General features: G+C 41.9%; 1 protein-coding gene across 1 annotated transcript; it reads left to right on the forward strand.

The window, feature by feature from the left end:
- Positions 1–1,183: 1,183 nt before the first annotated feature.
- Positions 1,184–55,467, forward strand: LOC132238327 (nuclear body protein SP140-like protein). The gene is made up of 15 exons (XM_059703480.1): positions 1,184–1,331; positions 15,960–16,107; positions 17,422–17,590; positions 22,260–22,343; positions 27,582–27,731; positions 29,444–29,527; positions 33,856–33,909; positions 40,886–40,990; positions 43,140–43,282; positions 44,424–44,465; positions 52,732–52,847; positions 53,119–53,227; positions 53,561–53,638; positions 53,854–53,985; positions 55,026–55,467. Exons 1-15 carry the CDS (start codon positions 1,300–1,302, stop codon positions 55,092–55,094), a joined length of 1,515 nt encoding a protein of 504 aa, XP_059559463.1. The 5' UTR covers positions 1,184–1,299; the 3' UTR covers positions 55,095–55,467.
- The last annotated feature ends 6,171 nt before the right edge of the window (positions 55,468–61,638 follow it).

Consider the following 61,638-nt stretch of genomic DNA (forward strand, 5'->3'; position numbering starts at 1 on the left):
CAAATAGAAGAAAAAAAATCATTGCACTAGAAGATAGGTTATTTAAAAGTATTTATTCAGAGAAGGAAAGAAGAGTGAAGAATGCCTATAGGATTTGTGAGACATTATTAAGAAAATCATATACTCACTAGAGGTCCAGTGCATGAAATTCGTGCATGGGTTGGGTAGGGGGTGGTAGAGAGTGGTCCCTCTGCCCGGCCTGCACCCTCTCCAATATGGGACACCTCAGGGGATGTCCACAGGATCAGGCCTAAACCAGCAGTTAGACATCCCTCTCGCAACCACCCACCTGCCCGCCTGCCTGATCACCCCTAACTGCCTCTGCCTGACTGCCTGATGTCCTTACTTCTCCTCTGCCAGCCTGAACACCCCTAACCACTCTCCCCTTCCAGCCTGATCACCCCTAACTGCTCTCCCCTGCTGGCCTGATTGCCTTAATCACTCTGCCTGCCCGCCTTCCTGATCATTCCTAACTGCCTCTGCCTTGGCCCCGCCACTGTGGCTTTGTCAGGAAAACATCTGGTCTATCTGGTCTATCTGGTCTAATTAGCATATTACCCTTTTATTCGTATAGATTATGGGAATTCCAAAGGCAAAAGTTAAGAAAAGGACAGAAAGTCTATTTAAAACAATAATGGCTAAAAACTTCCCATGTTTAGGGAGCAAAATTGACTTTCCCTTTCATGAAGCACAATGGACCCAATAGGTAGAAACTGAAAAGGGCTACACAGACACACTTTACAATTAAATTGTCAAAAGTCAAAGCCAAAGAGAGAATTTTAAAAGCAGCAAGAAAAAGGTGACTTATCACATGCAAGAAAGTCCCCATAAGACTATCAGTGACACCTGAATGGAAGCTGCTTCTGCTGAGGCTGCTGAAGCCCCCCTCTTTGCTATGCCCTTTGTTCCATGTCCCTCCCCAGTCACTGCCTGTCCTGATTTTTAGGGTTCCAGGCTCTATAGCTCCAGCTACTTCCCTGTTTTTGGTGTCTATATACAAACAAGAGGATTCCTGTGGGCTGCTCTTCCCCTGGCCTCCAGGTCCTGACTAACTGTTTTTGTCTTCCATTCCTGCTGCCACATGTTATGATGGCTGAGATTCACTGTCAGGCTGCAGGAGGAGGGAGACAGTGTTTGAAAACACTCAAAAAGTTCCTTTCACTTCTCATTTCCTCATTTGGGTGGAGCCCTCCATGGGTGATTTTTACACACTTCCTGCTCAGGGCTTTGCAGCCACAGCGGGCCTTGACTGGGGAGACTGGAAGGATCAGAGGTCCAGGCAGGGCCCACGGCAGGACAATGGCCAGTGGCGGCAGTGACCTCAGCACCAGGTCAGTCTCTGTCTCCCTACCTTCAATTTTCTCTCTGGCTGTAGTACTGCTTTAGTGTGTATCATTAGACACTCATCTAAACCTTGACATCTGTCCTGCTTTGCAAGGATGCTTATGTGCAATGTAATGTAATGCAGGAATAGATAGTGAAGGAATTGAATCTTAGAACTAGGAAGAGACAACTGTGTTGTGATTTCAACTGCCACAACCCACAGGACTCTTGTCTTACAGCTACTTCTCAGCTGGCAGCCCATCAGGACTCTACTGTACTTTCTGATGCTTTGAGACAGTGATTTGTTCTTTTCTCATGAGCTATGAACCTTCTCATTTCCCTCAGGCTTCCTCTGACTTCAGCTAGGTCATTTCAACAAAAAAACTTTAGAAAGTACAAATTCAGGGTGAACACATGAAATTTTCAAATCTGGGTGCAATGGTCTTATACCTGATCTGTGGACAGGTCAGCTATGGGTTTATTCTTGTCTCTGCCTGGGGGTCTGGATTCTCCCTCCAGGGATCTTGACCTAAAGGAGTAAAAGTAAGAGGAAGGACCAAGAAATGAAAGACTAGTGCAGGCTGAGTATTTTCATTTGTACTTTGAATTTCTGCTCGATAATGCATTATACCTCTGACAAGGAAAAGGCCAAAAATTCAATCTTTTTCTTTTGTAATCGGTTAGAAATAACATTACTTAATATGTTTAACTTTTTTAATACTGAAGAATTATATTTAACCTCTTGTTCATAAAGTTTCAAATGACATGCAAATGTGTAGAGGGGCAAGTCTCCTTCATGTGCCACCCACCTGAAGCTCTCAGTCCAGGTCCTATTGAGTGTTGTGGGTGCATATCACTTTCTCTGCATTTACACATATAACTGATTTTCCAAAATACATAATTTGTGTCTTGTTTTTAAACAAATGGGATTTTATTGCATTTTGTATTTTCAGTTATTTTAGTATTAAAAATATTAGAGACCTTTTCACTTTAATAAACATACTGATCTCCCTCATTCTTTTTTTGATATATTTTTATTGATATCATAGAGGAAGGGAGAGGGAAAGAGAGAAACATCAATGATGACAGAGAATCATTGATTGGATGCCTCATGCATGACCCACACTGGGGATTGAGACCACAACCTGGGCATGTGTCCTGACTGGCAATCGAACCATGACCTCCTGGTTCATAGGTTAACACTCAACCACTGAGCTATGCTGGCCAGGCTCCCTCATTCTTTTTTACTCTGTATACTACTCCATGGAATCAATATGCCATAATTTTTAAACCATTCTCCTCCATTGACAAACACTCAGGTTATTTCAACAACCTGTGATAACAACAATTATATAGTTCTCTCTTCTTTGCAGATTTACGTAAGTTTATCTGGTGTCAATGACCAAAAAATCAAATTGTTGAGGCAAAGAGTACTAATACTTACTTGTTTACAGATTCTGTTAAGTTTCCCTCCAAGTAACTGAACCAATATATTCCCCTAACAATACTGAATGAGATGAATCATCTGTCAACATGCATTTTCACATAGGTGCTAGATACAGAGATTCATTTTGTTAATTTGTATTTTCTGATTACATGAGAGGAGGAACAGTGTTTTGTGTTTATTGACCATTTAAATTGCTTCTTGGGTGAGATGCTGCATTATTTCTGGCCAATGTTATCATTGATATGATTGTCATTTATTTGATAAGGGAGAATTTGCTAAATATTCTGAAAGTTGCAGGTTTACTTTCCTATTCTTTTTCTTTGTTTTTGGTGACTTCTATCTTATTAAAGCTTGAAATTTAAATTACAGACATTATAGTATTGATTTTTGAGATAGATATACCCTGGTTATTATCTATAATAATAAAAGCATAATATGCTAATTAGACCGGAGTCCTTCTAGACGAAGCCGGAGCTGCTAGGGAAGCTCAGGTCCCGGGTGCCAGAGAGAAGCCAGTGCTGGCAGCTGGGGGAAGGAAGGCCTACTCTTGCATAAATTTCATGCATCAGGCTTCTAGTGAATAAATAGGAGCAATGAGGAAAGTTATTGCTGAACTCCACGCACACCGTCTTTAACCACAGTTTTCATGTTCTTAAGGTGGCAGGTTCAGTTCTACCCTTACTTCAGGGGGATCTTTTTCCCTAGTATCTTCAAAACTATATTCTTTTTTTAACTTGTGGGCAAAACTATTCTTCCAATTGTTGTGACATTAGCCTTCACAGCTTTATCTGTCCCTAATGAATCATCTCTAGCTTTTGAATTTTCTGTTCATAATGGTTGTCTAAAACCTAGTTCTATGAAAATTATTTCATTTTTTATAGTTTATCATGCTTTGTTATTCCTAATTAGAAGTTTATTGTGTTTATATTTGAGGGGGTGCCTTAATTTCCTTCAACAGTCTGCAAATCTGACTATAAAACCACATTTTATATCAGCCCATCGGCACAATGTTGCTTTATTTTTTTAGGAGTTTGTGTGATGTTAAGTGCCTGGTGGACATCTTCCTCACCCCCTAGGTTATTCCTCCACATTGACCCCGTCTGTATTTTCGTGTACACTCTCTTTATCACGCGCCAGCCTTAGTTTTACAACCCATTTCTCATGCTTATCCTGGGCAGCTCTCCTTTCTCCCCCAGTTTGCACTGTCTTCGTCCGAGTGAAATTTTTTTCACATTTCCTGTCTGAATTTCTTGGCATATGACGTACAGTTTGAAGGTGTCTTTTGTGTCCCAGCAATTGGTGCAGTAGCACAAGTTTTTGTTTTCTCTCACCTGCACTGCTGGGACTTCCGGTACCTCGGTGGGGCTGTGTAGCCTTGGCCATGGAAAATGCCCCGTATTTCCCAAGAGGGATGGGTGTCCCCTCTGTGACTGAGTCATGTTGGTCTCAGAGCACTACCCCCATGTGGATGTGGTGGCTGATGGGAGCCCATGCCTGGGGGATCCCGGTGCTGCCTCCTGTAGCCAGAGGCTGCCACCAGTGCTGTGCAATCAGAGGGGTCCCAGCTGCCTCCACCAGGTTCCACTGCAATGGGTGGGGGCGTGAGGGTAGGGTGGGTTTGTGTCTGCCTGTATTCTTTTCCTAGTAACAGTGACTGCCAGAACTTGGCTCCCTCATCTCTGCATCTCTGCTCCTGTCTCTGGGTTTAGCTATAGAGTGCTCTGGCCACTCTGGCCACTCAGGCCAGAAGGAGGGTTTTGCTTCTCAGGCCATCCAAGCTGCTGAGCGTGTGCATTGTGTCCTGACACCCTGGTGCTGTTGCAAGCTCTAGGAGGGTGAGGGGAAGTGGGTATGCACATCTGTGGCTTTGTTTTCTGGCTGGTAATGGCAGCTTCGGTACTGCAGCTGCCACACCTCTCTGTTGAATCTCCACCACTTGCAATGGGCTCACCATGTGTGTGCTGGTCACCCAGACCGGAAATGTTGCTTCTGCTCTTCAGGCCCTGCATTTCAATTCTTCATCTGTTACCATGTCTTCTGAGGCCCCACCAAGTTCCTGGCTGCATTTGCTACTCCTTTCTGTCCTACCCCCAGTCCTGCCTGCTCTGTTGGTTCCAATACACCCACCTTCAGATGTCTCAAGGTGTGGGTCTCACAGACATATTTGTGTGTTGAGCAGGGAGTCCTTTTTGGAATTAGAGTTGTCCAACTTGTTGTGATTTCAAGGGGAGAAACCAAGTAGTTTACCTCACTCTGCTATGATGCTGACCTCATTCACATTTAGTGTTTTAAATAATATAACGTTTACTATTATAATTTATTTTTTGTTTTAACTTTTAGAATTCCATAATATTTTCCTTTGATTTTTCTCTCTAAAAATTCAAGCTATGTTTTACTCTTTTGATTTTTGTACTGGTTTATAAGGCATCATAGGGTCTGATTTCACTCAACCAGTGTTACTTTTAAATTCTGAAATTCATTTTCATCAATATTTGTGTAATTGTTAGCATTTAATTTAAAACCATATCATTCTAGGTTTTCATATCTCAAACAAATCATTTAACTTGAGTTTTCCTTTATCACACTGTTCAACACTTGTTGATTAGTAGACTTTGAATCTTTACATCAAAATACTTACTCTTATTCTGTAAAATGAAATTCTTATTTTTCTAGAATAATTTTCTACATTAAAATCCTGTACATATTTTCTTATGTACAAACCTAGGGTTTTCATTATATTGGTGCTATTATGAATGGTATTGTTTTATTTACTATCTAATTCCAATTTTTCATTGGTGGTGTATACAAAAAATTCTAACATTTGAATGTTACCTTGCATCCTTGCTATATTTATTTAATAGTCTTAGGAGATTTTTTTCAGTCAATTCTTTAGGATTTTCTACATAGACAATCATGTCATCTGCAAACACTGTTATTGCTCCTTCCCAAACTTTACACTTTTAACTTCCTTTTCTTTCTTTCTTTTTTTTTTTTTTTTTAAATTTACTATGCCTTTTACTACAATGTTGAATAGGAGTTTTAAAAGGGGACATCTCTGATCTTAGGTGGAAAGTGCATGTTTTTAACTGTAAGTATAGTATCAGCTACAAGTTATTGGTGGATGTTTTCCTTCAAGTTGAAAAAGTTCCTCACTGTTTCTAGTTTTTAAATGAGTGGGTGATTTTGTCTAATAAATTTTCTATAGCAATTGATATCATCATTTTATTTTTCTTCTTTAGCCTCTGGACATAGTGGATTCCATTGATTGATTTGGAATATTAAACCATCCTTACATGTCTGAAATAAATTCCACTTGGTCATGGGTATAATATTTTATACATTGATGTATGAAATTTGCTAATATTTTGTTGAAATTTTTTACTTCAATACTTGTGAGAGCTATTGGTTTATAGTTTGCCTTTATCTGCTTATGGTGACACACTATTGCTGGATTATGTCTGAGGACATACTCTTCATGAGTTAAGAAGTGTTCCCTCTGCTTCTATTTTCTGAACAAGATTTTGGAGAATTTGCATCATTTCTTCTTTAAATGTGTGTAGAACTCACTGAAAACACCATGGCCTGAATCTGTTCAAAGTTATGAATTACTTATTCAAGGTTTTTTCAAAGGGGTAGAAGCCTATTCAAATTATCTATTTCTCCTTGAGTGAGTTTTGGTAGTTTGTATGTTTCAAAGATTTGGCCTATACTATTTGTTATCAAATTGGTTGGCATAGATTTATTCATAGATTTCATTATCTTTTGAATGTCGTGAGATTAGTTATGATGATCCTACTTACACTTCTAATATTGGTAATTTATGTCTTTTCTCTTATTTTTATTAGCCTGTATAAAAGCCTATCAATTTTATTATTCTTTTCCAAGAACCAGCTTTAGGTTTTGTGTGTTTTTCTCTAGTTTTCCTAGGTTCATTTCACTTATTTCTTTCCAATTAATTTTTATTTTATTTCCTTTCTTCTATTTTAGTTTTAAATTGTTCTTTTTGTGATCTTGTATTTCTAGTTTTCTAAACTGAAGACTTAGATTTTTATTTCAGATATTCCTTCTTTTCTAATACATGCATTTAAAATAATATATTTCCCACTAATCACTGCTTTTTCTATATCACCAAATTTTGAAGAAATGCATGTTCATTTTAATTTAGTTCAAATAATTTTTAAAAGATCTCTTGAGGTTTTTGTTTCACTCATCTTATTTAGAAGTATATTTTTCAATCTCTAAATATTTAAAGAGTTTCAATTATAGCTCTCTATAATTAACTAGAGGTGTGTTGCACAAAAATTTGTGCGCTCAGGGCAGGGGGCGGGGTCCCTCAGCCCGACCTGTGCCCTCTTGCAGTCTGGGACCCCTCCAGGGATGACCACCTACTGGCTTAGGCCCACTCCCCAGGGGAATGGGCCTAAGCTGGCAATCAGACATCCCTCTGGCATCCCAGGAGCCCTCTGAGGATGTCCAATTGCCAGCGTGGAGCAGGCCTAAGCTGCAGTTGGACATCTTTAGTGCTGCTGAGTAGACGGGAGAGGCTCCCACCACCACCGCTGTACTGGCAGCCATCAGCCTTGCTTGTGGCTGAGCAGAGCTCCCCCTGTGGGAGGGCACTGACCACCAAGGGCAGCTTCTGCATTGAGTGTCTGCCCCCTGGTGGTCAGAGTGTGTCATAGTGACCAGTCATTCTCAGTCTTTCTGCTGTTAGGGTCAGTTTGCATATTACCCTTTTATTATATAAGATAGAGGCCTGGTGCATGGGTGGGGGCCGGCTGGTTTGCCCTGAAAAGTGTGCTGGATCAGGGTGGGGGTCCCACTGGGGTGCCTGGCCAGCCAGGGTGAGTGGCTGATGGCTGTAGCAGGCTGGTAAAAAAAACCCAGTGGGAACTCTCACCCCATGGAGGTTTGGCCAGCCTGGGTGAAGGGCTGATGGCTGTTTTCAGGCTGGCCACACCCCCTTTAGGGTGAGGAAGGTCCCCACTGTGGTTCCTGGCCAGTCTGGGTGAGGGACTGAGGGCTGTTTTCAGGCTGGCCAAGCCCCCCGGTGATGGAAGCTCCCAGCCTCTCCTCTTTTTGTTTTCTTTTTTTCATTCTGGGATTTATTTACATTCTATAATTGAAACTTTGTTGCCTTCAGTGGAGCTCAGAGCCAGCCACAGCAGGCGGGAAGCTTGGCTTCCTCCATCACTGGAGCAACCAAGCATCCTGCTCACTCCAGCTCCATGGCTGCCAGCAACCATCTTGGCTGGATTAATTTGCATATAGTTGCTCTGATTGGCTGGTGGGCGTGGCTTAAGGCATAGCGAAGGTACAGCCAATTTGATTATTTGTCTTTTATTAGATTAGATTTCTATTTTAGTTCCCTTATTGTCTGAGGACATACTCTTCATGATTGCTATTTTTTTGTTATTTCTTTTTTTTCTTTATTGATTAAGATATTACATATGTGTCCTTATCCCACCATTGCCCCCCCACCCTACCACTCATGCCCTTACCCCCCTGGTGTCTGTGTCCATTGGTTAGGCTTATATGCATATATACAATTCCCACACCCTCCACTTTGAGGTTTGACAGTCTGATTGATGCTTCTCTGTCTCTGGATCTGTTTTTTGTTCATATGTTTACATTGTTCATTACATTCCACAAATGAGTGAGATCATGTGATATTTATCTTTCTCTGACTGGCTTATTTCCCATATCATAATGCTTTCTAGTTTCATCCATGCTGTTGCAAATAGTAAGAATTCCTTCTTTTTTACTGCAGTGTAGTATTCCAGTGTGTAGACGTACCACAGTTTTTGAATCCACTCATCTTCTGATGGGCACTTTGGCGGTTTCCAAATCTTAACTATTGTAAATTGTGCTGCTATGAACATAGGGGTGCATATATCCTTTCTGGTTGGTGTTTCTAGTTTCTTGTGATATATTCCTAGAAGTGAGATCACTGGGTCAAATGGGAGTTCCATTTTCAGTTTTTTTGAGGAAACTTCATACTGTTCTCCACAGTGGCTATACCAGTCTTCATTCCCACCAGCAGTGCATGAGGGTTCCTTTTTCTCTGCATCCTCGCCAACACTTGTCATTTGTTGATTTGTTGATGATAGCCATTCTGACATGTGTGAGATGGTATCTCATTGATGTTTTGATTTGCATCTCTTGTATGAATAGTGACTGTGAACATGTTTTCATATGTCTCTTGACCTTCCTGATGTCCTCTTTTGATAAGTATCTATTTAGGTCCATTGCCCATTTTTTTGCTTGGGTTGTTTATCTTCCTGTTGTTAAGTTCCCTGTAGATGTTGGAGATTAAAACCTTATCAGTGATAACATTGGCAAATATGTTCTCCCATGCAGTGGGCTTTCTTGTTGTTTTGTTGATGGTTTATTTTGCTATGCAGAAGCTTTTTATTGTGATGTAGTCCCATTTGTTTATTTTCTCTTTAGTTTCCAATGCCTTAGGAGCTGTATCGGTGAAGATATTGCTTTGAAATATGTCTGAGATTTTGCTGCCTGTGGATTCCTCTAATATTTTTATGGTTTCCTGTCTTATGTTTAAGTCCTTTATCCATTTTGAGTTTATTTTTTTATATGGTGTAAGTTGATGGTCTAGTTTCATTTTTTTGCACATATCTGTCCAATTCAGTTTTCCCAACACCATTTATTGAAGAGATTGTCTTGATTCCATTGTATGTTCTTGCCTCCTTTGTCAAATATTAATTGAGCATAGTGGTTTCGGTCAATTTCTGTGTTCTCTATTCTATTCCTTTGGTCTATGTGTCTGTTGTTGTGCCAGTACCAGGCAGTTTTGAGAACAGTGGCTTTGTAATACAGCTTGATATCTACTATTGAGATCCCTCCTACTTTGTTCTTCTTTCTCAGGATTGCTGCAGCTATTCAGGGTCTTTTTTATTCCAGAAGAATTTTTGGAGAGTTTGTTTTAGGTCTGTGAAATGTGCCGTTGGTATTTTAATGGGAAGTGCGTTGAATTTATAGATTGCTTGGGGTAGTATGGACATTGTAATGATGTTGATTCTACCAATCCATGAACATGATATGTTCTTTCATCTGTTTATGTCGTCCTCTATATCTTTCTTTAACGTCCTGTAGTTTTCTGAGTAGAGGTCTTTTACCTCCTTAGTTAAGTTTATTCCTAGGTATCTTAAGTTTTTTGGTGTGAAAGTAAATGGGATTTTTTAAAATCTCTCTTTCTGTAAATTCACTATTGATATATAAAAATGCCATAGATTTCTTGGCATTAATTTTTTATCCTGCTACATTGCCGAATTCATTTATTAAGTCTAATAATTTTCTGATGTGGTCTTTAGGGATTTTTATGTACAGTATCATGTCATCTGCGAATGACAGTTTTGCATCTTCTTTTCTAATTTGGATACCTTTTATTTCTTCTTCTTGTCTAATTGCTATGGCTAACACTTCTAGTACTATGTTGAACAGGAGTGGTGAAAGTGGGCATCTCTGTCTCGTTCCTGTTCTTAGGTGAAATGGTTTTAGTTTTTGCCCATTGAGTATGATGTTGGCTGTAGGTTTTTCATATAAGGCTTTATTATGTTCAGGTATGATCCCTCTGTTTACCCATTTTGCTGAGGATTTTTATCAAGAAAGGGTGTTGGATTTTGTCAAATGCTTTTTCTGCATCAATTGATATGATTATGTGATTTTTATCTCTCAATTTGTTTATGTGATGTATCACATTTATTGATTTGCTGATATTGTACCATCCTTGCATCCCTGGGATAAATCCTATTTGATCATGGTGTATGATCTTTTTGATGGATCAGATTTGCTAGAATTTTGTTGAGGATTTTGGCATCTATGTTCATGAGGGATATTGGCCTGTAATTCTCTTTCATTGTGTTGTCTTTATCTCGTTTTGGTAATAGGGTAATGCTGGCTTCATACAATGAGCTTGGAAGTGTTCGTTCCTCTTGAATTTTTTGGAATAGTCTGAGAAGGATAGGTTTTAGTTCTTCTTTGAAAGTTTGTTGAAACTCCCCTGTGGTTTAGTGAGTCATTTAGGATTGCTGTTTCCTTGCTGATTTTTTGTCTAGAGCAGTGGTCGGCAAATTCATTAGTCAACATAGCCAAATATCGACAGTACAAAGATTGAAATTTCTTTTGAGAGCCAAATTTTTTAAACTTAGACTATATAGGTAAGTAAATTGTTATTAACCTAATTATGGTACTCCTAAGGCTTACAAAGAGCCACACTCAAGGGGCTAAAGAGCCACATGAAGCTTGCAAGCCACAGTTTGCCAACCATGGGTCTAGAGGATTTACCCAGTGGTATCAGTGGGGTATTAAAGTCCCCTATTATGATTGTATTGTTATTGTTCTCTCCCTTAATATCTTCCAGGAGTTTCTTTATGTATTTGGGTGCTCCTGCATTGGGTGCATATACGTTTACAACAATCCTCTTGTTGAATCAATCCCTTTAGTATTATGAGGGTCCTTCCTTATCTCTTCTTATGGCCTTCACTTTGAGGTCTATTTTGTCAGATATAAGTGTTGCTACCCCAACGTTTTTTCATTTCCATTTGTCTGAAAGATATTTTTCCATCCCTTCACTTTCCGTCTTTGTTAGTCCCTTGTTCTGAGGTGGTTCTCTTGTAGACAGCATATATATGGGTCATTTTTTTTTTTTATCCACTCAGCCACTTGATGTCTTTTGATTGGAGCATTTAGTCTGTTTACATTTAAAGTTATTATTGACTAGAGGCTCAGTACATGAAATTCATGCACTGTTGGGGGGTGAGGGTTGTCCCTCAGCCCAGTCTGCACCCTCTCCAATCTGGGATGTCCAACTGCTGATTTAAGCACAATCCCACAGTTGGACATCCCTCTCACAATCCAGGACCACTGGCTCTTAACCACTCACCTGACTGCCTTCCTAATCGCCCCTAACTGCCTCTGCCTGCCCGCCTGATTGCCCCCAACAGTTCCCCTGCCGACCTGATCTCACCCCCTAACCACTCCTATGCCGGTCTGATCACCCCAAACTGCTCTCCCCTGATGGCGTGATCACCCCTAACCACCTTTGCCTTGGCCCCTGCCACAATGGCTTTGTCCAGAAGGATGTCTGGAAGATGTCCGGTCTAATTAACATATTTCCCTTTAATTAGTATAGATAGGTGCTTGTTTGTAGCCATTTTTTTGTGTGCCTGTGTTCCTTCTTCCATTTTTATTTTTTTGTTTTACACCAGTCTCTTTAACATTTCTTGCATTGCTGGCTTGGTAGTGATAAACTCCCCAGCCTTTTCTGGTCTGTGAAGCTCCATATTTCCCCTTCAATTTTGAATGATAGCCTTGCTGTATAGAGTATTCTTGGATTCACCCCTTGCTTTGCATCACTTTGTAAATTTCTTCCATTCCTTTCTGGCCTGATGTGTTTCTTTTGAGAAATCATTTGATAATCTAATGGGAGATCCCTTGCACATAAATCTCTGTCTCTCTCTTACAGCCTTTAAGATTCTCTCTTAGTCCTGAACATTTGCCATCATAATTATGATGTGTCTTGGTGTGGGTCTTTTCAGGTTCATCTTGTTTGGGACTCTGTGCTTGTGTGACTTTTTTCTTCCCCACATCAGGAAAGTTTTCTGACATTATTTTTTCAAATAGGTTTTCTAACCCTTGTTCCTCTTCCTGTCAGTCTGGTACCCCTATTATTCATGTGTTGCTTTGCTTTATGTTTTTCCAAAGCTCCCTTAGGCTCTCCTCCTGTCTTGTAATTTTTTTCTCCAATTGCAGTTCAGTTTGGTTGTGTTTTGCTTCCCTATTTTCTAATTTGCTAATTCAGTCCTCCACTTCTCCTGGTCTACTGTTGAAACTTTCCATGGTGTTTTTTTATTGCAGCTTATCAGCCTTTATTTTTTGTTGATTCTTTATAAGTTGTTGATTTTTTTCATCCATCAATTTATGAACTGGATGGCCCTTATTCTGGATTCTTTTTCTGATATATTGCATGCCTTTATTTCACTTAGCTGCTTTTCTGGCAATTCCTCCTTTTTTTTTTTCCTTTGGGGGTTTCTTTGTCTCCCCATTTTTGCTCTCACCAAAGGATGTAGGTGTCGAGTCATGTAGAATCTCACCAAATTTACCTATAGATGCAATGCGAATCTAATAAAATCCAAATGACTTTTCTTATACACATGGTTAAATGGATTCTAAAAGGCATGTGGACAACCAAAAGACCTAAAAAAATCAAGATGATATTTTTCCAATTGAATTCAAGATTTCTATAAGCTTTAGTTATCAAGCCAATTAAGATAGACAAATAAATCAGTCATGCAGAATAAAATATCCAAACTAATGCCCATCGGTTTTTTAATATTTCCATAAACTTGGGGTAGGAAGATATTTCATAGATAGCGCACTAAAAATATTAAACACAAAAGAGAAAGAATGGGTAGTTGGAACTCATCAAACATTTTAAAATCTCTCTTCAGTCACAGAAAGACAAGTATCACATGATTGCACTCTTATGTGGAATCTAAATAACAAAATAAGCTGATGAACAGAGCGGATCCAGAGACTTGAAGCATGGAACAGAGTGGGGAATCTCAGATGGAATGCAGGGGAGGGTGGGTGGGTGGGAGATAAACAACCAAAGACTTTGTATGCATAGATGTATAACCCATGGACATAGACAGTAGGGTGCTGAAGGCCTGGGGCAGGAAGGGGGGGTAGGGGCAGGGGCAGGCTGAAGGAAGTCAATGGTGGCAGGGGGAGGGAAGGGGACATATGTAATACTTTCAGAAGAAAAAGGTTGAAAAAAGTAGATATGGGTGAGAAAATGAAAGGCAAGCCACAGACTGAGAAAAAATGTTCACAATACATATATTAAACTAAATACTTCTATCTTTAAGATAAAACAACCTTCTACATATCAATAAGTAAAAGACACCCCAATAATATCAAAGGGCCAAAGACCTGAACAAGCACTTCACAAAAGAAGGTATATGAATTTCTAATAAGAATATGAAATTGTGTTCAACATCATTAGTCATTAAAGAAATACAAATTAAAACAATAACAAACTTCAGAGGGAAGGCAGGTTAGGGTGGGAGGAGACAAGTAAGAGGTCAACCAAAGGACTTATATGCATGCATATAAGCATAACTAATGGACACAGAGAGTAGGGGGGTGAGGGCATGTGCTGGGAATGGGAGCAGCTGGGGAGAGGTCAATGGGGGGCGGGGAAAGGAGACATATATAATACTTTCAGCAATAAATAATTTAAATTATATATATATGATACCACATCACACACTAGAATGGTTACATTCGCAAGGCTACTTCTAACAAATTTTTAAAACAGTTTGCTTCTAAAGCTGTTAATGACACTCCTACACAGTGAGCCAGCAATACACTCCTGATTATTTACTCAAGGGAAATGAGAACATGCTACAGAAATATTCATACTAGAACAGCAGCTTTATTCACACTTGTCTTGCTTTAGAATCAACCAAAACGTCCTTCAGCAGGAAAATGAATAAATAGATGGTAGTAGACAAAACAATGGAATACCACTGAACAATAAAGGAGCAAACTTCTAATCACCCAACAACATGGATGATGAGCAAAAGAAGTCAGTCACATAACATACGTGATATATTATTGATCTATGAAATCCAATCACAGGCAACATATGGTGGTAGAAAGGACAGTAATAGTTGCTTGACTTCATGTGGCCAGGATGCAAGTTGAGGGGTGAAGGGTACATTGCCTTACTCTTAATTTTTCAAATAACATGATAGTTTTCAACAACATGTCTTCCTTTCAATCTCCTCTGCCTTCAAGATTCCACAGGACACACTGGTTGCTTTCCTGATTGCTGGGAGCATGCTCGTCCTACAAAGCATTTAATGCTCCCCTGACCATTTTTTGTTGTTGTTGAAATCTCTCATTTACTCATTGCCTCCTGCCATTCTCCTTGTCATTGTGAAAACAATTATTTATTTTTCATTTTAGCAGCAATTCTCATAAAAGAGAAGACAGATGCTTCTTTTCAATCATCTATCTTTAAAAAGAATGCATAGTTTACAGAATTTGACATAATAAGATGACATTATTATTCCCTGATGAATATTGGGTACTGGAAAGAACCAATAATTTTCTTCTGGTTTCAAAAAGGAAACTTATGAGTCTTCATGATTTTCAGGAATACAAAATGTCTACTAAAATATTATTATCAGAGCAATAAAAAAGATCAACTAAGGCCCTAACCAGTTTGGCTCAGTGGATAGAGCGTCGGCCTGCAGACTCAAGGGTCTCAGGTTCGATTCCGGTCAAGGGCATGTACCTTGGTTATGGGCGCATACCCAGTGGGGGGTGTGCAGGAGGCAGCTGATCAATGTTTCTCTCTCATCAGTGTTTCTAGCTCTCTGTCCCTCTCCCTTCCTCTCTCTAAAAAATCAATAAAATATATTTTTTTAAAAAAGATCAACTAAGAAGCATAATTACAGACTCAGGTTTACTACTACAACTACTTTCACAGGAAACAGCAGCCACTTCTGAAATTCAGATGCCTAAAAAATTTCATTACATGCAACAATAGCACAGATAGATATATATTAACACAAAGCAGAAACACCAGGAAAAAATAGATATTCTAGTGAAATTTCAGTTTATGTCTTATCATATCATTATTAAACTACATCTTTCCATTTATGTACTAGCTTTATAAGTCAAGATGGTATTTCTCTTAACTGCTGTAGGTCAAAAAGGGAACACCTTATTTTTATCTTTTTCAGATTTATTTTCTCTTAGTTGTTAATTAAAATGCATTTTAAGCTTACATTCCATTATTAGTCAATTGTTTCATTTTTCTCTGTGAGTGGCCTGTTTAGTCCATCCCACTTTAGTACAAATTAAAATTGTTTCAAAAAAAAATCCAGATCTGTTAGGAGATAATAATTTTACAATGGTTTTGATCATGACAGACTGGAATTTTTCAATATTACTTATGTTTTTCTAATCTTTTAGCTTTGTTTTATTACAGCTTTGTCTATTCTTTCAGTTCTATTTGTCCTAATCTCTACTAAGGGACACTTATTTTTTATGTGTTGGTTCTTCATTACCTATCCTTCATTTATAAAATGTCACAGCATCCACAGGCATATCAAAATCTTGACGACCATTTCCTCATAGTGTCCTTTCTCCCTAGGATGTCTGAAGAAGAAAAGCGTATCTGTGACATTGCACTCTGCCACTTCAAAAGACAGAAGGTCGCAATTTCACATATAATAAAAGTAACATTTCCTTTCCTTGAACTTCTCCGTGACTATGGATTCATCAACAATGAAATGTATGAAGTAGGTAAAGTTTATTATGTCAAAATCTGGTAAACTAAGTTATATTTTGATATCCTGGAATCAAACATCAGAACACAGCTGGGCAACTGAGGAGTCGCCTATGAGTGGGGATCCTCTCAAATACTGCTGTAAGTGTTCTTATAAGGTCAGAAGGGAGAAGAGAAGCAGGCATTACTGAAGACAGTTCTGCTCCTAACTGAAGGAACAGTGCTCCGTGGTGTCCCTTATAGTGGGGGTGAATAGCACTGTAGGTAGGCTGGATGTGAAGTGGGTGTGCTACATAGATGTTTAATGCCTTGTAGAAATTATATACACAATGTAGTATAAAATGGAAATTGAAAGTAATTTTAATGAATGGATAAGGTGAATGATTTCATTTATTGAAATAATAATTGATACAGCATTTCATTTCAATGGACGTCAATTTAAATACTTATATCTGAGAACATTAAACTCCACAGAGAATCAATGTCTTCTTAGGACAAATTTGAAAGTAGATTCTTGCTATTCTTTTAACAACAGTTTTCAGTTTCCTTTCTATTTTCTTTTCTTTTCTTTTGGTATTTCTGGAGTCTTGGAATTTAGCTTGATTTTAGCAAAAGGTGTAGGTGGAGATAAAGAGATACACATCTTCACTTTCCCTACCTATAGGTTTTCCTTATGTCAAAGTTCACAGGAGCTTCCAGGCCAAGTCAGTCCTGGGGAAGGGACAAGGGCTGTCCAGTCCATAGAACAGCAGCTCATTGCCTGCTAAGTCTATTCCTAAAATATTTGACCAGGCTTTGAAAGGGCTACAAAACACTTAGCTTTAACCAAATTTGTTCTTCATAATTGCTTCTTATTCCATATAATAGAAATGAGGGTGAGGAAATCAGATTCACATAAGGGAATTTTCAAGGAAGATGGATTAAGTTGTTTAACTAGTAGTCATAAAACTATAGAGAAATTCTAAAACTGTACATGAGGCCGTAGCTGGCTTGGCTCAGTGGATAGAGCATTGACCTGTGGATCTAAGGATCCCTGTTCTAATTCCCATCAAGGGCACATGTGCAGGTTGTGAGCTTGATCTCCAGTAGGTGGCGTGCAGGAGGCAATTGATCAATAATTCTCTCCCATCATCAATGTCTCTATCTCTGTCTACCTCTCCCTTTTCTCTGAAATGAATAAAAATATATTAAAAAATAAAATAAAACTGTACATGAGAAGATAACTATGTTGGGAAATTGTAATACATTAACTATAAAATCACTTTCTAAGCTTCTTTTGTAACTAGGAAATCTGTATTTATATTTTCCCAATTCATTATTTTTTAAGAAGTCTAAAGAATCTTTTAAAACACCGGGTTCTGAAACAGAAGTCATATACCATGTTCTCGATGAAGTGGAGAAGACATTTAACCTGTCCCTTCTGGAAGCATTGTTTAGCAAAGACATCATGAACTCCTACCGTGGTTTAAATGATATTTATAAAATCTTCAAAAAAGGTAATTAGGGCCCTGGCTGCTTCTGCTAAGTGGTTAGAGCTTTGGCTTGAGGACTAAAGCATCATGGGTTGATACCTGCTCAAGGGCACCTACCTCAATTGCTGATTCGATCCCATTCGGGGTTCATGGGGGAAGAAACAAGTCAAAATGTCTCTCTTAGATCTCTCTCGCTCTTTCTTCACCTCATCTCTCCCTTCCTCTCTCTCTCTCTCTCTCTCTCTTTAAAGATCAATGGAAAAAAATATGCCCAGGTGAGGATTTAAAAAAGAAGATAATTAGGTTTATTACCTACTTTTTTATGTCCAGGGCCAATTTTTCCCCACAGGTATTTATTGAGTGTACCAGGTGTCAGACACAGTGCAGGGCAGTTGGGATGTTGCAGTTAAGAAAAGAAATATATCATGAGCCACTCAAAGCTTATCATAAAATGGCTACAGTACAAACACCCACCTGCAGGTCTGCGTAACTAGGCATCTTGACTCAGGACAACCAGAGCCACAGTGGATTCGAATTTTCTTAGAAAGACAAATGACAGGAAACACAACATCCCAACAGGCTTGAATCAGTTGCTCTTCTTTGTGACACTTAGCAGGGTTCCTCATGGCAGTCTACCAAGTTAACTATAACCCAGCCACTGCATGCCCAGGGGAGTCAATATCTCATGTAACAATTCTGTAGTCATAACCTTCAGAGACCCCACCAGGACAGCTGAATTACAAGAGTCAATACATTAGAGGAAGACAAAAAAATGGCTTGTAGTTCACATCTAGTCCCTCTCAGGCCACATGCAATTTGTCTATCTACAGTCACTGGTTATTTTAAAAACACTAAGCTCAGTTGTGGGCCTATTAACACAGATAAGAAGCAACCTTCATCAGATTTCCAGAATAATGAGCAAAAAAGTCAGGTCAAATTTGTTCTTGAAGAAGGAGAAATGATTTTATTAACTCATTCTCCATAACAAGTGTGATAAACAATCAAATAATCACAAAACCAATTGCTCTGCCAGAGAGATGTTTGGATACTATACAAAACTCCTGGTTTGGTTCTCTGCTTCTTTCCTGAAAATGCATGATTTTATACTTTTATATGGGTTCTTAGTAAAGATGTCCTCCAATAATTTTTGTTTGACTTGCCTAGAAAAATTTTTATTCCATATATTTTTGGTCTCAAAAAGATCTCCAAATAATGATGGAGAATTCAAAACAAAAATGATATGAACTGAGAAATGCAGATGATAATGGAGCAAGCATAGAGAGGTAAATAATCTATGTGTCTGCTGAACAAGGACAAATTAGATTAATCTCAGAGTAAGAAGAAGACTGTGTAAGTTGATTCAAAAAGGATAAGCATGTAAATCCAAAATGGCAGCATAAGTAAATGCTGGTACTCCTTGCCTCCGAACAAGCACATCAGAATTACAACTAAAATACAGAACAACCATCATTCAGAACTGCCTGAAATTTGAATGGAAGTCCTACAACTAGAGAATTAAGGAAGAAAGCACATTGAGACTGGTAGAAGGGCCAGAGACATGGAAGGGGCTGGCCTGACACCCACATGTGGCATTGTTTTAATTGGGAGGTATATCTCAGCTGTGGAGGACTCCCATGAGAAGCAAGGGGTCCCAACCCCACACCATACCCCCATCCCAGGCTTTCAGAGCTATGAAGAGAAACCCACATAACTTCTGGCTGGAAAAACCAGTGAGGATTGTGGCTGAGTGAAACAAAGGCTGCTGGAGACCCCAAAAGTTCCTCTTAAAGGGCCAGGACACAGACTTACTTGGACGCACTCCCTCTGAGCTCCAGCACTGAGGCAATGGTTAGTGGGGGTTGAGGGAGGTACAGGAACATATGGGGAGGAACTGGATTGTCTGGCATCAGAGCAAAAATCTGGGGGTAGCTTTTTCCCAAATAGTGGTGCTCTAATGGGGTCATTATTCCTATGCTGAGACCTCCCCAGTTGTAGAGTCACTGGCAGCCATATCTGAGTTTATATCAGCCTGGCTCCCACTGTTATCTCCACCCTAATGATTCCCTAAGACACCACCATCAGCCCCACCCCATCCAATTTAAAGCCCCACCAAGATGTTTGCAGTGGCCTTTTCATATGAATGGTCTGTCTTATTTCAGGCTTCAGACTTCCTAAAATCTTTCAAATAAGCAGCAGCTGGGACATTGTGCCCCAAACCTATCAATAAGAGTTCACAGACAGCTTGGCCTCACCTGGGCACAAGTAGCAGCCATCTGGAGATTTCTCTATAGCTACTGATGAGTAGCCCAGGGAGTGGCTGACTTTGCACCTCCCAGGAGGCCCTAGAGACAGTGCACCTGGTGGACAGCTTCAGACCATACCAGATTACAATACTACACATCCCAAAGCAACACACTCAAGGGACAGACACAGTGAACACCAAAGCCCCACTGAAGCAAGTCCCGCTCCATAGAGGTGTCTGCTACACCGTAGCTCTTCCACTGTAATCACAGCAGGTCCTCACAGCCTATTGGCCTGGGAGTCAATTCCTACCACTGACTCCAACTACAACAAGACTGTGCATACAGCCCACACAAGAGTACACCTAGAGTGCTCAGCTCAGGTGACGGTGAGGCTAAGCCACTGGACCTTAGAAGATACCTACTACACAAAGCCATCTACCAATTCCAGGAGACATAAGAGCTCTACCTAAATATATAGAAAAAAACACAGGGAAGAAGCTAAAATGTGGAGACAAAGAAACATGTCACAAATGAAAGCTCAGAACTAATCTCCAGGAAAGGAACTAAATGAAATGGAAGCAAGCAAACTACAAGATACAGAGTTAAAAACAATAGCTATAAGGTTGCTCAAGGATCTTCATGAGAGCTTCAAGGAACTTAGTGAGATTTTCAAGGATCTTAGTGAGAATTCAAGAACCTTAGAACATCAAAGACATGAAAAATGGCCAGTCAGAAATTAAACATGCACTTACTGAAATAAAGAATAATTTAGAAGGATTCAACAGTAGAGTAGAGTAGAGAATTCTGAGAATCAAATCAATAATTTGGAATATGAGGAAGCAAAAAACACCCAAACAGAAGAGAAAAAAAGAAAAAAGAATCCTAAATATGAAGATAGTGTAAGGAGCTTCTGAGACAACTTCAAGTGTACCAACATTCACATTATGGGGGTACCAGAAGGAGAAAAGAGAGAGCAAGATATTGAAAACCTATTTGAAGAAATAATGACAGCAAACATCTCCTAACTGGTGAAATCGCCTTATAAATCCAAGAAGTTCAGAGAGTCCCAAACAAGAGGAATCCAGCCTGGCCAGTAGGACTCCATGGTTGAGTGTTGACCTATGAACCAGGAGGTCACAGTTCGATTCCCAGTCAGGGCACATACCAGTGTTGCAGACTTGATCCCCATTGGGCTAATGGTATCTTGTCATAGCTCCTCCTCCAGGATCAGCCCCTGGTCAGACTTTCATACAAACAGCCCTCCCTGCCTTCTCCATGCTCCTCAACAGGTCTTCCCTGATTCCCAAACTCCACTCAGGACTCAGGCCCATTTCCCATTCTCCTTTCCTGTTAGCAGAAAAGTTTCGATCTATTTGCAATTACCTTGTTCAAGGCTCTGTCGGATATCAGGCCTCTCTTCATTTCCTATGAACACAAACAATAGGGTTATGAAGGGCTTAGGTGGGGAAGAAACCAAGTAGAGGAGGCAATGGGGGAACATCTATAATACTCTCAACAATAAAAAATTTTTTTTTAAAAAAAGGATAAGTGTGAAAAAACATTTTGGAAGGTCTGGCTTCTAAAGCTAAGGAATTTGATGTTATTTACTACACCGTAAAAAGATAATATAGATTTATAACATATATAAGTAAGGTTTATTGCCCTGCCATCAGCCCTGAGGCATACAGGCTCATTGATTCCCTAAGTCTGTTCCCCCGACCTTCTGCAGAGATCTACCTTAAGGATTTTTGGTGTATTAACTTCCTTTATATGTTTTCTGGGTTACCTACATGCAGGGTCCCTGGGCTGGTGCCCTGTTCTCCCTTCTTTGGCAACCTCCCAGGTCCCTGGCCCAATGCCACAATATCCAGTCCCTGCTTGCAGCTTCAGGGAGTATCCTTCCTTTGTCCTGGGACCTGAGTGCCTTTGGATCACCTGTGTCCTCTGATTTGTCTCTTTGGGAAGCACTCATCCTCCCTGACTCAGTTAAGCCAAAACCTTTTCTTGTCCAGCCACATTTTTAAAGCTTTTGTGTTTTTTCCTCTTTATACATGTAGACCTATATAGAATCTTTGTTTTCTTCCCAAAGAAATCCCTGTTTTTCCTTTCAGTTACAACAGTTCAGCAAACACATTTCAAAATAAATAGTACATTATTTATTTTGATATATGCTATCCTGGGCAGCTGAAATATTTTGCTTGAGTAACAAACTAACACTGTTGCCACAACTCCTTTATCCTGAGATTTGAGTGACTCCTTTATATGTGAGAAGCATAAGTAACCCCTTTGTTGGGTATTCTCTTTTCTGTCCCAGGAATGAAGGGTGAACTTTACCAACAGGATTGGGACCCACTGAGTACTGAGTGACACAAGGGTGGAAATTCCTAAAAGTGTAACTTGAGATGATGACACCACTCTCTAATCATCTTCTTCTTATGCCCTCTCTTCAGTGATACCAAACATAGAACTGTTCCTAAGAAGTGATGGAGAAGAAAATGAAGAGAGGCCTGATATCCGACAGAGCCTTGAACAAGGTAATTGCAAATAGATCGAAACTTTTCTACTAACAGGAAAGGAGAATGGGAAATGGGCCTGAGTCCTGAGTGGAGTTTGGGAATCAGGGAAGACCTGTTGAGGAGCATGGAGAAGGCAGGGAGGGCTGTTTGTATGAAAGTCTGAGCAGGGGCTGAGCCTGGAGGAGGAGCTATGACAAGATACCATTAGCCCAATAGCCAGACAGAGGAACAGGAACCCAGTGTATCAGGGAACCAAATTTAAAGACAATGCTGACCTGAAAGTAACTGTGATTTAGAGGGAGACCCTGAAGGAGCATACCAGCGTGAAAGCTGTGAAAGGTTAAGAACTATGGGCCCAAAGAGATCCTGGAAGATGACAGATAAAGGGGCTGATTTAAATGTGGGGGATGCTGTTCAAGAGCAGGAATAGTTAAGGAGTCATATAGGGAGGGAAGAGAGGAAGTGGTAAGATGTGCAGGAAGATGTGGGTATTTTGAGACAGGAAGAAAGAAGGGAAATGAAAGACAGAAGAATGGGGTAAAGGACACAACAACAACAACCATATTACTAAGAGCTCACTTATTGAACATTTACTCTGGCAGTTGTGAGCTTAGTATTCACAGCTGCCCTTAGGGGGAAGTATCACTCTCTGTTCACTTGCAGAAAAGGAGACTGAAATCTTAAGAGGCCATGTATATAGTTGGCCTGGGGTTAAATGAGCAGGATGAACCCAGGCATTCTGAACCCAGAGCCTAAATACTTAACCCTATACATACCCAGATAATCTCATAGAAAAGACAGAATATTGAGTCAAAAATAGGAAAACATGTTCAGGGAGAACGATACAGAAAAAAGAATACTAGGAGAACCAGACACAACCTCATAAAAAGGCCAACAAAACAGAGAAACAGACATTCGAAGAGAGGATGTGATGTGAAGGGGTTGGGGACAAGGAGACATGACTCTGTAGGAGGTAAGGGAAGCCCACCAATCAAAGAAAGCTTCAAGGACAGCAACAAGTTCCCCATAGCTATGGGTGACAAGAAAAGCTATTTGCTCGTTAATTATCTCAGTGAGATGGCAAGACTGAGGTCAGGTGGCACTGATGGCAAGTGTTAGATGGGATCCTCCAGGTCCAAATGGGCTTTGTTGATACCTGGGGGAAGGGGATCTTCAAGTCCTACCCTATCTAATAATAGACAAACATGGTAATTGACCATACCTTTGCTATACCTCCCATTGACTGATCAGCACAATATGCAAATTAACTGCCACCAAAGATGGTGGTTAATTTGCATACATAGGCTCCAAGAATTGGAGTGAAGCCTGATGGCCCCCGGGGTCGGCGTAGCAGCAAGGTCTGACGTTTCCGGGGTCAGCTCCGGCTGGAACTTGGCCAGAACGAAGGCCTGGGCTGGATGCCAGAGGCAAACTGGTACCAGCAGCCAGGGGAAAGGAAGGCCTATTGCATGAATCTCTTCGTGAAACAGGCCTCTAGTTTTATAATAATTAATTGGTGATTAAGGGAGAATGTCACAGCCCATACTTTAATATCTGAAATAAACTTCTAAGATCTTTCTCCAGGAACCAGTGACAACTCATATCAAAGGCTGACAGCAGTGGATCCTGATCCCTCAAACAATAGTGGTCTATTCCTGTTGACCGTTCTGTGATCCTTTGCTGTTCTTGTCCCATCTGGCAGGTGCTGTGGTGAGAGGGCTGCTTCTTTTTAGGACTAGTTGCCCAGAATAGTCATTGGCAATTCCTCCAAGGATTTTGTTAACAGAGTCTTCATTTTTCTGGTTGCCTGGGAGAGTTGCTCCTTCCATACTCCTTAAATGCACTTGCTGCCAGCTCCTGACAGCCTGGGCTTGGACCTAATGCCCATGCACCTGGCTTCCCAGTTTTCTGCCTCTATCTTGCTTGAATATGGTTTCAGCCTTGTTTTGACATCAGGTCCAGTGGTGGCCAGCACTGCAGTGAGAGTGGTGGGGTAAGGGTGATGTGTGTGTTCCCGCTGGGCCAGGGTCTCTCACCTGTTGGGTCCCTCACACAGAACCATAGATGCCCTGTACTTCCTAAGCAAACCCTCTCCTATCATCTCTGGAGCACAGGCCTGGAGCTGCTCTAAAAACATCATAGAAGTCATTATTATGTAGCTTGTACTGGAATGTGTTATTTAAGACAGGGTATTCAAAATTAGTAATGCATTTTTATTTTAAAAAATCTTTCACATTTAGTCAAAAAGTTAGCATTTAAGAATATGAAAAATCCAACATGCATCAGTTTATATTCTTAGCTTTTCATCTATCAGTGCTGCTGGTGGGATCAGGAGAGGAGAGAGGAAAGAATCATGATGAGTAATGAACAGAGAAGAAATTCAGAGTGAGTGTATGTGTGTGTGTCTGTGTGTGTGTGCATGCACGCACACTGGTATAAAGTATAGGAAGCAGGGACAATGACATTATAACCCAAATGATGCAACAAACCACCAATAAATATGTCCAAGAGTCAGACCCAACAGGGATGGTTGAATGTGGTGTGAATCACTGAGGGAAAGGCTATGTCACATTTCCCAACTCAAGAGGAGGCTCTAAGGAACTGTGGATGTGGCACAAAACATGAACAAAGTCCCTGGTTCTATGTTAAAATTTGGGGGATTAATTTTTAAATCATCCTAATATACAAAAACCCATGGTCCGTAACATCCACAAGGACTGGAGGCTCGACCAACCGCAAGTCAGTGCTGGGTTGCTCTGGTGACTCAGCACTGACTGCCTCAGCTGCAGGAGACCGATCCAGTACTGACTGCAGAGTGGGCTGTGGATCAGGCTCAGAGAGAGGCCTGGGGAGAAAGAAGCAGGGTCTGATCCGTAGCCTCTGTGACAACTGTTGTGCTGGGAGCCGGTCCATCCTTGCTGTTTCAAAGGACCTGGCATATATGGCATACTGTTCTTAAAATGTTTGCTCACCTTCTTGGCACTATTTGTTTTAACCAAGGTCTCCTCGCTGAGAAAGGTTGTTTCCCCAGGTAGGGATTTTCCCCTGAAGTTAGGGAGGGAATAAAACCCCTCAACTAAGTGCCAGGCGGGTAATTAATCACTTTAACTATGAACAATCATGCTTAAGCTACATAATCTTTACTCCCTGGAATGGAGATAAGAAACGCCCTAACCTTTGTAATAGAGATTGATAGAATTGAATCAACTGGTATAAATATAGATGTAACAAGACAGCAAGACACAGAACTTAGAAGAGAGCCAAGAAGACAGAACCTACACAGAACCTACAGACAGAAGAACTTCGCTGGAGAGAGCATGGCAGGGGATCCTGGACTGAACCTGACTGCAGAGATTGGCAGGAGAGCCTGACTGGAACCTGGTGACTGAGCCTGGCTGGAGAGCCTAGCGAGGGAACATGGCCACAGAACTTCCCTGGAGATCCAAAGCAGAACCTCTCTGGAGATCGAGACCAGAACTTGGCTGGAGATCCTGGCTAGGCTGCTGATCAACTGAACGCTGTCTCCATGTCCTTCCTTCTTCGCCGACTCCGTCTACGCCTTTGGGAACCCCTGGACCTGCTGGGGTTGGACCCCGGCACTGTTGATCAGCACTTGCCTCTCTCTTTTGTTCTGGGCCTGGCCAGCAGCCACACCTCTTTCTCTCTGGCCTCCACTGGGACTGCTGATTAGCCCCACCTCTCTGATCAGGCCCATTGATAGGCCCGGAGATGCTGACTGGCATAGAAACTGACCAATCAGAACCAATCTGGGTGAAGTGTGAGGAGCAAATGGCTACTTAGGAGGCGGAGCTTTTGACACTGACTGGCATAGAAACTGACCAATCAGAACCAAATCTGGGTGAACTGCGAAGGCAGAACCTAAGGTGGGGGCTGAGGAGGGGTTTCAAGGGCAACAGCTGTTTGGTATAAGGTGTAAGAAAGTGGTTCAATTTTTTAATGACCAGTTTGGTAGTATAGTGCATAGGGATTATGTATTTTGTCTGCCAAGAGCATTTCCTCCTGATGAAAAAGGCTCCCCCCCCCCCCCCATTTCAGCAATCCTACCCTATATAATCTATGTATACTAAGAGGGTAATATGCTAATTAGACCAGGTCAACCAACCGACTTCCTTCCAGATAAAGCCATGGTAATGAGGGCCAAGGCAGAGGCCATTAGGGGTGATGAGGCTGGCAGGGGAGGGCAGTTGGGGGCAAGATCAGGCCAGCAGGGGAGGACAGTTTAGGATGATTAGGCAGGCAGAGGCATTTAGAGGCAACCAGGCCAGCAGGGGAGGGCAGTTTGAGGCAAGATCAGACTGGCAGGGGAGGGCAGTTGGGAGTTATCAGGCAGGCAGGCAGAGAGGTTAGGGGCAATCAGGCAGGCAGGCAGAGGCAGGGGAGTGGTTAGGAGCCAGCGGTCCCAGATTGTGAGAGGGATGTCCGGCTGCTAGTTTAGGCCCGATTCCCACAGGGATCAGTGGTCAGACATCCCCCAAGGGGTACCTGATTGGAAAGGGTGCAGGCTTGGCTGAGGGACCCCCCCCCCCCCGCACGAATTTCGTGCACCAGGCCACTAGTCTTTACATAAGTTCCTTTCCATAGAAAAATAGTAATAAATGAAAAAGCCTGAACTGCAATGAAAAAAAAAATACTTATCTATTATTCATAACTATTGAGGGAACAGAGTGGGATGGGTTGATGGAATCAATAATGAGCAGAGGAAGTTCACCATGGGGGAGGGGGCTACACTGATCCTGAGTGATTTACTCAACAATTCATTACTTAGGGTTTCCTGCTCTGCTCTGTCCTCTATCTTTGTCCACAGAACCTTTCACCCTTGCTTACCAGTTCCCTTGCTACTGCTTCCTGCTGGATTCCTAACCTGGGAGAGACCAGCAAGAGAGTGGAGTGTGGGAGCAGAGAAAAGCTGAGTATTTTGCTGTCACTATCTTGGAAAGCAATTCTGCCAGTAGCTGCATCTCCTATGACCACCACCCACCAAGCAGACCAGCCATGGTCCAGCTTCCACCTACCCAGTGACTCAGCACATGAGCTCGTCCTTGGTCCCTCCCTCCCATAGCTTTCTGTTGACCATTCTTCCATTTTGATTTCTCAGCTCTTCTACCAGTTGTATAACTAATTCCCTGGATTAAATTCCCTCTGCACCAAAAGCTTAGAGAGTTTTTTAGTTTCCTGTTAGACTCTCTGATTGATGCAAGGGACAAATAAAATATCTATGAATCAAAACCTATCTAGGTACTGCCCCACCTGTAAATGGCCTCTCAGAGCAACACCATGAAACACAAGAGATAAATGTGAATGAAACAGGTACCACCAGTGACAACAATGATGCACTAGAAAACAGACAAAGAAATGAACAATGTGCCCATGAATCCGAGCAGGAAGGTAAGACTGAGTGCCTGGGTTTGATGAATCGTGAAGGGAAACTGGCTGGGGGAGGCATTTGGTGTGGATAAAGTCACCAGGGTAGAACTTTGATAATAATGGGAATTATTAAGATGGAGAAAAGATAAAGAAAATTTTTATTAGAAGAAGCATTCACAGGTCACAGGTCACAGAAATTATTAGGAAACAACAGAATATGACAAAATAGGAAACATAATAGAGAATGGGTAAACTGAAAAATCAGGTGGGGTACTAAGGGCCATGACCAGGGGGAGACAGGGAGACTCTGGGACACATGTAAAGAGGAGCCCACTCCCTGCCTTACACATTTACAGTGCTTCACTCCTAGACAATAGTGGGTCCTGGTTGGCAATGATAAAATAATGTAGAGAAATAAGTATAAAGAGAGAAATATGCAGAGGAAAATAAATATCAGTAGGTATAAAAATGGGGGGAGACACACAGAGAACTATGTCAAGGAAGAGTAAAGGACAATGAATGAAGAACTGGTAGAGAGTGGAGTAGGTAGAGAGAGAGGACCAGGCATTGTCTGATTTGGAGAGATACTGCAAAGAAGGCAAAAAGGGCTATTCCTAACCCCATTGAAAAGGTAAGATGTCCACAAAATAAAAATGGCCCTGGAACCCAGTCAGATAAAAATAAGCCTCTCTTCTGAAAAGTAGAAACAAAAATAAAAACAAAAACCCAGAGTTAAGAGAGGCACACAATAAAGGACAGATTTAAGCAGCAGGAAAGGAGAGGGTGGAGGTGCTTTCCCTGAAGTGGCATTACAGGGGAAAGGGCTTGTTGATTGTAGTGAGGGTGCTCATTCCCTTGGGGAAGACTTCATTTATTATAATTTTGTCCAGGAGTGGAGCCACCCTGCCATGGAAACCAAATCAATAACCTGGTGAATATAAAGGAAGAAGATCTGTCTTTAAATTCAGATGTTGAATGGGAAGCCCAAGCAAGGAGTGACTGTAACAAGGCATCTGAAATAATAGGCAAGACTGCCTGAAAGAATGTGTGATGTGAATCCCAGGACCAGGGAAGGGTCTGTGATGTGTCATCAGGGCCCATGGAGACAGTCCTGGTGGTCTTGGTTAGAGGTAGAAAGGGGAGGGAATAAGAGCCTTATGCAGTGTGCTCAGCAGAGAAATGTCCCCAGTAATTGGAAAAATAAACAAAAGCAGAAATGGTTGGTTTAATGTCAAAGAGATTATTTCTGTGCAGGAGAGGAAAATGATGGGTATAGGAGAAAAGGAAGAAAAATGAAGAGCCAAGATATTTATTAGAGGAGAGAGAAATAAACAATACAGACAAGGAGAGTTTTAAAGACATTGAATTGCCAGGAATAATTTGTGAAAATTACTTGAGCCAATAGAAAAGTGAAGAAATAAATGAGAATGGAAGAAAGAGTAGAATGAGGGTGGGGACTGGAAGTAGATTAAGGATGGAGGTAGGAGATAGAGCGAGGATGGGGGTAAGAAGTGTGCTGCAGGATGGGCAAAGCTGCCCTCTGCACATGAACTTCTCCACCTTCTGGGTAGGACTTGGAGTAACCTGCAGGTCACACACATTTGGGCACAGACCAGGGGGACCTGAGTTAACTTAGCTTCTAGATCTCCCTAGTGCTGTCATGAAGGGGTTTCCTGCCAGTGGCCTCCCTGGCCCCATCTTGAGACACTAAAGGGTTTTTCTCCTCTATGCAGTGATCGACAGTGAGGACTCCAAAGAATCCAGTGATGGAGATGTGCCCCCCAAGGCTTCCAGCTCAGCATTAAAAAGGAAAACTGGTAAGGAGGTGGAAGCTCAAGCTTGGGCTGCAGGAACCTGAATTAAGAGTTACTGTTTCCATGCTTTCGCCAGTTTGGCTCAGTGTATAGAGCGTCAGCCTGTGGACTCAAGGGTACTGGGTTCAATTCCAATCAAGGGCACATGCCCAGGTATTGGGCTGAATCCCTAGCAGGGGGTGTGCAGGAGGCAGCCGATCAATGATTCTCTCATCATTGATGTTTCTATCTCTCTCTCCCTCTCCCTTCCTCTCTGAAATCAATAAAAATATATATTTTTAAATGTCAGGCAATTCACCAGCTGGGAGTGGGTCACTTATGAAGGTGAGAGTCACAGGTGTGCCAGGAGTCTGAAATAAGGGCTCCTGTTCTCTGCTGAACTTGACTCAGCCTGCTTTGACGCTGAGGTCAAGTGCAGACGTCCAGTTCATGGCAGAATCCTATTCTTTTTGCTTAGCCTGTTTCTTTTGGGAACAGTAGGAAGGCAAGAAATCATCATACAGTCATGATTAACATGGCCCTGTTGATTGTCATGGAAGATGTAGTAGAAATACACTACTAAAATGGAAGTATATAGCTTACTACGTCACTAAACTAATCATCCTATCTAATAAAAGAGAAACATGGTAATTGGCGTTCGACCGCTACCCTTCCCATTGGATAATCAGCGAGATATGCAAATTAACTGCCAGCCAAGATGGCGGCCGGCAGCCAGGCAGCTTGAAACTAACATGAGGCTTGCTTGCTTCAGAGACAGAGGAAACCAACCTTCCCCGCCTGCTTTGCTGGCCTCTGAGCCTGCAGTTTAAGAAACATTGTAACAAATATAGAAGCTAAACAAAACCCCAGAAACCTGCTTTCAGCAAGCCTGGGATCTCAGAGCTGGAGTTATACAGTGTTTCGATTATAGAACCGAAACAAACCAGATACCTGCTTTCAGCAGCAGAAGCCTCAGAGCTGGTGCCAGAGCTAAAGCTGGCCCAGAATTTAAAAAAAGAAAAAGAAAAGAAAAAAAGGAGCAGTTGGGAGCTTCAGTTGGCCTGAAAACAGCCCTCAGCCCCTCACCCAGACTGGCCAGGCACCCCAGTGGGGACCCCCACCCTGAAGGGTGTGTGACCAGCTGCAAACAGCCATCATCCCCTCACCCAGGCTGGCCAGGCACCCCAGTGGGGACCCCCACCCTGATCCAGGACACCCTTCAGGGCAAACCAGCCGGCCCCTACCCATGCACCAGGCCTCTACCCTATATAGTAAAAGGGTAATATGCCTCCTAGCACTGGGATCAGCAGAGCCGTGAGGCTACCCGGCACCAGGATCAGTGTGACAGGGGGCAGCACCCAAACCCCCTGATCGCCCTGCGGCTCTGTGTGTGGCAGGGTGCGGCACCCCAACCCCCCCCCCCCACGGGCCCTGCTCTGTGTGTGACGGGGTAGAGCCATAACCTCCCCATCAGCCCTGCCCTGAGTGTGACAGTGGTGGCGCCCCAACCCCCTGATTGGCCCTGCTCTGTGGGTGATAGAGGGCGGAGCCCCAACCCGCTGATCCGCCCTGCTGTGTGTGTGACAGGGGATGGTGCCCCAACTCCCCTATCGGCTCTACTCTGTGAGTGACAGGGGGGAGCTCCTCAACCCCCTGATGGGCCCTGCTCTGTGCGTGACAGGGGGGAGATCCCCAACCCCCTGATGGGCCCTGCTCTGTGTGTGACGGGGGGAGCTCCCCAACCCCCTGATGGGCCCTGCTCTGTGCGTGACAGGGGGCAGTGCCCCAACCCCCTGATCAACCCTGCTCTGTGCGTGACAGGATAAGGAGCCCCAACCCCCCTGATTGGCCGTGCTCTGTGCGTGACAGGGGGTGGCGCCGCAACCTCCCCATGGACCCTGGCTTGAGTGTGAGAGGGGACGGTGCCCCAACCCCCCAATCGGCCCTACCCTGAGCGTGATTGAGGGTGGCATCGCAACCTCCCAATCCGCCCTGCTCTGTGCATGACAGGGGGCGCCGCCCCAACTCCCAATCGGCCCTGCTCTGAGCCCGACCAGGGGCTGCACCTAGAGATTGGGCCTGCCCTCTGCCAACCGGGAGCAGGCCTCAGCCAGCAGGGCGTTATCTCCTGAGGGGTCCCAGACTGCGAAAGGGCACAGGCCAGGCTGAGGGACCCCCCATTCCCTCCAAGTGCACAAATTTTTGTGCACCGGGCCTCTAGTTAATAATAATCACTGTAGTAAAAAAAATTAATAAAGTCTTGATTTTGTACAGTGATTTGCATCCCTAACACACCCATATCCTGTGGAACCCATTAAAGCCAACTATTCTTTTGCTTCTCAATAATAGTGTCATTTTGTCATAATCTTAGTGAAGCCTCAAAAGACAACTGATTCTATCGCTAAACTGTTAGGAGGAAAAACATCAAATCAACTATTCATAACCCAGCACATTTTTAAAAAATATATATTTTTTATTGATTTTAGAAAGGAAGGGAGAGGGAGGGAGAGATAGAAGCATCAATGTTGAGAGAGAATCATTGATTTCTCTGCCTCCTGCACACCCCTACTGGGGATCAGCCCGAAACCCAGGTATGCACCCTGACCTGGAACCGAACTATTTCATAAGTCAATGCTCAAACATTGAACCACACCAGCCAGGCAACCCAGGACACACTTTTTATGTATGTCTGTGCTCTAGCATGTCACAGGCTTACACAGTGATGTCATACAAACTTTTGCACAAACCTCCTCATAAAAATCTTACGGATATGAGACCTGGTCCTATCTCTGAGTACAAAGGTGTTTAAGAGTATTTTTCAAAATCTTATCTAATCTAATAAAAGACAAACATACAAACTGACCGTTCCTTCGCTATGCCTTAAGCCACACCCACCAGCCAATCAGAGCGATTATATGCAAATTAACCCAACCAAAATGGTGTCCGGAAGCCATGGAGCTGGAGAGAGAAGGAGGCTTGGTTGCTCTAGTGATGGAGGAAGCCAAGCTTCCCACCTGTCCTGGCCAGCTCTGTGCTCCACTCAAGGCTACAAAGTTTCAATTATAGAATGCAAATAAATCTCAGAATAAAAATAAAGAAAAAAAGGAGAGACTGGGAGCTTCCGTTGCCAGGGGACTTGGCCAGCCTGAAAACTATCCTCAGCCCCTCACCCAGACTGGCCAGGCAGCCCAGTGGGGACACCCCACCCTCAAGGGGGTGTGGCCAGCCTAAAAAGAGCCATCAGCCCCTCATCCAGGCTGGCCAGGCACCCAGTGGGGACCCCCACCCTGAAGGGAGTCTGACCAGCTGCAAACACCAATCAGCCCCTCATCCAGGCTGGCCAGGCACCCCAGCAGGACCCCCACCCTGATCTGGGACACACTTCAAGGCAAACCAGCCAGCCCCCACCCATGTACCAGGCCTCTAGCCTATATAATAAAAGGGTAATATGCAAACTGACCCTAACAGCAGAATGACTGGGAATGACTGGTCACTATGACCACATTGACCACCAGGGGGCAGATGCTCAATGCAGGAGCTGACCCCTGGTGGTCAGTGCGCTCCCACAGGGGGAGCTCTGCTCAGCCACAAGCCAGGCTGCCAGCTGCCAGTACAGCGGTGGTGGTGGGAGCCTCTCCCGTCTCTTCAGCAGCACTAAGGATGTCAGACTGCAGCTTAGGCCTGCTCCCTGCTGGCAAGTGGACATCTCCCGAGGGCTCCTGGGCTGCCAAAGGGATGTCTGATTGCCAGCTTAAGCCCAATCCCCCCGTGGAGCATACCTAAGCCAGCAGGTGGTCATCCCCTGAGGGGTCCCAGACTGCGAGAGGGCACAGGCCAGGCTGAGGGACCACCCCCTGAGTGCACAAACTTTTGTGCACTGGGCCTCTAGTTGAGAAATAAAGGAAGATCCAGGGCTGATTCTGAAGTCCTACTTCTCAATATAGTAGGTTTGTGGTTGTGATTACTTTAGAAGAAAGAAACAATAAATCAAAAACCTTTATAAACTCAAGCCTTCTGCAGTATGAATCATCCTAAAATTTGTGGGGTTTTTTAATCCTCACTGGAGGATATTCCTTCCATTTATCTTTAGAGAGAGTGAAAGGGAATGAGGAGCAGGGAGAGAGACAGAAAAAAAAAAAAACCATTGCCGTCAACTAGTTGCCTCCCACACTTGCCCCAACTGAGGTCAGAAATGAAACCTGCAACTGAGGTACATGCTCTTGACCAGGAATTGAACCAGTGACCCTTTGGTCATAGATTGATGCCTTAACCACCAAGAAAAACCAGCAAGAGCAAATTTGTAAATTTTATTTAATCATTTCCATTTTCTCACCACCAACTGTTTGTTGTAGGTACTATGGATTTTGGAAACAACTCCATTTCAGAAAGAGCCAAGAGGAGAAGAAGTAAGAATAAGATTTTATTTGCTTTTGATGTGAGAAATGTTTTATAATGCCAGTGTTTCATCATCTTTATTTGTTATCCTATATAATAAAAGGGTAATATGCAAATTGACCAATGGGACCACTGGGAACGACTGGTTGCTATGACGTGCACTGACCACCAGGAGACAGACGCTCCACAGGAGCTTCCCCCTGGTGGTCAGTGTGCTTCCACAAGGGGAGCTCCACTCAGCCACAAGCCAGGCTGATGGCTGCATGCACAGCTGCGGTGGCAGGAGCCTCTCCCACCACTTCGGCAGCACTAAGAATGTCCGACAGCAGCTTAGGCCCACTTCCCAGGTGGACTTTTCCACAGGGGTCCTGGACTGTGAGAGGGCACAGGCCAGGCTGAGGAACCACCCCCCCACCCCTCCAGTGCACACATGTCGGGGTTATGGGCTTGATCCCCAGTGGGGGGCGTGCAAGAGGCATCCAATCAATGATTCTCTCTCATCATTTATGTTTCTATCCCTCTCACCCTCTCCCTTCCACTCTGAAATCAATAAAAGATTTTTTTAAAGATGGAGGAAGAGAATAGGGAATGTGGGAGATCTTAAGGATCTGTAATTCACACAGCATTCACCTCCTTGGGCATGATGTGAGATAGGAATTACAAGAAATTACCCCAACACTTTTACATGAATTGAAATGCCCTTTCATGTGACTTGCCCTGTACTCATGGACCTGTGAATAGAATTCTATGCTGAAAAACTAGTCTGTTTATAATTCAGTACAAAATTGGCTTAATTACAAAGGTTTAAAGTAAAATTTGCTTTTCCTACCCACTATATTTTCTGTTGCAAAAAAATAAAAATAAAAAAAAGATACCTTGAGGAGAAATAGAAAAGACAAAGATTTCAGACATTCAGTGATGTTGAACTTCTGTGTGTTCAGAATCTAATCAAGATTTTCTCCTAAAACCTCCAAATTCCTTTGGGAATTTGAAAGTTCAATGAATTTAAAGATTATTTGGGGTAGAATTTAAACATTCTTAAAGGAGAATGACCTATGCATTTATTCAAGTCATCTTTTTTGTTCTTCAACAAAATTGTATAGCTTTCTTTCTATAGATTGTGCATGTTTTTACTTTCCCTGTCAGATTTGCTGAGATATAATTTATATTCAATAGATTTCATCACTTTAAAGATTTAATTGAATATGTTTTAACACATGTAGATAGTCATGTAAACCAACATGATCATGACATAGAACATTTACATCATCCACAAATATCCACTTGTGTCCCTCTTTGCACCCCCTGATCTTGAAACAGTGGATCTGTTTTTATCACTGTAATTTTCTCCCAGGAATTTCATATAAATGAGTTTATACAATATATAGTTTATTTATGTCTGTTCTTGTTTTACTAAGCATAATGCTGTTGAGACACACTGATATTGCTCCGTGTATCTGCAGTTACTCCATTTCTGTTGCTGAGAAGTATTCCTTGTATGAATAAGCAGCTGATTTATCTATTTGCCTGTTCATAGGCAGTGAGCTATTTTCATTTTGAAAAAAAAAAAAAAAAACAATGAGGAACATGTTCATACAAATATTTGGGTGAACATATTTTTAATTTTTCTTGGATAAATACTTAAAAGAAGTACTACTAAGTCATATTAATTGAACTAACTGCATGTTTGATGCTTTGTGAATCTGCCAAAGTATTTTTCAAAGTGGTTGTATCCTTTCATATTTCCACTAGCAATGTTTGAAAGTTCCAATTGCTCTGCATACTCACCAGTACTTGGTATTGTTAGTTTTTTTTTTTATTATACCTATTCTTAGGAGGCATTTAATGGTTTTTCCTATAATTCTAATTTTCATCTTCCTAATAATTAATGGTACTGAACATCTTTTCATTTACTTGCCTTTATCCACAGATCCCTTTTGGTGAAGTATCTATTGAAATCTTTTACCCTTATTTAGTTGAGCTATCTCTTTTTCGTTGTTTTGTTTTGTTTGTTAAAGAGTTATTTATATGTCCTGAATTCAAATCCTTTGTAGGTTATGTCTTATAGTCTGAAAAAGCTGACCTTTTCATTTTCTTGGCACTATCTTTTCAAGAACAAAATTTTTAATATTTGATGAAGTCTAATTCAACAATTTTCCCTTTTATAATCTGTAATTTGGGGTTCTATTTAAGAAATCTTTGCCTAATTTGAGATCCTGTTTTCTCCAAGAAGTTTTATGGTTTGATGTTTACATTTAGCTCTATGATCCAGTTTACGTTAATTTTTGCATATGATGTTAGCTAAGACCTTTTTTTTTTTTTTTTTTTGGCATAGGGATATTCAATTGTCCCTGCAAAATTTGATGAAAATACTATCCTTTCTACATTGAATTAATTTTATTTTACATCCATTTGAAAATAAATTGGCCATATGACTTTGAGTGTATTTCTGGAGTTATTTTTCTGTTCCATCTACCAATATGTCGACCATTATGTCAATAATACAGGATCTTGATTACTGTAGCTTTATAATGAGTCCTGAAGTCAGGTACTAAGGCCTACAATTTTGATTCTCTTTTTCAAAATGCTTTTAGCTCTTTTAGGCCCTGTGCATTTGGAAGTTTCTTCTATCTTTAATTTTAGATACTTTTTAAAAATTGGTTTCACAGAGGAAGGCAGAGGGAGAGTGATAGAAACATCAATGATGAGAGAGAATCGCAGATCAGCTGACTCCTGAACACCCCCTACTGGGGATGGAGCCCGCAACCTAGGCACATATCCTTGACTGAAATTGAACCTGTGACCCTTCAGTTCGCAGGCCAATGTTCTATCCACTGAGCCAAACAGGCTAGGGCCATTTTAGCCACTTTTAAGATCATGTCACTTTCCAAGGTTCCTACTGAGCTCCAACCATATGGCTATGTTCTAGGTCATCCAAAAGATAAATGGAGAAAAGCAAAATATATCTTTCTGCAGAATGCTAGCCCTTTTGTGTGAAGCTTTCCTAGAGTTTCCCTCATCCCACAAAAATAGTTTGTTCTCATCTTACTCAACAAATCTTAACCTGGTGGTCCTGCCAAATATTAGGGAAGTTATGAACTATGGTGTTTTGTCTGGACTCTGACATCTCTGAGAATGCAGATATTCTGTTAGTAAGTTAAGGATTCAAATGGGTTTCTGGAACATGACATGAAGAATTTATTTCAGTAACTCTTTAAAATGTGTTGAAAGTCCCTTTGGAACCTGTGTGACCAATATTCGTAAATGTTCCAGGTCACTTTGAAATATGTACATTTGAACACCTTCCTGGGTTCCAGCTTCTCCCTTCATAAAGGCTCTTTATCAAGCACACTGTTTAAATATACTGGATTCATGGTAAATTAGGTTGTATTTGTTCCATCATGTTGGATAGAGATGTGTTAAGTTTTCCAAATGATTATATTTGCCAACTCCTCCATGTTCTGTTGTTTTATATTAAAATTTTGATGCCATTTATGATTGTTATAACTCAGATACCTTCTTATTTTATAGTTCCCCTTTATCCTTATCAATGCTTTTAACCTTCAAATCTTTTTTTTTTCAGGATGCTAATATTGCGACATTAACTTTTATAGTTTTTACCCCTTTTCATAGATCCCCACCCCATGCAACTTTGTTTTATATCTCTTGTAAAAACACAGCTTTTTGTAATTTTCTCAGATAATCCTCATCTTTTAATAGTTGTTTTATTTGGTACTTTCATTATGATCCCTGATATATGTGTACTTCTACATCTATATTGTTGTTAACCATTATTTTTGTGTGTTTCTGTGTCACTTTCCTACTATCTGAATGATTGAGATAGAATTTTATATTCTATCTTTTTCTCCACTGGTTTGGAAACTGGAGGTAAAATTTCTATAATTTCTTTAACAATGCCTAATCTCAACAGATAACAAGGATCTTAGCATGGATTCCCGCAAATTCAACATCCCATCTCCATCATTTAGCTATTGTTACTAAATTTCTTCTCATTATAAATTTTGAAACATTATCATTTACTTAAATTTGTCATCATTTTATGCACATCATTTTATGTTTCTTTTTTGGTTTCAACATTGGTCTAGCTGAATAAATCCTTGGTTCTTTTAGTGAGAGTGTCTAAGTGTTATATGTGCAAATTTGGCTTTATTTTGAAACAATTTTTTATTGATTTTTCTATAGAGAGAGGAAGATAAGATGATAGATGATAGATAGATAGATAGATAGATAGATAGATAGATAGATGATAGAAATCTATGTGGAAGAGAAATATTGATCATTTGCCTTTTGTATGGGCTCCAACTGACCGGGGACCTAACCAGAAACCTAGTAATGTGCCCTGACCAGGAATCAAACACACAGCCTTTCTATGCAAGGTATGGCACTCCAACCAACTGAGCCACACTGTACAGAAAGAATTTTTTTTGCCAAGATTAAAAAATTCTAGGTCAATGTTTATTTCTCTTCAATATACTAATACGATTACTGCATTTTCTTCTAGACTCTATTGTGTGGCTGATGAATATTCTCCTTATATTTTAACTGTCACTTTTTGGTTAATAAGCTATTATTCTTGCCAAAATATCTTTTTCCAACTTTGGAATTATGAAAACTTTAAGGCTACTGAAAAACTTGAAAAATTTGACAGTAAACATAGACTCACAATTAGCATGTATTGTGCTTACTTTATCTCATTTTTGTCCATTTATCCATTTCTCGATTCATCCACTAACCGTCCTCAACTTTGAAACATTTTAAAGTTGCAGACAATAATACACTTCCCCCAAAACACTTTAGCATGCATATCATTAACTAGATTCAATATTTGTTTGTATTTCTTTTTTTTTTTAGATAAAATTTACAATGAGATGTACAAATACTAGATATATCATTCTATGGATTCTGATAAAAGTGTTCTCCTGTAAAATCCTAATTGTTATCAAGAGACAGAATATGACCATCACTCTAGAACTTAAACAGCTCTCCTCTGAGGAGGACACTTCACTATCCTGGTATAATTAAGAGGGAGATGCTCTCTATTTTATACTGGTCAGAAAAGAAATTTGCCCTCTGACTTGGGGAGCAACATTAACTCTAGCTTCTAAAACTCTTTGCTATTCACACATCCTTGAAAAGATACTCTGGGGCATGTGGAATTGCATGGAGAATTGGGTCCTAACAAATTCACCTCACAAATTACATTCTGGCTATTTCCCTGTGCAGACACCACTCCACCAGCCAAGATTAACCTGACCCCTGGAGTCTAGTAGTATATTCATTCAAATTTTTTCCTTCAGAATTTAACAAATGTCCTAAACCATAATTTCTTAGGTCTCCTATGACCACTGCTGTGGTGCAAGTCACCATGGTTGCATGAGGGAGGCAAGTGAATGCCTGGCTTTCACACAAGAAATGCAATCCCAAGGGCACACATGGTGATCCTGAAACAGAGGCATTTATAATTGTTTAGGTTCCTGAGCGGAATATATCAGCCATAAGTAGGGTTGGTCCCTGATCACCTGTAACCTTAAAGTTTTCAGCTCTGTTCATTGTTGACGGGTTTTGGAAAGAGATGGGGGCAATACAGTCTATCCAATCTGCTCTATTTCTCCATGATGTCCAATCTGTTATATTTCTCCATGATGTCTCCCGCAAGCCTTCATCCAATGACTGAGAATCAGTGAGGGGACCATGTCCAGAAATGTTCTGCCTGGGAGATACTAATGCTGGCAGAAGCCCCTGATTCCTCACATCTGATGCTGAATGGCAGAATCAGTATCTACATATGTGGTGGGATAGCTAGACAAGAGTTATTTCTTTCAGGAGAGTCTTGAAAGACAAATATGGTTAGTGCTCTTTCACCTCCCACACCTCCTAGGTGTTTCATCCTCAGGTGCCTGGATCTTTTGCTCTTCCTTCACTACCAAAAATATGGAGGGGGGAATATATTGTGTACCATTCCATTGGCTGTAACCTCATCTCCTCATCATTCGTTCCAATAATCTCCTATTGTCATTCACAATTTTTATCCACAAGGGTCAGATACAAGCAGGGCAAAGGCATTTTCAAAAAATATAACCAAAATCTCTAGGCACTCTGAAGAGTGGGGAAGAACAATGCATCCTCACCAGCAATGGTCAGAACAGAATCCAGATTTGCACAATTGGTCTATATAATGCCATTAATTCCCCACCACTTTTGTCCTTATCACAATGCAGGAAGGAGCTGATAACCTTTCTGCCTAGATTGGGGAAAGCTGCCTTCAGTGACAAAATACCCATAATAGAGAAGTGTGTGGACAGGAAGAGATGAGGTCATAGAATTAGATGATCAGAGCATTGCGTGTAGCCTTTTATAAAGGGCACACCATTGTGAGACTGTAATGGTCCAGCAAGTCATGCAATTGCAGATTGTTCTTGAGCTTCCTCAGCTCCTCTTTTAGCTTTGGAGAAAGTTGATGTGAGGGACAAATGAGGCAAAGTAGAGAACATGAATAGCAGGTAGACACTATCTTCAGGGTTAACTCATCATTATCCTCTCCCTGAGTCAGAGCTCAAACGGGGAGATACAAGTATAGTCTCTGATATTGTCTCCAGCTACCTAACTGCACTGGAAGAGCATAGATGGAGACCTTCCTTCAGAACTTGACAGCAGCTGTTTGTTTCATTGTCATGAAAGAATCAGGGGAGGGGATGACTGCATTGAGAGTTACTACAGTTTTATAGAAGCCTGGTAGCACTTTGCTAAGGCATTCTGATTGTGTGAGATTTGAGAGGAGAGATGAAGGTAAGCATTTTATTGCTGTGCATCAAAAATGCCACTGACAGAAAGACTTTGAAACTCTGAAGATTTGTGAGATAAAGTTTCCTAAGTACTCCTATGTCTTTATAGAAACCATCTCAACTTGGAGGAAGTTGTATTTGTGCAGTTGTAAAATGAGATACAATGAAGAATCTTCTCTTTCAGGGACAAAAATGCGCACAGATGAGACTGTGGATTTTGAGGCTGAAATACTTCCTGTGACCTGTGGGGAGATGGTGGGCATGTTAATTAAGAGAAAATTGAAACGAGGTAAGATTCAAGGTCTACTTTCACTTATAACCCCTCCATGAAGGAATCACAAAAAGTAATGGAATTACCCATGTAAATTACCCATTGTTTAAGGAATTGGGGCCCCAGTTTTGTCTTGAGAAGAGGTAGGGATCTCTAAGATGATGTTTTTACACTTTAAGAAATGGTGCATATTAAGTGCTCACTTCCAGGTGGATGTATCCATGAGGATGCCCAAGGAACCAAAGATAAGTGCAGAAACGTCAGTCTGTGGGTGGAAAAGATTGCATACTTTATTTTGAATCAGCCTCCACCTTCATGTCCTATACCCCTTCTGGAAATCATCAACAAGACAGGGTGTTTGTTGTTGAGAGGACTTCACAAAATTTAAAATCAGAAAACCTGAGTCCCAGCCTCAGCTCTGCCAAGAGTGACTGAGTAAAGAATGGTACTTTTCTGAGCCTGAAACTTCTCATCTAATAAATGGATAATAATTAAAAATCTGCCTCCTGGTGTGACTTTGAGACAATGTACATAATGACTGTAAAATGTTTTCTGATTTGAACATTATTAAGCTTTCCAATAGTTGTCTATTATGATGAACCCCATATCAGATTAATCTTAATGTGGGTATGTGAAAAAAATTATATGTTTGCATCAAAACTATTTTTAAACAGCTTTATTGAGATATAACTCACATATATACTAGTAATTCACCATTTTAAGTGTAGAATTCACTGTTGAGCTTTTTGTTTCTGTTTTGTTTATTCACAAGATTATAAAACCATCATTACAATCTAATTTAAGAACAGTTTTGTGCCCCACTAAAGGAAACACCATGTCTCTCAGGAGTCAATACCCACTCCCACCTCACCTCACCATCCAGCTCTATGCAACCACTCATCTATTTTATGATCTATATACTGGCCTATTCTAAATATTTCATATCCATTGACTCATATAACATGTGCCTTTTGGTGACTGGTTTTCCCTCAGCATGATGTTTTCCAGGTTCATATGTATATATCATGCATTATACTTTATTCTTTTTTATTGTCAAACTAGAGGCCCGGTGCACAAATTGTGCACTAGTGGGGTCCCTTGCCCTGCCCCACAATCAGGGCCAAACAGGGACATGTCGCCCAGTCTTGATGGGGGCCAATGGGGACCGGTGGGCTGGGGAGTGACCGTGGGAAGTTGGCTAGCCAGCCAGGAAGGGACCACAGGAGGGCTCCAGGGAATGTCCAACCCTCTCGCCCAGTCCCGATCAGCCAGACCCCAGCAGCAAGCTAATCTATCAGTCAGAGTGTCTGCCCCCTGGTTGTCAGTGTGCATCATAGGGAACAATCTGTCAGACACTTAGCATATTGCGCTTTTATTATGTAGGATAATATAATAGTCAATGGTGTGGAGACACAGTAACGCATTTATCTATCAGTTTAGGTTTTCTCACCCTTTCACTATCATGAATAATGCTGTTTTGAATAAAGATTTTGGTGAACCTGGTTTTTTAATTCTTTTCACTAAATACTCGGGAGTGGAATTGCAGGGTTATATGGCAATTCTATGTTGAACTTATTGAGAAAAATCAAAACTATTTTCCACAGTATGGCACCAGTTTATATTCCCACCAGTAAAATCTGAGTTCTCTTATTTCTCTGCATCCTCACCAACACTGGTTATTGTCTATCTTTTTCATTACAGCCATCCTAGAAGGTGTGACGTAGTATCTAAATGAGGTTTTTATTTCCTTTTCTCTAATGAATAATGTCATTAAGTATATGACTATCTTTTATCTATATATAAGTAAAATTTTCCACTGAATAATATTTCACAATTACTTTAAAGTCAGTTATCCATGAGTTCACATAAGAAAAATATCAGCCCAATAATGTCATTGAACTGGAAAGAAATCATCGTAATACAGGGCACAGATGTGGCCTTAGTGTCATTGAGAGCAGCAGGGCAGGGCCTCCATTTCAGATTTCACTCCAAAGTAGAAAATCTCCTTACATGGTATTTATGGGCTGGGTTTGGGGATTCTCAAGTATAAAAGGTGAGGTCACACTCTTCTGTTAGTGATCTTGAACCCAAATTGGGTGGCTGTAGATCCAGTGTCTGAGCTCTCAGGACAAGGAGGTTTCAGGATCAACTTATCCCGGTCTTACAGGAGCCACGGTGAAGTGTATAAGGAGAGAGGATGGAAATTGGTTCACACCCAGGGAATTTGAAGTTGCAGGAGGCTATGAAAAATCAAGTAACTGGAAGAACAGTGTGTGCTGCGGTGGGACAGCCCTAAAAAACCTGAAAGAGGTATTCCAGTGACTTTCCTTGTTGTATTAGAAGAAAAGGTCACTATTTGCTCACCAAATATATGTTGAGTCATGGCTATAGCGCTGAGGTGCCCTAACATTATCCTGGTCCTGGAGGGAGGAACCCCACACTCATAAGTCAGTACAAGACAGCACATTGATGTTGTCAAAGGGTCTCGGTTGGGACAGGAGACTAGAGGAGGGAAAGGTCATTCTGTTGGAGGTGCCTGCAGACAACCTTAGCCACTGAAAGAAAGGAGACTATCTACAGTCAAACAAGTGGTCAGAAGGCACTCAAGAGAAAGAATGGTGTAAAAACCAGAACCATTACTAACCTGGCTCCACAGGTTGAGGTAGATGGATTGTGTGTGATGAGGCATAATCCATCAATTGGGGGGGGGGGGGTTGGATGATTTAATGCCAGGCTAAGGATTTTAAACTCATAGCATAGACAATGCAGAACCAGGGAAGTCTCCTGAGGTATGAAATGACATATTTGAAACTGTATCTCAGATAGCATGGGGCCTGGAAATGAGTTCACTGTCTTTCAGCCCAAGACACCTATAGTGAACCTACAATTCTCAGCTCCAACGTCACCCCTCTCTGAATATTCACTGACTGACCTGCCTTGTCATCCCTTCCCTGGCCACCCCTGACCACACTATTAAGGCCCTTCTCACAGTTTTATACTTATCCTTTCATGCAAACCCTTGCTCTCCTAGATCCCTCTAGGGTTTATACATCTTTGTGTGCCCAACATTGTGCAGAGTATCTGACACTCAATAGCTGTGGGACATGTGTGTGTCAGTTGAGCAGCCCTGGTGTGAGGAAATAACTTGAGTGGCACTGGTGGGAATGGAAAGGAAGTGAAAGCTGTCAAAAAGGTTGTCAAGGAAATGAAAACTTAAGTAAATAAGAACAAACACAAAAGAAAAGGAAAAAAATCTAAGGATGATTTTCCAGCTACTATTAATGAATTCTAGAAGCACATTGAGGAGGGGAAGATGGGTTCTCATTTAGACATCTTGGTTTGAGCTGACAGTGGAACATCCAAGTAGAAATATTTGGGAGGAGGTTGAAATGCCAGATCCACAAAACATAAACACAGGCTAACCATACACTTGGATCTTTTACTCTTTCAGTATCTACCTGAACTTCCAGGAAAAGGTGGCATGAAGAAAAAGGTGATTATTACTTTATACAAGTTCTTTTTCTTAATCTTTATTGTTGAAAGTATTACATCAATCTCCCTTTTTACCCCATTAACCTCTTCCAGCCTGATCCCATCACCCCAACCCCACCACCCCAGGCCCTCACCATCCAATTGTCTGTCTCCAAGGACAATTGTATATGCATCCAAGTCCATTGGTTGATCTCTTCCTACCCACCCTCCTCTGCCTTCCCTCTAAGTTTCAAAAGTCTGTTCTGAGATCATGTGATAGTTATCTTTCTCTGACTGGCTTATTTCGCTTAGCATAATATTCTCCAGGTCCATCCATGCTGTTGCAAATGGTAAGAGTTTTTTCTTTTTTATTGCCACACTAGAGGCTCAGTGCACAAAAATTTGTGCACTTGGGGGGTAGGGGGGGGGGGTCCCTCAGCCCGGCCTGTGCCCTCTAGCAGTCTGGGACCCCTCAGGGGATGACCACCTGCTGGCTTAGGCCGGGTCCCCGGGAGATTGGGCCTAAGATGGCAATCAGACATCACTCTGGCAGCCTGGCAGCCCTTGGGGAATGTCCATTTGCGAGCAGGGAGCAGGCCTAAACTGCTGTCGGACATCCTTAGCACTGCTGAGGAGGCAGGAGAGGCTCCACCACCACCGCTGTACTGGCAGCCATCAGCCTGGCTTGTGGCTGAGCAGAGCTCCTCCCATGTGAGAGCACCCTGACCACTAGAGGGCAGCTCCTGCATTGACCGTCTGCCCCCTGGTGGTCAGTGTGTGTCATAGTGACCAGTCATTCCCAGTCACTCTGCTGTTAGGGTCAGTTTGCATATTACCCTTTTACTATATAGGATAGAGGCCTGGTGCACGGGTGGGGGCCGGCTGGTTTGCCCTGAAGGGTGTCCTGGATCAGGGTGAGGGTCCTGCTTGGGTGCCTGGCCAGCCTGGATGAGGAGATGAGGGCTGTTTGCAGGCTTCCCTCACCCCCTTCAGGGTGGGGGTCCCCATTGGGGTGCCTGGCCAATCTGGGTGAGAGGCTGAGGGCCGTTTTCAGGCTGGCAGGTAACTGAAGCTCCCAGCCTCTCCTTTTTTTCTTTTTCTTTTTTTATTCTGGGATTTATTTACTTTCTATGGCTGTCACTGGAGCTGAGAGCCGGCTTTAGCTCTGAGGCCGGCTCCAGCTTGAGGCCTTGGCTGCTGGAAGCAGGTATCTGGAGTTTGTTTGGCTTCTATAATTGAAACACTGTTGCCATCACTGCCACTCTAAGCTCTGAGGCCAAAGCTGGCTGAAAGCAGGTTTCTGGAGCTTGTTTAGCTTCTATAATTGCAACATTGTTTCTTAGACTACAGCTCAGAGGCCAGCAGCTGCAGGCGGGGAACTTTGGCTTCCTCCATCACTGGAGCAAGCAAGCCTCCTGTTCGCTTCAGCTGCCTGGCTGCCGGACGCCATCTTGGTTGACAGTTAGTTTGCATATTGACCTGATTAGCCAATGGGAAGTGTGTCTGAGGTATGGTCAATTTGCATCTTTCTCTTTTATTAGTGTAGATAGTATTCCATTGTGTAAATGTACCACCATTTTTTGTTCACTCATCTGTTGATGAGCACTTAGGTTGTTTTACATGATAATTTCATATGTGAATTTTTATTTATTGTTTAAAGTATTACATATGTCTCCTTTTTCCCTGATTGACCGTCCCACCACTCCCACCCCTGAGGGCAAGCCCCCACCGCCCCAGCATCTATGTTCATTGGTTATGCTAATATGCATGCATACAAGTCCTTTGGTTGATCTCTTAAACACCCCTCCCCCACTTTCCTGCCTTCTCTCTGAGGTTGGACAGTCTGTTCAGTGCTACCTTGTCTCTGGATCTACTTTTGTTCATCAGTTTATGCTGATCATTATATCCCACATATGAGTAAGATCATGTGATACTTATCTTTCTCTGACTGGCTTATTTCGCTTAGCATAACACTCTCCAGTTCCATCTATGCTGTTGCAAATGGTAAGAACTCTTTCTTTTTTACCGCAGCGTAGTATTCCATTGTGTAGATGTAGCACAGTTTTTGAATCCACTCATTTGCTGATGGCACTTAGGCTGTTTCCAAATCTTAGCTATTGTGAATTGTGCTGCTATGAACATGGGGATGCATGTATTATTTCTGAGGAGTGTTTCAGGTTTCTTAGGATATATTCCTAGAAGTGGGATCACTGGGTCAAGTGGGAGTTCCATTTTTAAGTTTTTGAGGAAACTCCATACTATTTTTCCATAATAGCTGCACAGTCTGCTTTCCCACCAACAGTGTACTAGGATTACCTTTTCTCCACAACCTCTCTAATACTTGTCATTTGTTGATTTATTCATGATAGCTATTCTGACAGGTGTGAGGTGTTATCTCATTATCATTTTGATTTGCATTTCTTGGATGATTAGTGACTTTGAGCATTTTTCCATATGTCTCTTGGCTTTCTATATGTCCACTGTGGAGAAGTGTCTATTTAGGTCATTTGATATTTTTAATTGGATTGTTTGACTTCCTTTTGTTAAGTTGTATGAGTTTTCTATATATTTCAGAGATTAACCCCTTATTGGATGTATCATTAGCAAATGTGTTCTTCCATGTAGTAGGCTCTCTTGTTATTTTGTTGATGGTTTCTTTTGCAGTACCGAAGCTTTTAGTTTTAATGTAGATCAATGGAATAGAACAGAAATCAACCCAAGCCACTATGCTTAGTAATATTTGACAAAGGAGACAAGAGCATACAATGGAGTAGAAACAGTTTCTTCAATAAATGATGTTGGGAAAATTGCACAGGTTCATGCAAAAAAATGAAACTAGACCACCAACTTACATCATACACAAAACTAAACACAAAATGGATAAAAGACTTAAATGTAAGATATGAAACCATAAAAGTCTTAGAAGAAATGATAGGAACCAAAATTTCAGACATCTCTCATAGCAATATGTTTACCCATACATCTCCTAAGACAATGAAAACTAAGGAGAAAATATACAAGTTCTTATTACATAACTCATTTTATATGATATAGCATCTTTTTTATGGTTTCTCAGTTTTGTAATTAACATTGTTGCCTCTTCTCCTGGTTCCTCCCTTCATTTTATTTAATTAATTAATTTATTTTGTATGTGCCTTCAGATTTGTTCCATTGAACATTAGGTTGAATGCAAGGTCATCTTTGAATGGTAAACCATTTGAGATGAGGATAAAAAAGAGCCATCAAAATAGATCTCATAGCTGAGTTTTAGCTATAGATGGAGATATTGTCAGGGTGTCCAAGTTGTAAAAGCAGACATAATTATGGAATACATAAAAATATGTCTTAATAAGGTAACAGGCTCATCTTTAATTCAGACCAGATATTTTTCATAAAGGTTACTATTTTCTAACTTTAGTAAAATCTGATGAAGCAAAATTTGATCACCATCATCCAGATGAACCAGGTTTAGTACTGAGTCTATCTTGGGATATATATGAAACCATACACTATTTCATGAGATAGGCAACTAAAAGCATATTTCTTTTCTGCTTTTGTTTTACAGCATCTTCCATTCCTTCCATAAAATAGACATACAGTATTCTCTCTCAGGCAAAATTATTGGGAAATATTTCCTAAGGATGGTGCTGTTAGGAGGGAGCTTTTGTGAGATTGATGTGTCTTACATGAGGTGCTGACCTGGAAAATTTCTTACTTTGATGCCAACCCTTTGGCTCCACCTCAGGGTTCTGCAGACCTCCTGACTATCTATGAAAGTGATTTCTCCCTCTATAGAAGAATACTATGGAGGAAACAAACAAAATACATAATGTGAGGTGTAACTTCAGGACAAAGTAATAGTTTTTTCAAGATTGAGTATGAATGAGAACTTAAGAACAGGGGTGGGGTGGGGGGGCGGTGAAAAGTGCCCATTCTCATATACTCCAGGTAGAAATGACCATGCAAGACTTTCATAGAATGTACATTAGGTTACATGTAGCTGTCTAGGCCTTTAGATTATCATATATTCTAGTACTTTTGACCCACCAGTCCTTGGCACATTATACCCATTGGGTTTACTGAAGATAAATTATTCTTTTATTTATTCAGTGACTACTTTAAACAGTAGTGTCTCTATCACTCTCTATGTGTATAGAGTTACTCAATCTGGAGTACCTAAAAGAGCTGGCAACTTCCAACCCACATGTTCTATCCTTATCCATGGGTACAACACTTTGCAGAAACAAGGTTCAGTTGCCCCTATATTTGGTATCTCCTCGATGAAGAATTGAAGTGACCCAAAGTGTCAGATCTCAGGACCCATTACTACCTCAGTGGATCATCTGTGCCTCCCAGAACTTCTCTTGCTGATGGAGTCTTGGTTTCTCAAAACCTTAGTGTCACACTTGGCACCACATGACAGCTTCCTGTCTCTTGATGAGGGCCACATATCCTTTCTGGTAACAGCTGCTGTATTGTCAAATTATCTGAAATACTCAGCCAGAAGTATTACTGGTTTTATGCTAGTATTTGCTAAAAAGATAGCAAGTAATCCCTTTTCCTAAGTGAAACAATACTCATTTACTATGCAATTATTTAATGCATTAAAAATGCTCAATGTTCATTACAGAAGATTGAAATAATATCCCTGACCTCAAGAATTGTTTCAACTTCATTGTTTATCATGGAGAAATAATTAATGGGGAGCAGGGTCTTCCAGGCTCTCCAGAGAAGCAGGCAATGACATGACCATTTCTCAGGTCATTTTTGAGTGGATCACCCTTGTCTATGACCTCTCTGACCTGGGTGGAGATAAAAGCCAAGGCTGCTTGAAGGTAATGAAGTCAAGTTGTTCTAATGAATAAACAAGATCAATGTAAGTGTTATACCCAATAGTCAGTTTCCTGTGAAAATCAGCCAGGTGCCATCTTGGGATTTGGATGAAAAGGAAATGGGGATGAACTTTCAAAAGTTGACTTGGACTAAGGAGGAGCTTGGATTCATTTGAACTTTTGATGGGTGCCCTAGAAGAGTTACTGGAGGTGGTGGAGTTCATGTTATACTACCCATGATCAAGACTCCATGGGGAGGAAAAGGCAATTGTTCTAATAAGTAACCTCAGTCTTCTTAATAATCTTTCCTAGGAGAGATATTACAGGTCAATTCAGCATTGGCTTATAATATACTCATGCATTAATAATCACATGTGTGAAACTAAATCTCAACTCAGGTCCCACACTTTGCACACAGAATCACCTGAAGACCTCTGAAAAATAACATTGTCTGATCCCACTCTAGATAAAATTTCGATCAAATCATTCTGAGTTATGACTTGGACATTAGAATTGTTAAAATATCTCCAGATGATTTTGATACACAACTCATTCTATGGCTTAAGGAGAATACTAACACCTGTGCCTTTTGATTCAGCATCTATGATGTTGGGACCAGGAATTTAGTATTTTATATACTCGCCTCTGAAAATTCAAATGTACAGCCAAGCTAAGACACAAAGAGCCAAAGGGAAAAGGCCCTAGACTTGATTACAGATAGAGATGCAAGATTCTTGTGTACTTATTACATTTGTTATTTCCTTGCTTTTCTGGGAAGATGGGTACCAATCTCTGGACAATCATGATAGCAGTCTGTGAGTGCCTACAGTGAAGAGAAGGAAAATGGACCCAGGCCTCCATGTTAGACCCAGTGTCAATCTCCATTATGGATGTGGTTCAGGATTCCCTGGAACACTGAATGGGAGCTGTTGGCAAGATGTTCCTTGAGCTTTGCACTTTCTCATATATGGCCATTTTTTAAATCAAAATAAATGACCAGAATCCTGATTCTCCCCAGATAAGAATTTTCACCCTAAATCAGAGTGACTTTTCATCTTTTATTACTTTCTGCATGAAGAGAAACAAAATAGCTGTGCTGCACATTACTGTGCCCATTTACTTCAAGATGGACATTTGTGATCTTTGTGTGCTGCTAACAGAGATATAATACAGACTTTGAGAAACAAAACACTTTTCTCTATGTATTAAGGTGAAACCATTCATTAGGGTCTCAGCATCCCTGTACACAGTGGACTCTACAGAGATGGAACTAACAAAACAAGCTTAACTGTTACTGTGAAAAGGAGTGGGCATAGCAGGATTTGGAATACAAGTAAGAGTATAGACCCAGGATGAATTCTCAGGTTTGTGGTCAAAGGCAAATATTTTATGAAATGGAAGCACCAGGAAAGAACAGGTAGTGGGTGTGGGGACAGGATAATACATTGTTTTGCCTGGATGAGTTTGGGGTGTGCTTTAAGGGCCCAGGGGGAGATGCTGGGTGAGCATAGGGATGTGCACAAATGTAGAAGACAGGCTGGACATTTGGAAGCTGGAAACATGGCAATGTAACTGCAGCTTTGAGAGTCATTTGATTATCTGGGGCAATCAAATGGCCAACTATCTAAACCTAAGGGATTCTGTCTAAGTCTTAAAAGAGAAGAGGACACGAAAGGAAACAGATACAGCAGTGAGGCTGATTGACTAAACCCAGGAGAGTGATGGCACTGACCCCATGTGTTCGGAGAAAGGAGAAATGGTCATGGCAGAGAAAAGTGGACACTGTCATCAATGGGGGTCAAGTCCCCAAGCGAGTCTCGTTTGTGTCACCTGAGATGGTCACAAGAGGGTAGGAATTTCTCCAATAAACAATGGGATAGACAGGATATTTCTATCTATAGAGCAACCCAGAATCTTCTGGGTTCTCTCAGAAGGCAGAACCAGGAAAGCAACCAGGAACAAATATAGTTCCTGATAGTTCCTGATTCATATGTAAATGCTGATTCTCATTTAAAAGAAAGAATAAAGGGGTTTTCTGTTTTAATCACCTCCTTTTTCACCCCATTGGTGAGGGAGGGATGTCTACCACACAGTTTGGGGGACAGCAAGTAATGGCATCTGTCACTGGACAGATGGATTGGCAAATGTGTATTAGTCACATATACTCCTAAACCAAGGAAGGAGGGCAGTGCCAGCCATGCAGGCCTCACCAAGGTTGCCCTCAGGAACAGAGGGAGCAACCAGGGGCTGTGGAGGGTGGGTTATCCCCTGGTTTCCCTAGGAGGTTATGGCATGCTGGTTTAAATAATTCCATCGCTGACAGGGAACTGAAACCTGTTATTCCAGGCTGAGCAGGGTTACATGTGTCCCCCTGACAAGGAGCATTGTTTAGCTGTGGGACCTTATCCAGGAGAGCAGATTCAGGAAGGGAACTTGCAGATAGGCTGTTCAAGGCCTTCTCAATTTTGCCAAATGTCACAGCAGCACATAATGTTGAACTTTAATGTTAGACTTTACACTGCATTTTCTTGATTAGGATAGGGCTCAGTCACAGGCCAGCTATTTCTCATGAATACATATGATTGTATTTAACACAGTGTATCTTCATATCTGCTCTATAAATTTGGTTGGGTTCAATGAGTAAAAGTTACACCACAGGATTTGGATGGAAATACTGTCAAATTTTATCTTCTTCAAATGAAATTAAACATGGTTAAAGGACACACTGAGACTGGTAAGAAATCCAGTATCAGTTGTTTAAGGGAGTCCCTCCCTATTCTGTTTATAAAACAATGCAATTGCCACTTTCTCTGCCCATTCAGCGATGGAGCCTAAGGGATTCTAAGTGTTAGAAGAGGTGTTCTAATGCTAAGGAGCTATATCTTCCCTGGCACAAACTGGTCATCTGTGCCCGTGGTCTTTCAAATTCAAAGACACTGTCATAGGTTCAGGGGCCCTTCAGATATAGAATACACAGTCCAGGAACCCCTACCAAGCCCTTCAACTCATAGGAAGCCTTTAGCCAAGAAAATAGGAATACTGTCTTAGCAGTTTATTCAATCTTATCAATTTCTCAATAAACCACCTTTCCCTGCGTCATTTTAGTGATTTTGGTACAGGCAAATGAATTTTGTTCCAGGACCTTGTTTTATCTGCGAGATAATAAAATGGTTCACAATTCTACAAAATTCACCCTCTCTTTTGTAGCTGGTCTTTCTGTGTTAGAGACTCTGGTTTTATAGGAAAACCTTTTCTGGTCACATAGGCCACTCCTACTGAACTTCACCACAGACCAAGAGTTCTTTTTCTGAAACTCCATTCCATGTAGTTGGTTCACAGCTCAGGGAGAAGCACATATCTGTCCATGCAGGTTCACACAAAGGCAATGAGTTCCAGATTCCCACAGTGCTGGTCTTCAAAGTCTCACTGGGGTACAGACATTGTTTTATTTTCTAGCTGAAAAAAGAGGAGAAATGCAAGATCTGTGGGGATGAAGGAAAGCTCTTCAGCTGCAGTCGTTGTTTCAGCTTCTTTCACAAAGACTGTCACATCCCACCTGTGGAATCTAAGAGGTTTGTGAGATGCAGACCCCTCTCCTTCTATGGATCTTCTTCCTGCCATGCACACTCCCAATGCACTCACCCAGACACCATCTCCCACCCAATAAACTGCTGCTTCTACTCTATGGAGCATGTTTTCACATGAGAGTCCTAGAGAATCTGGGAGGTGACCCCTCATTCCCTGGTTGTGCCTATCAGCCATTCCTGAAAGGAGGTCAGTGGCAGCCATGGGAACAGAGGTGTTTCTGGGGCTTGCCTTGCTTACTTGCACCTTTCATTACAGGACCCATTGGATATGTACCTTCTGCATAATAAAAATGTCTTCAAGAAGTCAGCAGTGTTACAGTGAATCTGAAGTCCTGGAGAGACAGATGGTGCCAGAAGAGAAGTTAGTGAGTTGAATTTGACCCAAGACATCTCCTTTCTGCTCACATGAGAAGTCAATCAGGAATGGGTGAGGGAAAGGGCTTCAAAGGGTTACAGCATGGCATATAAGCTGCTCTTCTGACCATGCCTCAACCCTCAACCACACTGAAAATTCACCAGAACCTGATTGCAGAAAGAAAAAGAAGAAAAATAACTTAGCTATTACATGTTAGTGTCCAAGAGCAATCCCTGTTCAGGGAAACTTCCAGAAGACTACTGTGGTCATGCATCTGTCTGGGCATGCATATGGGCTCATTCTCTCCAAGCTGCTTTTCATTCACAATCTCCTTCTTTTTCAGAAATGTGAACTCCTCCTCCTAAAGGTCTATTGCCATTTAGAGAGCAACATTTTTCCGAAAATTCCACATGAAAATTATGTGAGTAACAACAACAAACCATGATTACAACCCTCCTTAATATTACCCCACCTTGACATGGTCACTGTGGGATCTGTGATATGAAGCTCATGGGAGGGAGAGCATGTGAGCTGTTTTTCTATTTACCTTGCATTTCCACTGGATTTTATGGAATCCACAAAAGACAGAGATTGACCTGTGTCAGTAATGCTCTTATTGATATATTTTTTCTTCAGTTTCAAAAGGCTTCTCAATGCCTAAAGACACTTAAGGACTTGGATGAAATCAAGGATAGTCTAAATAAAGAATGTTATTCCAAAGTGGAGGAGTTTGTGCTTAAAGTGAACAAGATCTTTCAGGATCCTAAGGTAAGTGGCTCTCCCTGCTTCCATTTCGTTTTCTACTCATTAAGTCACGCTGCCTGCATTTCCTGGTACTTGGAGATTTTAGAGTTTCCCTCATCCTATGATAAGCCTATACAAGCAAGGATTCAGGAAGTGACTGGGTTTTTAAACTGAGGATTTAAGCTCACCAGAGAGAGCAACAGTGAATAAGGAGTTGTCCCTGCAACCAGACTTCAGGCCCCTGAGAGCTCATTCCTCTCCTCATAGGTGGCCATTGAGAACAGTGGTGACCTCCCTGTTCAAAACCTAAGGAGAAAATTGCTTCCTAAAGTCATGTTATCCTTCTTACCTCTCCCAAATATACTCAGTCAGACCTCTCAGAGGCCCCAAACTGCAGATAGATTTCTTTGCATGTAAATGAACCATAAACAGTAACATATCACCAGAGAGGAATAGAATTGACAATGTGATAGGAAGATCACTGATTGTACATCTGTAATATTTGATTGTTACCTTAGATTACTTTTCTAACTCTCACTGAAACAACCCAAAACCAATGACTGAGAGTACTCTGTATAGTAATGATTTCCCATTTCTGTCTAGACAACAAGAGTTAATGATGCTGTTAGGAAACAAAAGTTACTCTTAACTGCTTGAGATTTTTGTATTGTTTTGTTTTGTTTTGTTTTTATTGGTTTGTTTTTGCTTGTTTTTAAATATATTTTTATTGATTTCAAAGAGAAAGGGAGAGGGAGAAAGAGAGATAGAAACATCAATGATAAGAGAGAATCATTGATCAGCTGCCTCCTTCACGCCCCACACTGGGGATCGAGCCCACAACCTGGGCATGTGCCCTGACCAGAAGTAAACCATGATCTCATGGTTCATAGGTGGGCGCTCAACCACAGAGCCACACCGCCTGGGCTTAGCTGCTTGAGTTTTTAAACTTATTCTGTTTAATGTAGCTTACGTGTTTAAAACAAGAGTTCTGATCATTTTCCAATGCACATTGTCTAATGACACTGATATTGTCATTATTTTTGTCTGTGTGTTTTTTCCCCCAGCACAATGACTCAGACCTAACAGAAGAGGAATTTAAGAAGAATTTCAAAGATGTCTTTGCTATTCAGTAAACAAATCAGAACAGTTCACTAGTGTAGTGGATGCTGTTGGTACCCTGGAAAATCTCGCTTTCAGGCAGATTTCTTATCCCTGTTGTTATGTGTATTGGTTGTTTATGCCATCTCTCCCCAGTGTATTTCTTTGGGCCAAATGGAGGCATATTCACCTGAAGGTTAAATCTCTTTGTCCTGCGGTCTGGTTCCCAGCACCAAAGATGAACCAACCATGTGGAGTGACTCATGTTCTTGTGCTCCTCAGGGAATCAGCCTATAGCTAGTCTCTAGCTATGACCACATCCTTGCTTAGCATTTCCCAGCACAGTGTCCTGCCTCCCTTATCCCTTCTCTTCCAGAGAAAATTCTCACAATAAATCACTGACAAAAGAGACTTTGTCTCAGGCTTTGTTTTTAGGGAACCCAACTTCACATTATGGTCTAGCAAGTCAGACCTAAGCATGGAGTTCTGAGCTGGATCACTGTCTAGCCAGCTGGCAACAGATGGAATACTGTTAGTCCCTAAGGTACTAAAACAGTGCAGTTAAAAAACACATTCACCTGTATGAATGAGATATAGGGGAAGAGGCAATTGTCCAACATTTACAAAGAAGTAGTAAATGTAAGAACTGTGTGATTAGATGGCTATTTCTTTTTTAAAAACTATTTTACATATGCTTTTATTAATTTCAGACGGAGGGGAGGATAGGGAGAGAGAGAGAAACATCAATGATGAGAGAGAATCATAGATTGGCTGCTTTCTGCAAACCCCCTAATGGGGATTGAGCCTGTAACCCAGGCATATACCCTAAACACAAATTGAACCATGGCTCAACCAGAGCCATACCAGCCTGGCTAGGTGGCTATTTCTAAGCTCATTTAAAGTGTCAAAAAGAGTACATGACAAGCTTATATATAAACTACCACCTGCATCTGGAAGGTACACAATATGGAAGGCCTGGTGCAGGCCCTAATTTTAAGAATGACAGACTTCTGCCCACCCTGTGTGTCTCGGTTAGTTAAGCATCCTCCTGTGCAGAGGAAGGTTTGCCTCATGGGTTATGTGTTCGGTCCTGGGTCAGGATGTGTATGAGAGGCAACTGATAGATGTTTCTCTCTCTGCCTCTCTCTCCCTCTTCCTCTGTCTAAGCATGTGCTTGGGTGAGGATTATATATTTTAAAAAAAGAATGATAAAACTTCAGAGAAGACTGAATTCTAAGTTCAGGTTGGCCTTTTGTGCCCAGTCCCCGATAAAGAAAACATCAAGCCCTGAAACTCAGAATGAGGCTTTCTAAGTAGATGCACCTGAGAACTCTGAACTCTAGATCCTTCTGAACCCACTGTCCTGCAAGAGAGATCCCTGTCCCTGTTGGTAGACAGACCACAGCCCTAACTCCCCCTCTCCCCCGCCATTTTGCCTGAACTAAGATTATGATGAGTTCTCTCAGCAAGACCAAACCAGGAATATACTAGATGAGCCTGCTAGCTGAAGAGATAGTTTACTCCAACAGAGCTGCAGGTCTGGCAACATGCACTAACTGTCACAGCAAGATGAGTAATGTGTGTAATGGGCAACAATATGTCATCAAAAGAGATTATAAATAGATGTTCAGATGGTTGAAAGAGGCATCTGCCATCCCTATTTTATATTCTAACATAGTTTCTCCAGGATTCACTCCCACACACAACCACTGAGCCATGCTGGCCAGCCAGTCCTGGTCCTTTAGAAAGCTCATCCAAAGAACCCAGATAGCCAGGGTGACAAGCCTATGGTTCAGGTGATCCACGGAACCAGATCTATAACTCCATCTAGCAGCAGAGCCCCACCAATGGCCCTATCCAATTGACTAATACAGCCTATGCCCTCACCCATTCAGGCAGCCTAGCCAGTGAGCCCACACAATCATGAAGCATAGCCTGTAGCTCCACCCAACGAGAGATCCTGGAGGTGACTCTGCCCAATGTGGAACAGTCTCTATCCCCATCCAATGCAGTCTGCCACTGGAGGCCCGACTCAATCAGAAAATGTGGCCAATTACCATGTCCAACATCAGAGAACAGCCAGAAAGTTGACTTATTGTGAAGCCCTCCCTGTAGCACAGCCAACTTCAGGGAACGACCAACGGCATCACCAGATCTCAGATCACAATCGAAGGCCCAGTATGAGTGTGAAGCCCTTATAGGAGCCCCAACTGAGCATGAAGTCCAGCCAGAGACACCATCAGACTAGGGAACACAGCTTGAAACTCTACCCAACCAGGAGCTATTGCAGAGCCCAGCCTGCAACCCTGACAAATTACAGAGTGCAACCTTGGCACCAACATACCACAAAACACAGGCTGAAACCTCACTCAACAAGAGGTGACTGCAGAGCTCAGCAAGTGGACCCATCAAGCCCCAGAGTACAGCCAGCAGTTGTGCCTCATCAGGGAGCCCAACCTGCAAGTTCACCAAAACACAGAGCTCAGCCATCATCCAACCACCAACCTCAGAGCACAGGCACTGGCCTTCCCAACTGAGACCCTGATGACATGCCCATCTTCCGATCGATGCTATCAGCTCTCCTGTACTGAATTCCAACATGAGCTGACTGTTGAAGGCATTTTTCTGGTGAAGTGAACCTGTTAAGTCTATGAGAGGAGATGCTTATTTATGTGCACTGATACCAAATAAAGGGAATCAAGGATCATGAATATTCAGGTAAACATTGCACTACTACCAAAAGAAACCCCCCAAAAATAAAAAACTAATAAACTCTAATAACTACACTTAAAGAAATGGGGATATATATAAGTTGTCTGACAAGGAATTTGGAATAATCCTCTTAAAGAAGTTCAGTGAACTATAAGAACCCATAGACAGACAACTAAAAAAAAAAAAAAAAATGAACTGAATGAGAAGTTTAACCAAAAAGAGAAACTATAAAAACAAACCAGAAATCAATAAAAAATATATATTTTTAAAGTCTTGAAAAATAAAATAAATAAATACAAAGAACTTTTTAAGTGACTGGGAATAAATTTATTGAAATCAATAAGAATAGCTATTCTGGAATCATTAATTTAGGCAGAAATCCTTTCTGCATCCTTCTCTGAGTGTATCCCTCTGAGTCCCTCTGTGCAGGGACAGTTTAATTCTTTTCCCCTGGTGGCGCCTTCTTATGACATCCACTTCTGTCTCACAACCACTGAGTCTTCACAAAGCTGCAGGGGCCACCTCCACTGCTTCTGTTCTGTTCAGCAACTCTGAGGTCTCATGCATGGATCCTCCACTCAACAGAAGCACCCACTTACAAGCCAAAAGAAGCAAAGGCCGCTGCCCAATGGCACCTTCTGTGTGCTGAGTGGAGATAATTAGAATGAGCTAAGTGTACGACTTTTCTGGCTACATATGCATCACTTGGCTATCCTAAGGTTCAGGACATTCACCAACCGGTGGTCCGTGGACCACTGGAGGTCCGTGGGGTCCGAAAGGTTGGCAACCGCTGGTTTAAGGAAACCTTTGGAGCAGCGGTCACCAGCCGGTGGTCCACAGACCACTGGTGGTCCGTGAGGTCCGAAAGGGTCACCATTATTAGTAATGGATGTAGTAGGAACTTGCAGAAATATTAAGAGTGGGGCTTCACTGTTCATTCAATGGCCTCCTTCACTGGTACATCCCAACTTCTTGTGGTGCCCAGCCCAGCTAACACTCTGGGTCTCGCTGGGAGACCCCAGGTCGAGGTAATTCCCAAGAAACATTCCTCCCCCTTCCTGAGGCAGGACTGACACTTACATCCTTGCTTTTTTCTTATGAGGCAAGTCTGATATGGAAATGCCTGGTCCCAGTGATGGCAGCAAGATTCCACCAGGATTCCCGGGATTAAACATGCTGAACCCCATAAAAGTTCAGCCTGTTTTTTCAGTCATGCAGTTGGGCATCTGAGTCAATAAGAGTTGGGTGAGGCTAAGGATGAGGTTCTGATCCTCCAGGAGGCAGAGAACCCTAATGGTGGAGGAGGGTAAAGACAATCCCCAAGGGAGACAGTGGTTGGGTCATGGCAAATATGATACCCCACAACTTCCTTAAAATCTCACATTTTCTCTTTATCAGTCACTCTATGTCATTCATTTTTTAACTTGTTTAATAATTTTATTGCTCTACATAGCTCCACCTAGTAAAATCAACATGCCTGGAAGGGATGTCAGAATGATTCTCTTGTGTTCACCCTGGGAATGCCAGTCTCAAGCCAAGGAGGAGCAGGTTTGAGCAGTTCTGTCTCCAGGAAGGTGAAAAAGGCAAGGTCACTGTGGGGCTTCAGGACAGAATGAACCTCTCTGGGAAACAGAGGGGCTCTGAGTTGGTGGGAGGGGCCGCAGTGTCAGGACCCCCCTCAATTTTAAACCCAGACTTCTCTGTCCAAATCATAAGCTGGTTTTTGTGCTCATGAACTGCCAAATATCAAAATTACCTCAAAATTAAATCCATAAGTCATTTCACCTTTATTTAGATAGAAATAATGGTGCTTCTATTGCTAATTTAGAGAGTTCAGGGGTGGGCAAACTTTTTGACTCGAGGGCCACAATGGGTTCTTAAACTGGACCGGAGGGCAGAACAAAAGCATGGATGGAGTGTTTGTGTGAACTAATATAAATTCAAAGTAAACATCATTACATAAAAGGGTACGGTCTTTTTTTTTTTGTTTTGTTTTATTCATTTCAAACGGGCCGGATCCGCCTCAGGGGCCGTAGTTTGCCCACGGCTGGTTTAGATAAACACAATCTTGAGAGAACAGGGATAACATGTTTCCCCTTCATCCATTACTAATCATGGTGACCCTTTTAGACCTTGTGGACCACCAAGGGTCTAACAATCTTGAGAGATAAGGGATTGTTAGTTTTGGTTTCTCTAAACAGGCAACCAGATGCAGTTCTGTAGGTTTCATTCCTGCCCTCAGAAAGAGGGAAGAATGTTTCTTGGGAGTTACATCAACCTGGGTCTCCCAGTGAGTCCCAGAGTGTTAGCTGGGCTGGGCACCACAAGAAGCTTGGATGTACCAGTGAAGGAGGGCATTGAATGAACAGTGAAGCCCCACTCTTAATATTTCTGCAAGTTCCCTCTTCATCCATTACTAATACCATTCACGACCAATAGAGGGAAGTGCAGATGTGGCTGGAGTCAAGTCTGGGAGGAAAGGGCTACCCAGTTGATGGTAATGGGGACTCTTAGATGCTAAAATGAGCAATGTGATGGCAGTAACAGGGTCCTTCCTTTGTTTGTGTCCACACCGTGTGTCTGAGGCTGGGTGGTCATGAGAGAGAGGCATTATGTTGTTTCAGGGGGTTTTGGGGAGTGTGGTGCTAACCAGCAGTAACCAGGGTACTGTAATGGGGCAACCCGCAGAGACGACGACCAGGGACTCAGATCAAGATTTAGGAGCCTTTATTAAGCTGGCCTGCGACTACACTTACAGCAACCTGCTGAAGCAAAGGCTGAACTGCAGTGCTTACTACCGGAGTTACAGCGTTTTTATTTGCAAAAACCACAAAGTTAGTTACAAAGCCTTGTTTACACAATTTGTTCCCGACACAGTACATCATCAGTACAGTGACCACCTTCCTACCTATGTGCCCTAGGAACAGAGAGTACAGCGTGCCCCACCTGGCCTGGGCCCCAGCACATCCCTATCTATGTGTTTTAGGAACAGAGAGCACAGCATGCCCTGCCTGGCCGAAGCCCCAGATATGGAGCCCAGCACAGGTACCACAAAAATCTATCCTTGTTCCGTTCTGGATACAGGTCACTAATATCCCCTGAGGTGGAGCCCAGGGCTCCAAATGAAGGGCTGTAGTGATGGTGGCGACTGTGGGGTGGGACAGGCCATGAGGCCCTGATCCAGCCCCCTTCCACTTTGGCCTGCAGAGGGGTGTTTCTCATGCATAGCCCTAAACCTTCCGAATGTGGCCCAGATAGGATTACTGTGTTCCCCTATAGTCTCCTCTTCTACACACCTTAACTTAACCTCACTCCTTAACCTCTTCTTCCTCTGCCCAGATGTCTCTTCCCGACTCCTTTTCTAAGGATTCACTGCCTCTCTATAGAGATAATCACATTTCCCCTCCAACAACCCATCTGGATTCTTACCAGCTTTGTAGGAAGACTCAGGAGTCCACAGCTATACCCACATTGAACTGAGTCACAAAGGTTCTACTAAGTTCTACCACACCCCAGTCCCTAAAAACTGAAATATTGCCATTGAATGCCATCAAGTCTACACAGCCATGCAATTGCCGGGGGTATGACTGCCCACCTCTTTACCCATCTAGGGTACAAATGGACAAGAACTCAAGGAGCAAGACATACACCCAGGTGCTTGACTCCTTTCAAGGTGCTTGTTTCCCCACCCCCTCCACCCCCGCCCACCCCCCACAAAAAAAAAAAAATGCATGCCTTTCCACCTGAATTCCAAACCAACTGACAGGCAAAAACATGAGACAGATGGGGAGCAAAATATCAGCTTTCGTCCTCAGAGAAGCTGGGGACATGGTTTGGATATGTGTCAAAAAATAATTCCTCAATCTG

Source organism: Myotis daubentonii, chromosome 7 (genome assembly GCF_963259705.1).
Source record: "Myotis daubentonii chromosome 7, mMyoDau2.1, whole genome shotgun sequence".
Classification (NCBI taxonomy): Eukaryota; Metazoa; Chordata; class Mammalia; order Chiroptera; family Vespertilionidae; genus Myotis; species Myotis daubentonii.

Bases quoted from the DNA above. Each gene is read 5' to 3' on its own strand.
- LOC132238327 (XM_059703480.1), top strand. From the start codon at position 1,300: ATGGCCAGTGGCGGCAGTGACCTCAGCACCAG. The intron at 1,332-15,959 runs GTCAGTCTCTGT...CTTTCTCCCTAG, and splicing joins GGCAGTGACCTCAGCACCAG to GATGTCTGAAGAAGAAAAGC. The intron at 17,591-22,259 runs GTAATTAGGGCC...CCCTCTCTTCAG, and splicing joins TTATAAAATCTTCAAAAAAG to TGATACCAAACATAGAACTG.